General features: G+C 44.6%; 1 protein-coding gene across 1 annotated transcript; it reads left to right on the plus strand.

Annotated features, from left to right (window-relative positions):
• The first annotated feature begins 16,803 nt into the window (after nt 1-16,803).
• On the plus strand, nt 16,804-36,599 carry Cd34 (CD34 molecule). The gene is made up of 8 exons (XM_051148172.1): nt 16,804-17,108; nt 26,491-26,658; nt 27,293-27,552; nt 29,093-29,173; nt 33,440-33,593; nt 33,829-33,881; nt 34,087-34,251; nt 35,112-36,599. The coding sequence occupies exons 1-8, from the start codon at nt 17,030-17,032 to the stop codon at nt 35,295-35,297; spliced, it is 1,146 nt and encodes a 381-aa protein (XP_051004129.1). The 5' UTR covers nt 16,804-17,029; the 3' UTR covers nt 35,298-36,599.
• The last annotated feature ends 35,165 nt before the right edge of the window (nt 36,600-71,764 follow it).

The following is a 71,764-nucleotide window of genomic DNA, read 5'->3' on the forward strand; positions in this document are numbered from 1 at the left end:
AAGAAGGAAAAAAATCCAAGTTACTTGGTTGACCAACTAGTTGAGTTCATATAACTACAGAATACCAAGTAAGGGATTTTAATGTTATAGGTCAACATTAAGATGTACTATGAAAAATGAACTACTTTTTGTATTTCCTGGAATTAATTTTGTAGGGCAAGTAGAGTGAACTGAAAAAACAACAACAATAACAACAACAACACAGCAGGGAGAGTAAAAGCCATAGCTCAACTGTCAGCCAAAGGAACTTACAAATAATAATTAAAAAGAAAAATCAGGAAATGTAGACATGTTATCTAGAAACACGAAGAGAAATACCCAAAGAATTGGATAAAGAAGAGTGCAGGCTCGTTTGCAGAAGGGAAATAAGGTCAAGTTTCTCTTTCTTTTCCTTTCTGATTTTATTTCTATTTCATCTTTGCAGACGTCTTATCAGCCTCTTTTGCTGAACCGACCTGCTTCCCTGGACGCTAACTCAGCGCTATGGCGAGCGCTCTTCCTGGTTTCCACCTCCCTCCACACAGCCACCATCCAGATTTACAGCTTACTGGACCTGCTGCACATGTGTAATTTGACTGGTCTGTTTCTACTTTTATCTTTATAGACAAAGATAAATTAGAAGATAAATGTTCTATTCTGTCTGAGCTTTGAGGAAATGGTGAGGAAGGGACTGCATTAGTTTCTAATCGGCTGATGTGATAAACATTATAACCTAAAGCAACCTGGGGCAAAGGGCAGACTTCAGGGTACAGCTTACGGGCCGTTGTGAGGGGGAACCTAACGAAATAACTCAAGGCAGGGAACCTGGAAGCAGAAACTGAAGCGCAGACTAGGGAGGAAGGTTGCTTACTAGTTTGCTCACTCACTATGGCTTGCTCAGCCTGCCTCTCATGTACCCCAGGACCACCTGCCCAGGACTGACACTGCCCACAGTGGCCTGTTCTCCTTGACATCAATCACTGATCGGGAAAATGCCCCCATGCATTTGCCCTTATGAAAATACTATGGAGGCATCATCTCTATTTTCTTTTCCCAAATGGCTGTGCTTTGTGTCAAGTTGGCAAAAACAAACCAGAGTCACTAATTGGCCTGGCAGGATACATATTCTAAAGAAACACTGCACCTTTTAATCCATCAAACTATTAAAACAATGGACTCCAAAGACATGGGAATTTTCCCAGAAATCTCACGATGGGAGGATAAGAAGCTGTTAGCAGAAGGGGAACTTGTATCCTGGAAATAAATTTCACACACTTCTAACAACTCAGCAGCCCACCTTACAGGGTGACATGGAAACCCAGGTAATGGTGGGCAGGACCATATTTTGACCAGGATTGCTTAGATGTGCACATCCTTGGCCCTTTAGTTACATAATTATAAATTTTACTATAATTATAAAATATTCAAAATAATTTTGGATATAAATTGATTGTAAAATTCATATAGAAATGTGGAAGTTCATATAGCCAAGAATTTTTAAAAGAATGAGGTTAAAAATCACTGCTTTCACCATGTATCACTTGTTATCTATTGATCCATATATCTATAGCTCAAGTTTTATTTTAAAGATTTATTTATTTATTATTATGTATAGAGGGTTTCACCCTCAAGTCAGAAGAGGACACCAGATCTCAGTATAAATAGTTGTGAGCCACCATGTAGTTGCTGGGAATTGAACTCAGGATCTCTGGAGGAATAGTCAGTGCCCTTAACCTCTGAGCCATCTCCCCAGCCCCAAGTTTTATTTTTAAATGATAGTAGTTAGACGAGTATCATTTCATGACAGGCATATAATTGGGAGGAGGTAGCCAGAAAAAAATTAATAAAATGCTAAAAATTTATCTGGGGTTGACCTTCCATTTAGGACTGGTAAGCAAAGCCAGGTACTGTGATGTACGCCTGTACAGGCAACCCTTGGGGTCAGGTAGTATAACCCTGGCTGTGCAGTGAGTCCAAAGACCAGCATGGGCTACGTGAGACACTGTTTCAAGTAAACAAAACAACAATTAAATAAATGGCCGACTAAGAGGTGATAGTGGAGGATTAGCTAACTTCATGCGGACACCAAGCCCCATCTTTATGATACCAACAACCATTCCAGTGTTATCAAAGGGTAAGTGTGAGAGAGCAACACCTAAGGTTTTGTTATGAAATTATAGCAAGATGACTTTACCACTCAAACATAGGGAAGAATTTCTTACATAAAGTACAAGGCATAGATCATAAAGTAAAAGATTGATAAATTCAACTTCTTTACAATTAAAACCTTCCATATTATAAAACAAATAAATTTAAAAAGAGACAAATGACAAGTTGGGGAAAAACCTTATAATATATTACTGATAGATAATTAAGTTACATAGGTTTAAAATAATAAGGCAAAGAAGGAACTAGTTAATTTAGTGCATGGTAAAAATAAAAATACAGCAATTTCTAAAACTCACCTCAGATATTTAAAGAAAAAAAGAGAGAGAGAAAGAAAAGTAAGTAAACATAGAGCCAAGAAAATTAAGAAGCTATATTGAGAAATTCCAATTGGGGCTCATTCAGAGAGTCTAAAGGAGATGATTGGGACACAGGAGACTTTTGACGAGAGAGCAACTGAGCCGCTTCCAGAACTGAGGAGTAAATGGAATGTTCAGAGAACGGTCGTTGCCTTCTTAAAGCGCTTGCAATTTAAGAATAGTGAAAATAACAGTGGAAAAGAAAGTAAATTTCAACACACGTGACAAAATACCATGCTCCACTAAAGGCTGATAATTAAGAGGCACATATGTAAACAAACATTATGCAATCGTTGACAGCTGAAATCAAGCCACGGAATATGAATGGCACTGTGCTGGGTGTTTAAAATATACATTGCTGTAAATGTGCATCGCTTAATGTACACACAAACGTACTGTAAGTGTAAAGAAAATTTCAGAGCATCCAGTTGTGCTTCCCACCTACAATGTAAGCACTCACAAGGGTGAGGCAGGAGAATTGACACAAGTTTGAGGTCATGTTGTGCTACATAGTGAATTTCAGGTCAGCCTGGCTAACAGAGAAAGACCCTGTCTCATAAAGAAAAAAGTTAGCAATAAACCACTTTTAGGGCAAATGACGGCCAAATTTAATCCCCATAACTCACATTTTTTAAAAAAATGCCAGGCATGAACTGTGCCTGTGAACCTAGAGCTGAGAAAGCAGAGACAGGAAGACCCCTGATGCTTAACAAACAGCCAGCCTTTGCCAGATTAGCACTCCCCAGAGTAGTGAGAGATCCCATCTCAAAACCTAAGGTAGAGATCTAACGAGGAGGACACCGGACATTGGCCTTGACACACACACACAAACATGTACACACAGCTGCACATGTGCGCGCATGCGCACGTGCACACACACATGAGTGGGTTGTGAGAAGGGCCTGAGACAATTAAACAGCAAACTCAGAGAGTGGCTGCTTTTGAAAGTAGAGAGACAAAGAGTCATGATCAGAAATGAGGGAAGAGGAATATCCATTGTATTGGTAATCACATTTTTTTTTAACTTCTGGGTTGTATTTTATTTTTGATTATTTCTTTTATTTTTGAGATAATATAATGACGTCGTTTTCTCCTTCCCTTTCCTCCCTCTGAATCATCTCATATACTCCTTCTCGTTCTTTTTATGTTGCATTTCTTAACCTTAGTGCAGGGTTAATGAATTTATTATATCACTCTTTGTAGCTCCTTCTATAAATGCCTGAAATACTTCAAAAGACATCGTTAAGCAATGAATGTTACCTTGGATATATAAATAAGAAAAAAATCCCAAAGAAAGGAAGGAAGGAAAGAAGGAAGGAAGGAAGGAAGGCAAGCGTTTTTAGCTGCAATGCTACTCTAGTGGTTTCTGGAGACTAGTGGCGTAGATTTCTGGCAGATGTCTTCTTTCTGCTTCCACCTTCTTCTTGGCTTAAAAATATGCTGAATGCTCTGCTATTCTTAACAGAGGAATAAGAAATTTCTGTCCCTCATGGACCCACTGTCTATTCCTTGCCAAGTTCTCGCCCAGGCTGAGTAGCCCCTCCCTAGCCCGTGACTGCAAACCACAGCCACAGGCTTCTGGTCACATGGCCAGGGGAGCTTGTCTAAAGCATGGGCAACCCATCAAAGCTAGTTCAAAGCACGTGACTATGGACACTTGTGACATTTTGTGCTATTGGTTTGAATCCCCTTCTTCTTGAAGTGGCTCTGCCCCTTGGCTTTGATAACCCTTCCGTTCCCTTCACTTCTTTCCACCCCTTTCCCATTCCTCATAGTCTCTGAGATGTCACTTTTGTATAATCAGATGAAATATACAGGAGTGTGTTTTTTTAAATTCTATTCCATCCCATTTTTTAGTTTAGATATTGATACTAACATTTTAAACCTTTGATGTTAAACACAAATTTTAGAAAATTGAGTTTAAAGGTTTTTTTTTTCTGTAAAATGTGCCCAAAAGATTTTGGGAAATCTTGGTTTCTGACGTATGAGACCATCTAAGCTATTTATTTGTTACTCATTTTAAGATTTAACTAGGAGCAGGTCTTTCAAGATCCTTCATGCGCACCCACTATAGATGGCTCTGGTTCTATTCTTTCATGGACTTATACTTCCGAATGCAATTTTTTTTCCTCAGAAAATCATTCTAATAATAATGATAGTGGCTACTATTTGTATCTGATAGTTATTTAATATATCCCACAACCCCTATACAGTATCTTATCAATTAATACAAGAAAAAACTAAGTTGTAGAAAAATAAACGCAGTTGCCTGAGAAAGCATAACTGATCAGTTTTAAGGTTGCAATGGTAAAAGTGTGATTGTAAGTCTTGACTGTCAACTTGAGGAGATTTGGGAACATGTGGGAGACAAGCTTCTGTGCTGGTTGGTAAGGGCATTTCCAGAGAGCTTCACTGAAGAGGGAAGTCACATGCTGCACATGAGTGGCCTTCGGCTGTAGGCTGAGGTCCAAGGTTGGACACGAAGAAAAAAAGAGACTGATTACCAGTGTTTCTTTTTGTTTCCCAACCATAAATGCAATGTTCTCGGCTCACAGCCTTGCTGCTGAGACTTCCCTGCCATGGTGGACAGCACTCTCAAACCGTGAGCACAGGTAAGCACCCTCAAACCGTGAGCACAGGCAAGCACCCTCAAACCAGGAGCACAGGCAAGCACCCTCAAACCGGGAGCACAGGCAAGCACCCTCAAACCGGGAGCACAGGCAAGCACCCTCAAACCAGGAGCACAGGCAAGCACCCTCAAACCGGGAGCATAGGCAAGCACCCTCAAACTGGGAGCACAGGCAAGCACCCTCAAACCGGGAGCACAGGCAAGCACCCTCAAACCGGGAGCACAGGCAAGCCCTCCCTCCCTCCCTTCCTTTGCTCTTATCGTGGATTTTGTCACAGCGGCAGAGAAGAACTAATGCAGCAGGTCTGACTCCACAGCCTGATACTTTTTGCCATTCACTCCTCCCCTTCGAACAGCATCATACTTAAGCACAGAATTTAAATTTAAAGGGAAGACGTTGGTAATAGATAAAATGCTTGCTTTTTAAAACCTAATGAATAAAAATTTCTAACGAATAACTGACTCTGTAGAAAGTAAATAAAGTTTCAATATAAACTTTAATTTTTAAATATCGTGTCTATATTTTCCACAGCCCACAAAGTTGCTTCTGTTTGGATTATTAACTGCTGAGTAACAAACCACTGCACAGCTTGCTGGCACAAAACAAGAAACACTGCATCCATCCACGAAGTTATGGGTCAGGACTGACCCAGCAGGAAATACGGCTTCTGCCGAGCAATGTCTGGGGTTACATGAGTAGCAATGTGTAGGTGGGGTCAGGGCTTCAGTGGCTGAGAGGTGGGCTATGTTGTGATGTATGCCTGTGGCTTCTAGAAGAAGCCTTTTCTATGTGACATATACGGGGCAGCTGGTCTCCAAGAGAGGAACCAAGTCAGAAGAGTAGAGCATTCTGAAAAACAAACAAACAAGCAACAGGAGCATTTCCAGTGTTCTATGACGTTGCTGTTCAGAGTGTCATCGCCAGGCCAGCAACATCAACATTGCCTGAGAAGGCTTTACAAATGCAGCGCTTAGAGCTACATACCGTGCCTACGGAATCAAAATCTGCGTTTCTGAGTAGTGTGTGTGTGATTTGCTCATATATTACATTTTCCAGGACTTGCTTTATGAAGTAGATACCATTAAGATAATCTTTTGTAGAGTAGAAGATCTTGAAGGATGACAAAATTTGTTGGACCATAAGCAATTAGTGAGTAAGAAGAACTATAATCCAAATGTGGGAAACGGATTCTCTGACCTATGGTGCTCGTGAACATTTGACAGAGCCACTCAGAAAACGTCACAGCCTTAGGGACGTGCTGTAACACAGCAGCTGCCTTGTTTTTAAAGGGAGATTCTAAAGCCTTCAGGGCTCTAGAAAAGACGTTCTGGAACAGTGTTCTCCACAAAGTATCTTTTCTCCCTTTCAGGGCTCTAGAAAAGACGTTCTGGAACAGTGTTCTCCACAAAGTATCTTTTCTCCCTCTTGTCACTTGGCTCTGTGGCTTCCTGCTAGACTGCATTCCAGGAGTGACAAGACTGTGGCCTTGCTTGTTTACATAGCCCCAGAAGCAGACTTAACACAGCAGCTGCTCCTTCTTTGTTTCTTGACCCACACGCACTGACCTGATGCTTCAAGTAAGTTCTGCAGCTGGTGGGTGGGTAACTCAGGGGTGCTGAGATTGTTTTCCATGTAAGGTGTATAAAGGATATGTCTGTGTTTTCTCAACAGCTCAAGATTTCAACTTCAGAAAAGTCAGGGCAGAGGCAGCAGCGAGGATCCTGTGGGCTCAGCTTATCTCTCCATCCAGACTCTGCTACCCTGCAAACGGGGACTTCCGGAGAAACTTCCTTTCCTTCCACCCCTGCTGCAGCTTAGCTCCCCTAGATCTATAATTAACTTTCTTGTGTTTGATTGGCGCACAGGCATGTAACCCATGGGAATGCAAGGAAGCTTGGCGATAATCTCCAGATTTCTGTGGTGCCTCGCTTTATGATGCTCTTTTTAATCTCTTCCCTCTTAGGCTACCTTTTTCAGACATCCACACTGATGAGAACATGGATGCCCAGCAATGGGGTAGTGGCTAGAATAACTGGAAGTCTTGGTTTCCCCTAGATAGTCCCCATTTGCATCTGCTGTTCTGGTCTATTTACTAGCAAAGTCTTCTTTCACTGCTGAAATGGTTTCAAAACTCATTCGGGTGACAAATTATAATAATTAGGGTATACAATGGTCCTGGGGCCACCTTAGGAGCCAGAAGAGGCCAATCCCTCATTTAAGGACTAGAGTCTGTTAGTCATTTAGTTGTTTCTCCAAGCATGGCAGTTAGCTGCTGATTTTGTCAGAAGTGTAGTTAGGGTTTCCAGGCCTTGTCTTGGCTCCACTCAGGAGAGATCCTTCCCTTGAAGGATTTGATTTCTGTCCTAGTACACATCCAAGACCTATAGCTTTGAAGATTTCAGAAGATGGCCTGGATTCCAGCATGCCTGCATACTGTAGCACTATTATTGGGTGGCAGCACCAGAAATTAGAACTGAACTCCCCAGCAGCCCTTTGATCCCCAGCGGGGGAGAGAATGGCCGGAAGGGACAGCCCAGCCTGGGGCTCCGCAGTTTGCATGCTTTCCTCTGCGCTCCAGAGGGTTGCAGACCAGCAGGAAGAGTGCAGCTATTCTTAGACAAGGTGTGGGAGCCTGGCAGGAGCTGCAGGCACTGCCTAAGGGTCAGAGACCGGAATCGGCCACCCACTCTGGCTGCTTCCCCTCTCCGTTGGCTGCCCCTCACACAAGGAAATGGTCACCCACTCCCCTAACCAGAAGCTGTTTGTGGCTGGAGATCGCACCACCCCCTTAGTCCCTTGTTCCCTCCCTAGACAGCAGAGCTCAGCCTGCATCTTAGGCATCAGGAGTGGGCACACAGAGGACTAGGAGGAGCCTGAAACCATCTGGGCTTCTCCAGGGAGCCCTGGGTCATGTGAATACCAGCTCTGCGTCCTGAGAAGGGGCCTCACTTGTCTAGGTGTCCAGGTACTGTGGATGTCCACAGCTGCACTCAGAACTCTACCAGGTAGACATTAGGCTGGTGTTTTAAAATGCTATTCAGAACAGGGACCACATATAATCACATTCCCACAGATCCTCTGTAAAATTAGGAAAGCTGGAGTGATATTCCATGCTTCTTTGGAATGGGCTGTGGCCAAAATTTACTTCCTCTTGAGATTTTTTTTTAAGACCTTTGCTTTTATGAAATGGATAGGACAATATACCACAGTCCTTGATGTTAAGGCCACAGAGTGGAGAACACTCAGAAGGATAAAGAAACAGCTCGTTTATTTTCTCAGTGTGGTTTCAGGGTTTTCACTTTTGGTCTACACTGTAACAAGGCATCAACTGTGCCTGATGTCATCTTCTGCATGTTGCTTACAGTCAGACAGAGAAGACAGGCAATAACTGTATAACAGTATAACTAACTGTATAACTGTAACACTGACAAGGATCATGAATTATCCTCCAGAGAGTATTGACAGAGTATATTTACCACTGGAAGTCAGAGGAGGCCAGACTATGACAAAGTGCCAGTGTGCTGAGAATGAACAGGGAAGAGCAATGGGGTTAAGGGAAATCCAGGATAGAGACTTGAGGCTGGAAAAGAGCCTAATAAGTTTTAGCAACTAGAATCAACCAACAACATAGAGACCGGAACAGGCAAGGGGGACGCTAGCCCCTTCAGGTCTATGGCCATAATGAAGGGTGTGGGCTTCAGTGAAGAGTTTTCAGCAAGAAAATGCAATGGCTAATCTTGATCTTAAACATACTGCTCTGCCCGAGTGTATCAGGAACAGAGGATAGTCCCAGAGAAGCCACTGATGTCTCATCAATGGAGAGATGGGGAAAGGGCGGCTCAAGGCAGCCCCTCCCTTAGCAGTACTTCATGTTTCACTTGAGTATAAGTTCATGTATTTGGGCAGTTTTAGAGAGGAAATGAGAACTTTTAGGATCTTCCTAGTCTTAGTCACTGGCTTTGTTATTGGGTTTTCTGGTGGTCAGTCCCCAAGTCCATACGTGTATCCTCAGAGAATCCTCCCTGGCTTGGCCCTGTTACTCTATCAGCCCTGCCAGCTCTCCCTGGCTCGCATACTCATCCCTGGAGAAAAGACATCTGGGAAGCAGCTGCTGGCAACTGTCACAGAATCACTCCTTTCTGATCCAGTAGAAGCTGGGGTGGAGAGGAGACACAGAGACTGTAGAAGAACATGGGTTCTTCCTGGTGTAAGAGAAGGGCAGAGTGCTGTGGCACCACGTCTTTCTTTTGAAGATAGGCCTCCGGGATAGCTGCTAAGTTTACAACTGGCCACTGTGTCTTCCCCTAATTCCTACAAGGCCAGATGTGTCCCCCAGCTGCACATCATCTGCCACCCTCTACCCTGGGGAAGCTGCAGTTGGAGCTTAGAGACAGCAGGGTGGAGAGTGAGCTCCTCTCTGGCTCTGGAAGGCTTGCTGTGGGAATCATCAGTCAAGACTCCCCACAAAGTGGGCATGGAGCCTGGCATTCCGTGCAGCCACGCCCTCTAAACTGCTTCCCTACCAAAGGTCCCCAATACTAGCGTCCAAACTCTCTCTCTCTCTCCCTGCCTTGCCTGTTGGTCTTTTTCTTTACTCCCTACTCCAAATGCGCCCTGACATCCCAACCTGGGTCACAGTGAGTCTAACTGCAACTAGTCCAACTGACATCCAATCCTCCCTGAGAGAGAGAGAGAGAGCACAGTCTTGTCCAGCAGATGATGTTATCGGCCCCACCCTGGGCTCCAGGCTCAGCCCAGACATATGGATCTTTTTAGAGACTTATGCAATTTGGCATCCCCGTTTCACACCCTGTAAGCTCTGCTGCTGTGACACTGCATGCTGGGAACGTACCCAGAGAGGAGGGAATGGATCTGTGTAGGCTCTTTTATTCTCTTTTCCTTGTCATTTCTCCTGGCAACTTCCTGCTCAATCTGGAAAACAAAAAGTTTTCTTCTCCTGGCTCAGACCTTGCCTAAAAACAGGAAAGGGAAAAAAATGAAATAAGAAGGAAAAAATGGGAAAAAGAAAGAACATAGAACTGCCTTGTGACTATTCTGGTTGGTTTTTCAAGACAAAAACTGGGAACCCCTCAGTCACCAACACATTCGGTCCCTCCACCTCTTCTTCACCTCCCTCCATGTGAGCAGACATAGATCCCAGTCTCCCTGAGTCTCCTGGATTGTACAGTAAATAACCAGAGCACCATCTGTTACAAAACAGCCTCCCCCATCACTTAATATACCCTGAGCTTTTAATGGATGAATTGAGCCTTGCTCTGTGTTCTCAGAAAGATCCTTCTCCTTCTGTAAAGAAAAAAAAATATGTCTCTGAACCCCGCCCCACCCCACTCTAGACACAGGAAGCAGCCCTGTCTTGGCATAGGGGGAGCTCTTTTGCTACCCCTGTAAAAAAGAATGCCTTCTCTGCTCAGGGTACAGCAGTTAAGGGATAGCCCTGGCACTCAGCTCTTACTCTTTCAGCATGAATCCCCTGGTGGCCCCCTGCTAAGAAGTCTGCTCCAACCCAAGGGTGGGGACATTTTGGATGCAGATGTTTAGCTGGGAGCGTCCAGAACTTTATAGGAATTTGGCTATCTCTGAGTCATTCCCACACTCAGCCTCAAAGGTGGCCTCTTGCAGGCTGCAGGCCCAACTTAGTGGGGAAGGAAGGAGAGCTTTGTTTTACCCTTCTCTCCCCAATCTGGGGATGGACTGAGCACTGTGTTTTAATGTGATAAAGAAGTCCTTTGTGTGAAGTCAGGAGACCAATTAGACAGATGTTTCCTTTGTAGCTAAGCTTTAACAGCCAAACTAGTGCTTGGGCATCCATAATACACTTTTAATGGAAGCTCCTCCTTTGAGTTTGCAGACATGGGCTGATTTGTACCTGCCCTCTGCAACCTGCTGAGGTGGGAGCCAGGTGCAGTATAAAGTGTAAGAGCCAGGCCCTGAGAGGAGTCCAGTTCTCCCCAGTAAGGTGAGTTGTTGTCCTATTGTCCCCTGTGGACATAAACAAAAGTAGTTTCTATATTTTTCAATAAATTCTTCATCTTGAAGTTTTCCTGAATTGATCATCCCCTGACCTTGGGTGCCAAGAATCTCTTTTGAGGCCCTGGCCTTAATGGACACACACATGCTGCCTTGTGGCACTCATGCTAAGTTAGACTGCAGCATCACAAAGATTTTCCAGAAGTTTAGAAGAGATTTAGAGAAAGAATCAGAGGCAATGCTAGCATTCCTAATTCACACAAAGGTCTCAGAAGACTGATTTCCAGAGCAGAGGAACATGACCCAAGTTTCCTTCATTACTAACATTTGCACAGGCTGTGTCCATCCTTCGTAAGACTGCTCCCCCAGTGACCCAGACCTAACACATCCAAAGAAAACTAGCACAGTAGTACAGCTACCACACTCTGACCCTTTGCAAAAGAAAAATACATTTATTACAATTATTTGCAAAATAGTACATGCCTTATTGTGAAAAACAAATGTATTACATGTAACATGCAGAAATAAGAAATAAAGTGAAAATTTACCATAAGTCCACCACCCAGAATGTGGTGGTTTGAGTGAGAGTAGACATTTGTTTGAATGTATATGTGATGGAAAGAAATCTTTGATGGACAGAATCAGGAGGTGTGGCCTGTTGGAGGGGGTGTGGCCTGTTGGAGGGATGTGGCCTGTTGGAGGGGTGTGGCCTGTTGGAGGAGGTGTGGCCCTGGGAGTAGGCTTTAGGTCTCAAAGGCTCATTCAGCCCCTAGTGTGCCCTGTCTCTCTTGCTTGTGGATCCAGATTTAAGCTCTCCAATGTGGTATCATGGACTGCAACCATCTGAAATTATAAGTCCAATTAAGGACTTTCTTTTATAAGTTACCTTGGTCATGATGTTTTTGTCACAGTAGTAGAAAACTAAGTCACGGAATAATCAAATGGATGGGTGTCGTGTGCGGCACATTATCACCATCTACAGTGACTTTTGCCTTCTTTTCAATAAAACAGCTTAAAATGCCATATACTTTCATGCACTCTCACAAGCCTCCTACCAGCTGTATCAAATAGAAACACTGCAGAGTATTTGCATGATTTCAGCTCAGAGGCCATTTCTTTTCTGACTCATGAGCTGGCTGCTTTAGAGGACAGCCTGGTACGGTGGCCTTGTGCCCACGGTTGGATAAAAGCAGAAACACGAGGCCTTGGTTTCATGGCCTTTCCTGAACATCAAACACTCCTGCCTTAAAAATATCTCTTCCAATTAACAGCCTCATCCACACAAGTGCAAGAGGTGGTGTTTTCACAGCGTAGGAGACTCTCCAGCTCACTTAAAGATATATGTGTACATATATTTACTTATATATAAGATATTTATATACATTAGACATATATATAAGATATAGTTATATAAAATATATGTTTATGAGAACATATTTATAAGAATCTGAAAACTTTTTTCTTAGACATCTGAAAAATTAAGATACAAATGATTCAAAAGCAAGTAATTCTATTATTAAAATATTATTATTATTTTAAAACAACACATTGTCATTTCACATATTAGCAACTAAAATATTAAACAGAAGATTGTGTCTGCAATAGTCTTGCAGCACTCATGAGCAGTACTGAGCTGGATCAGGAAGATCTCTGCAAAGTTTAAAGAGACCAGAGAGCAACCAGGGCAAATGCCTCGTACTCAATGTGCCGCACTGAGGAGGAAATCTGATGACACATAGGCTGGAACCACTTCAGGGAAAGTCATTAACGTTAGCAAAGACTCAGACAGTGGGTATGTAGATCTTCTTCAGCGAGGGACGCACAGGCTCAGCTCCCCCTGAGTTAATATGTGCAACAATTTAGGCCAGAATATGAAGGAGTGGAGCAGATAACGGGCCTTACACTTAAATCCTGGCGCTGGTGACGCAGAGGCAGTGGGACCTCAGAAGTGAGGTCCTGCTTCAAGAACAAACACACAAACAAACAAAAAGAACAAAGGGAAGGGAAAAGAGAGGGGAGGAGTAAATAAAAATCTAAAAAGATAATTTGGGAAAGGGTCAGATAATCTTTTATCAAATTGATATTGTACACTGAAGAATAATGGTCCAAGGGTAACTAGGGAAATTCTGAAGAGAGCAACGGAGGTGACTCTCCTGGGAAAGGTGGGACGTGTGAAAGCTGAGTTAAATAAAATGATAATACAGGTGGTATGAGACGCATGTGCTGTAAAGGGCAGATGAGCCAGCACATGAATATAGCAGGTGACTAAAAAGTCAGTCAGATCATGAGAGAGGAGACTGCACACAAACAAAGCTGGAAGCAGGACAGTCTGTACAGACAGTGTTCAGGCACAGATCTCTGTCAGTTCTCTCTGCTGCGTCTCTATGGCTAATCCTCAGCCTTCCATCCTCCTCCTGAGAGGACACTTGTTCCATCAACTTTTATAGGTCAAGTGTTTCTTCTAAAGTCATGTCCTAGTCTGCAAATTTAGATCTTAGAGCCCTTCTGGGGGCTTGTGCCCTTCTGGGTAAATGAATCGACTTAGGGATTAATGAGCTGTGCATAGAAGTGGGCTGAATCCAAAGTGAGTGAGCTTTTGGCTCTCTTGTTCTGTCTCCCCACGTGATGCTCTCTGCCAGGCCGTGATGCAACAACAAGGTATCAGTAGACACAGTGGATGCAGGTACAATGATACTAAACTACCAACACTCCAGAGCCATGAAGCAAAATAAATTTTTGTTCTTGTTTTTTGTCTGGTTTGGTTTGGTTTGGCAGGGTTTTTTTGCTTTTGTTTTTGTCTTTTTCTACGACAGGGTTTCTCTGTGTATCCTTGATTGTCCTGGATTCCCATTGTAGACCAGGTTGGCCTTGAACTCACAGAGATCCACCTGCCTCTGCCTCCCAAGTGCTGGGATTACAGGCTTGCGCCACTGTGACCAGCTTCTCTTCCTGTTTTTTAAGTTTTCTTTTTGTTTATGGGGGGAGAAAGCCCTTTGAAGTAGGGTCTTGTGTGCCTCAGCCTGGACTCCAACTTGCTAATATAGCGAAAAATGACTTTTATGTCCTCATCATCCTGCCTCTGTCATTCTCTATTCCTTATAAAGTATCAAGCCTCAGATACCTACTGCTTTTCACATTAAAGACATTATATTTAACAGACAGTCTATTTTAATTTGGTATGAAATGTGTTTTTCAGGGTATGAGGAAAGTACAGGACGTTCAATGATAAGTGTGACCATGATCTTTAAGAACTCACAGAGCATCCCACCCAGCTGCTCTCGATGCGTTCCTTTATACCTTCTGCTTTGAGTGGTGTCATCGTAATAGCTAGTGTCATCTTCTGGCATAAGCTTACGAGATGGAGTATGCAGGCAGGGATGCTGAAAGGCAGTCTGGGAAGACTAGAAGAGATGTGATTGCTCAATTCTACCTGGTCTGCGAGTTGTCAGAAGGTTGAGGCCATAAGTGGACTTGAACGTGTGCTGGGAGAAGGTGTGAGTGATGCGTCTCAGTGACTGCATGCGGAGGGCCAGCCCTCTCTCCTGCTTCCTGTTCTGATCTCATTAGAGCTGTGTGGACCAGAGGGTTACCACTTTGGCTTCTCCAAGGAATGGATTTCCAACCTCTCAGATGTCTACATTCCTTCCTTGATGCTGAACACCGCTTTGTCCTTACATTCTGCACCTAGCATGTCTTCTTTATCTTTCAGGTCCTCTTGGACTTCAGCACATATAAGAATGACGGACAGCATGTATTCCAAGAGCATATTCTTGGCACTCAGCCTTGATTCTGGTTCTATGTGGATTTTACTTTCAGACACGTTTGCATGTAATCAATCTCGCTCTCACTTTCCTCCCTGTCTCTGCTCCCAAAGCTAGTTAAGAAGTTTAAGTACAAAATATAAGTTTCTTTAGCTCCATTCCCATGGTCTAGAAGGCAAACGAAATCTAAAGTAAGCAGAGGAGATGCTGGAACAGTGGCACACACCTACAATCCCGAGTTCAGGAAGCTAAGGTTCTCTTGAGTCCAAGGCCAGCTTGAGCTACTGAGTGAGATCTTCTCCCAAAATGTTTTAAATAATTAACTAAATCAAGTAGCCACAGAAAACATCTGGAAATAAAGGTAGACTCGAATGAGCCAATTTATTTTCACATGTAACAGGGTTTACACCTATGGTTTGCTCATAATTTTGCGGTAGCCATTTTATGAAGCAAATCACTTTTGAAGGTGAAGAATTAGGTGTAGAGAACATATGGTTTTTCTTGTTAGTTCATATATCAAGGACAAAAGTTTAGTTTAAAAAAATTTTTTTTTTATGTACACTGATATAAGGGTGTAAGATTCCGTGGAATTGGAGTTACAGACAGTTGTGAGCTGCCATGTGGGTGCTGGTAATTGAACCCAAGTCCTTTGGAAGAGCAGTCAGTGCTCTTAACCACTGAGCCATCTCTCCAGCTCTCCAAAGTCTAGTTTTAAAAGTACATTTTGCAATCCTTTATGTCCCCAGCTGCAGATTCTCTATCCCAATGTGTCATATCTAGAACTGCACTTTGACTCAAGCCCATTTCATGCCATTGTACTCAATCAGCCTCAGCCTCTGCTGTGACGCAAAGCTCTGCTCCCTCTTCTAATGTTACGATAAGTAACAGGTAAGAGCACAGATCTGAGGATTGATACTCACCTTCTCCTCAACCCAAAGGTATATTAAACCTGAGATGAACAACAAAAGCTAATCTACTGTCCTTGTGGTTCTAGATCTTCAGAGAAAGATATTTTAAAGTACTCCAGGATGCTTGTCCGGTCTTCTTTCTCCCTTCAGGCCATGTGACCAGCCAGCATGGGAAACACAGGGCTAAGTCTTTGCAGCCATCACCACAGACCCCTCGGTGCCTTATCTGACCGGCTACCTGGTGCTATCACCTCCCTGTCCTCCTCCTCTCTCCTCCCGCCTTGATCTTCCTCGTCTGTGACTAGCCTGACTGTCCCTGTCCGGCTAGAGTCCTGCAGTCAACAGGCAGAACCATTGTTGAGGAACAGGAAGCTCAAGGGTACTAGAAGGTGTGTTAGGTAGGGGAGGGTGGGAATCCAAGGAGTCCTTTGTCTGAAAAGGGTGAGCTCATAAAGCTCCTTAGAACAGGAAATGTAAATCCCGGCTTGAAGAGGGGGCACTGGGTGCTGTGGAGCAGCTATACTGTCTATGGTATTGGCAGCTGCTATGATTCAACTACCAAGGAAAATATGGATGGTCACAGGAAAATTAATACAAATTCTGTAGATTTCTCTGGAACATGAGTGTAAAAGAGAGATGGGGGCGGGCAGAAGATGAGCTGGACTAGTGAAGTGGCTACTATTGTCCTATTCTTTCCCTGCTTACTTTTAACATGCGGTAGATTCTATAGTAGCTATCATTAAAGGTGTCTTCGGATTTGTGTTATTTCCTGCTTAGCTGAAAACCTTGCTTCTGTAAACTCAGGCACACAGCGGCCTCCTGCCACACTTAAAACTTGAAAATAAAGAAAACAGGAGAAATTTGACTCTGTCCAGACGCAGTCCAAGATGACACAGGGTTAAATGTGAAGTACAGGAGACCTACTATCCCCATCTGCCCAGTAAGTCAGCGGCTGGCTTGGCAACCTTCCAAGTCATCTGTCTGCAGCCCCAACTTCACTGCTCAGGTCTTGGGCCTCTGGCTTGACCCGGAACTCTCTTTGGCAGCAGCAGCCAAGGGAGAGGGGCCCGCCTCGGGGAGGCAACAGGGAGGGGATAAGCCAGCATCCCCCACCCCCTCCGGACCGGGAGCAGGGGAGGAGAGCCACTATCCCCCACCCCTTCGCAGGGCGGAGGAGCGCGCGTCCCGCGCCGGCAGCCACCTGCACCGAGAGCATCTCCAGATCCGTGCGCGCGAGAATGCAGATCCACAGGGGCTCGCACGCGGGCCTTCTGCTGCCATGGGGCTGGGTGGCTCTCTGCCTGATGAGTCTGCTGCGTGAGTATTAATAGCTGAAGCCAGGTTGCCAGGCTATCGGCGGGGAGGAGGGAAGCCCCCCCACCCCTTCCCCACCCCCTGCCACTGACCTCACCTGGAAATCCTGTGCTGGAGCTAGGTGTGGGCTCGTTCTGGTAGTGCTGGGAGATGCCAGTTCCTCTGCGTGGCTGAAGGTGCAAAGCTCAAAGTTGAATCTAGAACACGGATGGATGGAAAGAAAAGTTCTGTAGCTGCTCAGAGTGGCCCAGGGAAAGGTCCAGGCACCCTTTGTTCGCAGGACATGGGCATAAAGAATTTATGAGAGTAGCCAGTGCCAATGAGGGCTGGGAGACCCTCAGGGAGGACGTTAGTGGAGGAGTTTGGAATAAAGACAGGCGGTGAAAAGGAAGGGAAAATTTAAATTTAAGATTAGAAAGCTAGAGTCGCCCCTGCAGACACCACCCAGATGCTAGTGAGGAGGTGGTCTGGTGTACACGCCAAGCCCTTCTGCTCACCGGTCTTCACCCTGCACAAAGCCACAGGCATTGCTCTTTGGAATTTTCTAGCCCTGCTTCTCTTTAGATTCTAAGCTAGTGGACAGGCCACTTGCTGCTGTCCATGCATACTCTCACTTCTCTTAAGCCCTTCCTCTCTTTGGTTGGAGATATATTTATCGCTTAGTCTATAGCAAACTGTACTGTATTGCATTGGAGGGTGTTGGTCTTGATTCCAACTCGTGTCCTTAGAGATTTTCAATGTTAGAACTACTTATTTTGCTTCTATCCCTTTGGGGCTCCTAAATGCCTACTTTACATCTTAAAGGCCACCCGCCATGGCTCTGTAGAGTGACCTAGGTCTACCCACAAGGCCTCTTTGCTCCCAGCCTTAAAGACAGTTGGCTGAGGAGAAGTTGAGTTAGGTTCTGGGTTCACCTGATTGGCAACTCTGGACATGCCCTTTATAGGGTAAAACTTGCTTAGACCAAAACGCCCAGAGCAAAGTTGCACTGTGCTTCATAGCGCAGGTGGGTGCCCGTGGGCTGCGGTTCTCATCACGTCTCTTGGTTACTCAGCTTAGCCCTGACCAAGCCTGGCTGGAGTGTTGCCTTTTCTTATTTCTTCAGCTGACCAGTGTCAACCTTCTCTGGGCTAAAGAAGGGGGGGGGGCGGGGGAGCGGCATAGAAACCTCTGCAAACTTGGCTATCAGTGTCGTCTTAGCTCTGCAGTAAAGGGCAGGCAGGGCCCACCAGTCCCAACCCAGCCAGACTTCATGCGTCAGCCAAGGCTTTGTACTTTCTCCAAGAACTTCCTAGGTTTGTGTTGAGATCCTTTTGTTTGTTAATACTGTTATTTTCTGTCCTGTTGTGGCATAAATTAAAGCAATGACTGTGTGTAATTGAAAATGCCCACAGTAGACAATAGCAAAAATTAAGTGCTGTTATTCCTGGGAAATTTGGTGTAGAATGGAAACTCATTCTGAAGAGATAGGTCTCTTCTGTCCCTGAGAGAAGCTAGTACAAGCAGTTACCAGACAACCACAAGTGTAATTTTTAAAGGCAAGAGAGATCAGTGATTAGAGCCTGGGTTGTGGATGGGGACCACCAGGCAATACTTTCGGGTTCCAGATGAGCCAGAAGGCCCCTTTTTACCTGGTAACTTCACCTAACCTGTCTTTCCTTACCCCAGCACCACCCCAGCACCACCCCAGCTTCTTGTCTCCCTTGGGACTCTGAGCCTGCGACCCCACAGCTAGACCCTGCCTGGGGCTACATGTGGGAAGGGAAAGGCTTCCACCCTTTACTCCTTGCTACCTAGTAAGGAGCAGTGAGACTTTGGGGACTGCTGAGTAATGTAGTGATCTGAGTGCTCCGCCTTGAAGGACCAGCCCAGGCTTCACAGCCTTCCCTCCTGGCTGAGAAGCAGGCACGAACCCAGCCTCTTTCCCTTATCTTCTTGTCCCCACCTTGGGCCTGTTTTTTTTTTTTTCCCTCCAAAAGCTCAAGGCAAGGAGTGCCAAATTGTAGCAGATAAAGTTGGGCACAAAATCCTGGGGGCGGGGGCCAAGCAGAAAAGAGGAGCACACCCCAGTGCCAATGATCTTGCCTGATTTCCTTCAGACTTGGGGCCAGAGGACCTGAGCTTTACTTTCAGTTTCCAGCTCCAGGCTCCATACTTGGGTTTCCCTCTCTCATTGACTTTAGTTCATCTAAGTAAATGCCCTGTAATGTGGCAAACTGAAACTGTGAAGGCCGGGAAAAGAAGAAACGTTCACAGTGGCCAGGGCAGAACTTACATATTTTGGGTGGGGGTAGGCTTTGACTTTTCTAATGGTGTTTTCTTCATATGATGGCTGAAAACCAAAAGCACAGTGTCATTAAATTTTCTCTCAAAGGTCCTGGTTGGACTACAGGGAGGATAGTGCATGCAACTTCGGGTGGGGTAGAGTAGGGATCCAGACAAACTGGGAGGCCTGGCAAGGTACACTTTCCTGGACCCACACTTGGGATGGGCAGTGAATGAATCATTTCCCTCCTGGCTTAGCTGGGACGTCCGCTTCCTCTGCAGTGGGGGAAAACGCGACCCTCTTAGAGAAGTGGTTATCTCTAGATAGGTTGCTGCATTACTTGAGAAAATGTGTAAATGGCTCCTTGGGTAAGAAATCTCAGAACTCTAGACAAGCTCTGAATGTCCAAAGGCAGACAGGAGGTGGGGTGGCTACGTGGAAAGTAAGGTCAAGCCAAGAGACAGAAGGCAGGACTCCAGAGTCCAAGGTGAGCAAAGAAGGGTGACACTCCGGCACAGCTGGGGGACTTACAGAAAACTTCTTAGAAACTGGCTTCACCAGCACAGTATTGACTAACATTTCAAGGTGTGCCACTATCTCTTTTGGATGCCCTGAAATTTTTATTTGACCCCGTGTTTTTAAACCCATGGCAAACATTGCTCAAGTATAACAGACTTGCCTGTGAAGGACTCAGGGAGACTGAAGGAAACGGTGTTTGGCTGGCTTCCTTGCAGAAGTGATACTGAACAAATCTCTGAGCTGCCTTCCAGGAGTGAGTGGTACCAGACAATGAAAGGAAGGCAAGCTGGAGAAGCACAGGCCTCCCGGGGATCCACAGAAGTCGAGGGCTGAAGACAAGCTGTTTGACAGTACTGGGGAAATCTCAGCGTAGTGTGATGCTCCTGTCAGTTTATGCTGACACCTTCTGCCTTGCCTCTGAAGCTGAGGAAAGTTTCTGTCAAGCTCTTTGTTCTAGTTGAACAATGGCTTAAACTCATGGTAGAAGGCAGGTGTGAAAGGACTCTAATGCGATTTTTTCTGAATACTTGCTTACCTACTAATGAACTCAACCCACTTAAAAAAAATAACTGCACTAATTATTTTCCTTTATCACTGTGAAATTAGCCTTTCTCTGACTTCTAATCACTATCCTATTTCTATTATTTGGATTATCCCAGAGTGAATCTGGTCTTCATGAAAATTCCTAAAGACCTGTCTAGTCAGCCCCCTCCTAGGGGGATTTGTGTAAATCACAGCGATGTTAAGGCTTAAAGGAGGAAAGGAATCAAAAGATCCCTTATTTTGTGTTTTCTTCAGAACTTAGTAAGATCCTTTGCATGTCCTTGGTATGTAAGGGGGGAAATGCATATGCTATGAAAGTGAACTTAGTCTTCAAGAGGGTTCTTTACAAACTTTTCCTATGAAGGACAAGACAGAAAGCACCTCAGGCTCAGGATCTGGATGTGGCTTCTGATGCATAGGACACTTTGTCTTGGTTTATGATACTTGAAAATATCAATGACATGCTTGACTGACTGACTGACCACACAACATCAACCCCAATGCAGAAATTGTCTTAGGAGACATAGTTTGCCAACTCCTGGTCTTGATTAAATAAAATCAGATCTTTAGCAATGTAACTTGGATTCTAGAATTTTTCTCATTATATGGAGATAATTGGATATCTGTACACAGTCACCCCTAATTTAATAAATATCCTCTTTAAATAGAGCATTGGGGCCAGCAAGGTGGCTCAGTGCATGAAAGTGCTTTCCATGGAAGTTTGAGGACCAGAGTTTGATTCCCAGAACCCAGATGGTAGGAGAAAAATGACTACAAGTTATCCTCTGATCCCTGTGTGTGCTCTGGTACATACTTATCTGCACTCACCTCTCTCTCTCTCTCTCTCTCTCTCTCCTCTCCTCTCTCTCTCTCTCTCTCTCTCTCTCTCTCTCTCTCTCTCTCTCTCTCTCTCTCTCTCTCTCTCCCTCTCTCTCTCTCTCACTAATATGAATAATACTCAATGCCAATAAATAATAATAATAAACTACAGAGCTTCAAAATCAGACTAGAGAGGTGTCGGTGGCAAGCGTGAAGAGCACCGCTCAGTTCTGTTGCCTACACTGATGCCCCGGGGTCTGTTGCCTACAACTGATGCCCCGGGATCTGTTGCCTACACTGATGCCCCGGGATCTGTTGCCTACACTGATGCCCCGGGGTCTGTTGCCTACACTGATGCCCCGGGGTCTGTTGCCTACACTGATGTCCCGGGGTCTGTTGCCTACACTGATGCCCCGGGGTCTGTTGCCTACACTGATGCCCCGGGATCTGTTGCCTACACTGATGCCCCAGGATCTGCCAAGCATCCCTGAGTAAAACACAGACATGGGGGAAAAAGGTCTTGACATTCAATAAATTTGTAACTTAAGTGAGGTGACAGCTAAGCTCTCCTGAGGAAGCAGCTTGTAGGAGTTTGTGCCAGATGACTGATAGAGATAAGTACTGGTCTGGAAAAGCAGAAGGAAAGGCCCTTTCATGAAGCTAGTCATAGACCAGACAGTCTGGCTACTTAATATTTCCTCACCTTCTTTGTTCCTCAGAACAACCAGAAGGCAGGGCTGACTTTTATCTCATTTTACTGAAGAAGATTGAAAGTTGCAGTTGCCTTGGAGCCACACAGCTAGAACACAGAAGAGAGGCACCTAGACTATTTGGCTATTGACAAGGCTTGGCCTCTGTGTTTCTGGTCAGTTCTGCATTCAAATGGATGGTCTAGTGGCTTACCACTCAGGGATGTGACTTTATGTCAGATATATTCAGAGAGGTTGGACTGTCTAGGGGCTGACTGAGGAGGTGATCAGAAAATAGCATTAGAAAAAAAAAAAACACTAGCCTGGTGTGGTGTAGTAATCTCAGCACTCAGGAGTCATAGGCAGAGCAAAAGTGAGTTATATAAAGTGTCATTAAAAAAAAAGTGTCATTTAGCCTGGGGCTACATAACACCCTCTTTAAAACAAACAAAAAACAAATGCACCCCCCAAACTCCAAAACTAAGGATACCTGAAAAAAATTAGACCAAGAATGTATAGAAGATTGGTTATTTAGGAAGTAACTTACTGAATACTTTAAAATATGTAATTTTTAAATAAAAACTGAATCTCCAGTTTACTAATGTTAAGTAGAAGTTATTTCAAAATGTGTTCCATATGCCTTTGGATCTTCAGAGGGCATTGTACCCTAAGGACTTTAAAGTTCATGGCTCAAATGGATCATGAACATAAGATGGTTTTGTTGCCATCAGTGGCATGATTAATATATATCAAGCTGTTTATTTCTATTTAATGTGGCCACAAATGACTCCAGACCAGTATGGGTTTGGTACTTGGGTCTGTTTTCCATTTTGAAATTTCAGTTTCTTAGTTTTTAGTTGCTGTTTCTCCTTATTTGTTTCTAATTTTCAACTTTGATTGGAATATCAAGATAACCATGTTTATTAATATTGTGTGTGAAAAGGAATAATTGCCTCAAAGGAAGTGCCTGTAAGGTCAGTGTGTGAACTTCACTACACAAACTTGTTACATCTGTTGGTGACTTAAGAGCCTCAGTTGATAACTTCCCAGTAGTTTTTCTCCAGTATTGCTCCAAGTTTGTTGAGTAAAGGTTGACAGGAAGAAGCTAGAAAGATAACTTAGTGATTAAGAGAATTTGCTGTTATTGCACAGGATGCCGGCTTGGTTCCCAGAACCCACTTGGCAGTCTACAGCCATCTGTAACTCTAGTTCCAGGAGATCTAACTCTTTCTTTTGGTCTCCTTGGGCACACATGTGGTAGACATACATACACAGCCACTAGAATAACTAGGTCAAATAGAGAATTTGAGATGGCACAGGACAGACTAGGAACTAAGTTCAGGAGCAGTGATTTACTTAGTTCTGAGTTATATGACCTTTCCTGAGGAGCGAGACAGGGGCTCTTCTTTCTGTCCATGTGGAATGGGAGAAAAGGTTCCTTCTTAGTTTTTTCAGGCTCTGAAAGGCTTTCAGTGAGTGTAGGCTGCTCTTACTCACTTCTAGCATGGAACCAGAAATTCAGAGAAAGAAGCCCAGTGTTTGATGGTTTAAGATAGTGTATATATGTAGGAAGAGAGAACAAAGAGACACATTATTAGCCTCCCTTTATTGCCCTCTAGTTCTGCAAAAGAAGAGGATGAGGCCCAGGGATACACTCACAGAAGGACCTGTGCTATAGTGTCTAAGTCAGGAGTGAGTTTCTACCTATGGCCATGGTAACCCCTCACCTATGCTAGCTCTTGCATAGCTCTTCATTTCGCCTTGTCTTTCTGTCTCTCTTCTTTGACATGTTCCTGTAGCCTCACAAGCTTTGCTGTTTACCCTAGGTTTGGAGCTATACATCTGAGCTTGGGTCCTCTTTTTGTTTGCAATCTGGCCAAAGAGTGGGAGGGATGAAGCTGCTACAGCTGAGAGTCCATCCCCAGTGGGTCCATAGCTGGCTTCGATCTGGGGTGGATTCACTGTTCACGAACAGGCACCTCTGTCTTCAGAGCTATAAGCAGGTCTCTCTTCACATCTGGAAAAGTTCAAAATTGTTTGTCTGGGTGAAGGAGGCCTCTTGGGGCAGGGGTTTAAAAGCATGACATCATCTCAGCCAGGCCTGGCTTCCTTTGGGGCTGGGCCAACCTAGACCAGATGGGATTCCCAGGAATTGACGTTCTTGAGTAGAGCAAGGAGGGTGTGGGCAGAAAGAAGGGTTTCAAAGGGAAATTCAGGAGATATCTTTTTTTTAGTATGTTATACAGAGTTTATTAGATGAGCATGGGGGGAGAATGAAAAGGGTACCCCAGAGAGAGGGGGGCCGGTAGGTAAGAGAGGTAGAAAAATAAAGAAGTAGAGAGGTCTCAGGAGATATCTTAAAATGGTAAGTTGAGACTATGATTCCTTTAATTCAGTGTCTAAGTTAAGTGAATTCATGTCTTAGAATCGGGTTTATGGGGTCCTATCTTAAGAAGGAAGTAGCTTAGGTTGGCTGCTGTAAACTACATAGGAATACACACATATTCTGTTGTCCACAAAGGCTATGAGGATGTATCTAGATGCTTAACCATGACATAGTCAACAAGATCTGTGTTCTTCGCTGTTTGCCCACATGATCTACGTTCTCCAGACCAACAACTTGATGGCATAGGCTTTTCATTTCTGGAATGAAGATATCACTTATTTTCCCTATTTACCTGACACATAATAAGACATGATTTCTACGGTCAATATTAATGTAGCCTGCTTGTTACAGGTTAGGAAGAAGGTGGAGTTGGGAGATGAGACACCAGCTAGCACTTTTGGAGAACATTCTTGGCCTTGGATTAGCTAAAAGCTAAAAGTCTGACTTCCCTCTTGATGCTGATGGCAATATCAGTCAGTCTGTATTGTTGTTGACCATGGGAAATGGAAAGGTACAAGCTAGATTTCAATCAGGGAAACTTAGAGGTGCACGTTGGGTGTCCTGGAGCCTTGGAACCTTTCCTTGCAGATGGCATTACAGTTGTGAACTATGGAGCCCGAGTCTGTATCTGGACCATCCACAAAGAGGCCCACAGCCTGTTTGAACTTCACGTTGGTAGCTGAGGTCAACTTATAATCTAAATGGCTTCATTCCTTTGACTTAAACATAGGCCCTCTCCATCACTGAGAAAGCTAACTGTAAATGTGAAACTTTAACGCTTTCAGAATTCAGTCTTTATGTGGCTGATCAGGACAAGATAGTTTCCTTCCCTTCGTCCTGACCACAGCTCTAGACCCAATCCATTTCTTTCCTTTTCTTCCTACTACTGAGTCTGGCCCCGCCTACTTCCCTTACTTTCTTCCTTCACATGACTCAGGCCCACAGTGTAAAGGATCTTGCATGTACACATGGGACACTAGTCCACCCATATTGCTAACACTTCTCCCTTCAAACATTAACTTGTGGACCTTGGAGGTACACACTATGGTGCTGAAGTTCACCCCTAGAAGGATGCACCATCGTAGGTTAATGCAGGTCTGGATGTGAGCAAAAAGCTATTGGAACAAAGTGTATAAGGAATTATAGTCTACAGAGTGTAATCTAGAAGGGAGGACCAGCCAGGATGACCCATGTAGAAGGTAGAACAAGCCTTGGGACTCATAAGGTACAAGGTCAAGGTTCTCCTTCCAGAGTCTAAGGATATACAGAAGAATAGGCAAGGGCACTCACAGGGGTACTCAGAGAATGTATAGATCAAGAGTCATCCTATCTTAGTAGTTTGATTTCCTGACAATTCATGTAAAAATAGACAAATGACCTATATTTAAGGATTAGACTGAGGTACACATGCATGAAAATATATTGTTCTGGCAAAGTCAGACAAAGCTCCATGTCTTCCTTTGTTGTAGATATTTTTATATTTTCTACAACATCCTTCTATGAGACAGGGTGAGAAAGCAGGCATTGGTTCTCTAGTCCGATCAAGGAAAGTTCCAGCTTAGAACCTACTGAAAGAACTCTCCAAGTTGTTCACTACAGTTGAGTTCTTCATTTAAAGGAAAGAACAATAGGGCAGGAAGGTCTTGACATTTGGAAATAAGCAAGACTGAGAATGAAAAATTACTTAGGGGGATTTTCATAGAGAAAGTGTGAATCTAGATTATTTCTAATAATTAGTACATTAGATGAAGGTTGACCAAAAGAAAAGAGAAGTGTGTAATTAAAGAGAACTAGGAACATTGCCTCTCTCGTATTTTTGATCCTTGTAATATTTACATAGGTGATATTTTGTGTCTTGGTATTTTGCTAAACATTTTATAAACATTGACTTATATTTCTATGTTGCTATAGTTTTTAAAAATTATTTGTGACATTTCTGTGTTTATAAATGTTCATTATATCTTGTTAGGGAAAGCCAAGTAATAGGAAACTAGTCTGATGTCTAGAAATATATTATCAATGTTTCTCCATTATCAGGGGCAGCAGAAATGTTCCAGTCAGACTCACCTAAAAGTCAAGAAGTTAAAGCAGGTATTGTCCTGAGGCATTGAGAAGGTCAGGTTCTGACGTGTCCTTATTTCCCTGTAACTTCTGGGTTCACAGATCTAAACAACTTGACCTCTGTTGCCACAGAGACTTCTACCCTAGGAATCCCTCCATCAGTTACTACAAATGAGTCCAGTGAGGAAAATACTACACGTAACATGCCTGAAAGTACCAGCGCCTGCTTTGTCCCTCAGGACAGAAATGAGACCACACCAGCCAACACAGGTAACCAGAGACACTCAACTAGTTCAACCTGTTTCCCCACCACAGATGGGTCACACAAACCAGTGCTTTATGCAAGGCACTCTTAAATAAGTTCCAAATGGATTTCTCTATGCTGGCAGCATTTGTAGGCCATACACGACAAGTGAGTCCCCAGAAAGACTGACTCTGATACTTCTGCAAAATCCAGCTGGTAAAAGTAAGGATCAAAAATGGATTCCATTGATGCACCTCTCTGTTCTCACCTAAGTGGTGGAAGATGGGCCTGGGCTCAAACTGGAGGCCTTTCTCTTTTGGAGGATAAAATAATTTTCACTTTCAGAATTGGAGGGAACCTTGGCTGCATTCTAGACCATGCATGTTCATTTCAGGTTAGCCTTGAATGAGGTCCAACATGTTTGTCAATGACAGCATCATGCTACAATGTTAAAAGGGTGGACACCCTTGTTTTATATTATAGCTGTGGTTTCAAAGGTTGGCTTGAAATGAATTGGCTCGGGATTAGGATATAAAGTAACTGACCTCACAAATTCTTGTTTCTGTGCAAAAATCCATGCTAGCACCACAAAGTGAGATTGTGTGCTTCTGAGTGTACTGTGCACATGCATAAACGCACTTGTGTTTTGGTGTGTTCTAGAGAGTACGGTCAACATTACAGCTACCTCCGGGATCCCATCAGACTCTGGAACTACACACCCTGTAGTGCAATCACAGACGTCCCCAACTGTCACAGTGCCCACCACTTCAGACAATGTTTCCACTTCAGCGATGACTTGGAAGCCCAGTGTGCCATCTACAAATGTTTCTGATTACCCACCTAGTAATACCAGCTCTGAGATGACATCATCCACTGAACCATATGCATACACGTCATCTTCTGTCCCAGTTGCCATCAAGGTGAGTTGGGCCCCAAAAGGCAGAGCAAGACTCGCTCATACCAGCCAAGGAGATGTAGGTAATCTTGGAATCAATGCAGAATACGTACTTTATATTCTACTGAGAACCCTGATCTGTTCTTTGGGGTTTGCATTTGGGGGAGATTCTCAGAGAGGCTGCCAGTTCTCTGGTTCTTCAGAGGCTCCATTTCCCTTTGGGGATATTTCAATCTGTCCCCTGTCTTCTGGGGTTGCCTTTCTTAAATGTTTAGGGCAAAGTGTTTCTCACATATGGGATGGCTTATCAGCTGTCCCAATCACAGAACGGCAGTGAGGACGTCATTTGCAGAAGTGGGAGCTGGGTACATAGGGATGCTGAGTTCAGTTTCACCTTCTTGGCCCTGAGCTTGTGGCAGTGAACATCTTTCAGCCTGAAGGGAAAAAAAATCGGCCATGAGGCCTAAGGACAGGCATGAAGGTCCTAGGTTTTGTTTTGTTTTGTTTTTGTTTGTTTGTTTGTTTTTAAAGCAGTAGCAGATAAATGCAGAGACTCTTAGGGGCCAGGAGAAAAACAGCTGTCACCAATAACTGCCTCACTAACCCACTGTTTCTGTGCTACTGACTAAAGGAGAAAAACAATTCTCTTCTCCCTTTTAAGCATCACCCAAACCAGGGGTTCCCAAGGTTACAAACAACCTCTGGCTTATCATCCATATTTGTAAAATAAGGCTTGGTTCTCTCATGGGAGAAGTCAATAAGATGAGAACAAACAATGTAACTATATACTAACTACTCTTGGGGTCAAGTTTTTTATTTTGGGATATTTAATTTGATTTTAGAATATATAATGAGGTATCTTGGAGATAAGACCCAAATGAAAGCCAGAACTCATCTGTCCTTCATATATACCATATGCACATAATTTAAAGGTCATTATGTATCACACTTTTCAATTGTTTTATTACTCAGAGTTTGCAGCGTTGTTTTTCACTTGCAACGTCACATTGGAGATCAGACAGTTTTTATACTCTGAATTGTTTGGAATAAGGGTGCTCAATTTTCTTTTTTGGGGGAAGGGGTGGGGATTCAAGACAGGGTTTCCTTGTGTTGCTTTGGCTGTTTCTGGACTCACTTTATAGACCAGGCTGGCCTCGAACTCACAGAGACCCACCTGCCTCTGCTTCTGAGAGGCTGGGATTACAGGCACGTGTCACCACGCCTGGCAGGGTGCTCAACTTTTATTGCAAATATCATTGGGCATGTCTGAAATCACAGTAATCAAAAGGCTGGAGCCAGGTAATTGTGAGTTGAGGTCAGCACAATTTACATAGCTGCATAGTGAATTCTGGTCCATCCTGAGCTGTAGAGTTAAGACTTTGTCTTAAAAAAAAAAAAAAAAAAAAAAGTTAAATAAATAATGGAAATCTCTAGCCCTCTGACAACTTTTAATTTCCTTTTTCATAAACTTTTCAAGAGAGTACCTTGTCAGAAAAGAGTCTGGGGAGAAATGAGGGCAAGAATACTTGCATATTTACTTTGTTTTTGTTTTTGTTTTAATATAGGGAGATATCAAGTGTTCAGGAATCCGAGAAGTGAGGTTGGCTCACGGCATCTGCCTGGAGCTAAGTGAAGCATCTAGCTGTGTAAGTCTGCCTTGATCTTCTTCCTCCCACACCCACCCCAACCCCTGTGAACACCTGAAGCTATCTTGGATTGGCCTTGATTGAGTAAGGAATCTGAGTGCTTAGCAGGGCCAGGCTACTTCTGATATTTAGCCTTGGATTTGAGCAGTAAGATGCCCCACCTAGTGAGCAAAAGGGGCAAACACAATTTAAAATAAATTCTGTTATTTGTTGTCAGATTTTACCTTGCTTTTATGTTCACAGTTCTTGTCGTTGCCCGGATATGTGTCAGCAACTAAAATGTAGTTTAGATGATTTATTGTTTACATGTAACTTTCTAATGCACACCAAATTGATTCTGGTTTTATATTAAGTCTTTATATGACCTGGTCATATACTTCAGAGATATTTTATTCAGGTTGCTTATGCTTTTGTCCATTTAAAATGTGTTGTGCTTTTATATTACAGTGCTTTTAATACACAACAAGACAGATCTTTCCTAATTATACCATAAAAGTGTGCTTTGCAAATCTTTTTTTTTTTTTTTTAAGAAAAATTTTGGAGACATCTGTGAAGATGAAAAAAATACAAATCAAAACAAACAAACAAACAAAAAAAGTCACACAAATTTGGATGGGAACTTGCCTGAAATCCTTCAGTTTTCCTTAGTCTTATTTTGTATCAGAAATTATCTTTTTTAATCTAAAGTGTTTCCTTATTTGTTTCCACTCCTCCCACCACACAAGACATATTTTTTTTTTTCTTTTGGGTACAGACAGAACCCAAGGCCTTACACATACTAGGCAAGCGTTTTACTGCTGAGGCATATCCCCAACATTTTTTCACTATAAGTTTGATGGATTTTAAATGAGGATAGCCTAATAAATATTATAAATTACTATTGCTTAGATATTAGAAAAATTATTGGAGTCTGAATATTTATCTAGATCTTTATATTTGATGAGCAAGGTCTCTACCACTTAACTCCACTCCAGTCCATCTCCCTGCGGTTTTTTTTCACATTACATCCCAATTGTATCCCCTCATTTTATCTTCCAGTTCCCACTCCCTCCCTCCCTCCCTCTTCCGCCCTTTTTCCTCCCCTAGACCTCTGATGGGGGGCCTCCTCCCCCACCATTTTATCACAGTCTATCAGGTCTCAATGGGGTAGCTTGCATCTCCTTCCTCAGTATGCCCCCAAGGCCACCCTGCCATGTGATCAAGTCACAGGCACCAGAGTTCATGTCAGAGGCAGTCCCCTTTCTGTCTCCTCCCCATACATATGGAGCATGAGCTGTCCATCAGCTACATCTGACCAGGGATTCGAGGTTCTCTGCATGCATTGCCCTTGTTGGTGCATCAGTTTGTGCAGGGCCCCTGCGTCTAGATCTGCTGGCCTTGGTGGTCTCCCTGTGGCGCTCCTGACCCCTCCGGGTCCTTCCACGCATACCTTCCCACTCTTCCATAGAACTCTCAGTTCTCCTCCCAAGGTCCAGCTGCAAGTCCCTGTATCTGTCCAGAACCCCCACTGGGTGGAGTTTCTCAGAGGACTTCTCTGTTGGGGTAATATCCACTGATAAGTGATTATATACCATATGAGTCTCTCGGGGTCAGGGTTATCTCGCTCAGGATGATCTTTTCTAGTTCCATTCATTTGCCTGCAAATTTCACGATTTCCTTGTTTTTGATAGCTGAATAGTATTCCATTGTGTAGATGTACCACAGTTTCTTTAGCCATTCTTCGGTTAATCATCTCACTGTTTTTTACAGTACCAGTCGACATTTCTGCCAACAGTATACAAATGCTCTAGTCCCTTCACATCCTCGTCAGCACCTACTCTCCTCAACTCTCTGGTTTTTAAATATGTAGCCACCATAATGGGTATGAATAATTATCTCATTATCTCTCTGTGGTTTGGCTTACATTTCCCTGGTGCTTAGTGATACTGAAAATGTTTTCATGTGCTCCTTGGCCATTTGCTCTGGAGAAATATCAGCTCAAGTTCTTTGCTACAAACACAACTTTTTGGAGCTACTGTATCTATTCTGTGCCATGTCTGTTATGTTTACTATTTGTGTCTACACAACTCTCAAAGATGAAACTGTTAGGGTGGCTTTGTTACTTTTTCAAAGTTTATGTCTACTCAGCTCACTTGCACACTATACCAAAGTCCTCTGCGGCAGGCTGTGTCCATCCTGATTGCACATAGCCTCCGCCTTCCTTGTACTCTACCCAAACACTAAAGGTCAGTTTCGTAGAGAACGTATCGGGTGCAGATGGACCGCTGGAGGAAGACTGTTGGAAAGAAATATTTGGAGACAATCTAACTTCCTGCGCTTAGTTCATTTCTCACTTGTTGTCCAATTTATAATGACACTCTCTTAATTACTCCAGTCTCCTCAGTGAAGGTATGAGTTTTGCCTGCACTGTTAAATTTAATATATCAAAGAATATAAAATTACTTTAAAATAGATGGCTGCAAGGTGTCTTAGGTTGGGTTTCTTATTGCCATGATAGACACCATGACCAAAAGCAACTCGAGGAGAAAAGTCGGGGTAGGAACTAAAGGCAAGAAGTGATGCAGGGGCCATGGGGGATTGCTGCCTACTGGTTTGCTTACTCCTGACTTACTTGACCTGCTTTAATTCACAACCCAGGACCACCACCTGCTCAGGAGTGGTGTTACCCACAATGAGTCTGGCCTTCCATATCAACACTAGTTACAAAAATGCACTACAGATTTGCCTACAGAAAAATCTTATGGAGTCATCTTTTCAACTGAGGGTCCCTCTTCTCAAACTTTTAACTTGTGTCAAGTACACAAAAATAAAAAACAAACAAACAAAAATTTAGAACACAATGGGGGCCAATTGATCCTAGAAATTTAGCATTGTTAAATAACTCGAAGATCCTTTAGAAATGTGCTTGCGCCCTTCTCCCCACCCCAGTACTTGGTGTGCTTCTGTAGTATGGCAAGAGGCATTGAAGAATTGGAAGACACCTCCCTAGAAAGTAACACACGTGCAGATAGATAGTTAGAAATTCTTAGATATGATTCTCATGAACAGAATGGTGAGGCGTGCTGGCTTCCTCCTGCTTCCTCTCTTGTGACGTTTGCCTGCAGTGTCTCTTGGGGGAGGATGTTTATCCTGAGCATCCGGAGAAGCATTGTGTTTTGTTCGTTCAGGATCCACCTGCTCCTTTCCAGCCCAAACACAGTTCACTGAGGATGGTGTGTTCCAGAGTGGGAGGCCAGCCACTGCCATTGCCTTGAATTTAATCCAAGAAACTAACCTCACGGTGGAGGGACTGCAGGAAGAGGACGAGCAGTCGGGGCATTAGGCTGAACAAGTCCTTGAGTTCTTTTGTTTATTTGGCACAGTAATAAGTACAGTCTGGGTTCAAAAATACATGACACACACCCTCGCCCACAGCACACAGGCACTCTGGAGTCTTACAGTGTAGTCAGAGGAAAATGACAGCAGTCAGGCAGAAGATCACAATTTGTGTCTCCAGAAGGGTACAAGCTACAGCAGTTTCTCCCTAGCAGGAATGTTATCATATCCATGGTCCATTTCCTCCTTGACATCTGACATCAAAACTAGAGGAGGTCTTGGCTTGAGTTACTCAAGGGAGGCCGCTGTGCTAGGAGGCTCTACAGTAAGTCCTGGCCAGTGAGAGAGCCTATTCTGAAGGACATAGCCAGGGCCTCCAGTTAAACCTGTTCTTGAGACTTAGTTGCTAAGGATAATGGGAGTTATTGAAGTAAAGGATTCAGATATTAATTAGTATTAAATATTCACTATTGTATTAATATGGTATTGGTAGTACTTCTGATTCAGTTTGAGCAGCAAGCATATATAGGCAATTATTGAATAAGAAAATATTTCCTGTTTGTGTGTTCACATCTTATTTTTTCTTACTATGTTGTTGCATATAATTTATCACTGATGTTCTAAGTTGGAATTCTAGAAAGAAGGATTTCTTGTAGAGGGCATAATAGTATGACTTGACTCTGATTCTCTTTTTTTTGAGTTTGGTTTTTGGAGACAGGGTTTCTCTCTATAGCCTTGACTGTCCTGGACTTGCTTTGTAGGCCAGACCGGCCTTGAACTCAGAGATCTACCTGCCTCTGTGTCCCTGAGTGCAGGATTACAAGCATGTACCACCACGCCCTGGTAAATCAGAATTTTTACCCGAGACTTTGGATGAGGTTTTAGGATTACTAGTAATTTCACTTTTTTCTTTCTTTCTTTCTTTTTTTTTTTTTTTTTCTGTCTTCCCAGGAGGAGTTTAAGAAGGACAGGGGAGATGGTCTAATCCAAATCCTCTGTGGAAAGGAGGATAAGGCTGATGCTGATGCTGGTGTCTGCTCCTTGCTTCTGGCCCAGTCTGAGGTTAGGCCTGAGTGTTTGCTGATGGTCTTGGCCAATAGCACAGGTAAGGGTCGCTTTGGGGGCTTGGGATTGAGTAGTGATGCAATTAAATGGGGCTCGTGTTAGAAGATTCTGGTTGGAGCTCCTATACCTCAGCTTCAGAATCCCTAGGTGCTTGAAGAAAGGTCTGGCTGAAAAGGACCACTTTGGATAGAAGAGCTTCTAGGACAACATGGGAGGATAGATCAAGATGAGCTGGACTAGCTTCTAGATTTAGCAACCCCTGTTTCTAATTCTAGAACTTTCCAGCAAACTCCAGCTTATGGAAAAGCACCAATCTGACTTGAGAAAGGTATGTTCACAAGATAATGTGTCTCAGGGGGAGCACTGGGTCAGGAGAGTAAATAGTGACCTCTGCAGGCAACCCCTTTCTTCTGCCCGTCCTCTGACAGTCTTCATCAGGGAGTTGCACCAAGGGATGTGGAGTGGTCTGGGCTTCTTACAAGAACTTCTTTTCCACAAATGACATGCTGCCATTTGTTTGTCTTTTCCTTAAGCTGGGGATCCAAAGCATCAATAAACAAGATATTGGGAGCCACCAGAGCTATTCCCGAAAGACTTTGATTGCGTTGGTCACCTCAGGAGTCCTGTTGGCCATCCTGGGCACCACTGGCTATTTCCTGATGAACCGTCGCAGTTGGAGCCCCACAGGAGAAAGGCTGGTCAGTGCTGGGGGTGTAGGAAAAAGCAAATGAGAAGGATAATGAACTTCTGGGGGAGGCCCATGGATATCATGAAGAGAAGAGGGAGAAATACCATTAAAGATATTTTTGAGCCATGCGTGGTGGTGCACGCTTATAATCCCAGCACTCAGGGAGGCAGAGACAGGGGGACTTCTGTGAGTTTGAGGCCAGCCTGCTCTACAGAGTGAGTCCAGGACAGCGAAGGCTGCACAGAGAAACTCTCTCAAACAACAACAACAACAAAAATAGATATTTTTGATATAGGGATATGTGTGCATAAAGACATTGTATCTGCAAAAGAGTAGGGACAAGATGCAGCAAATGGGTAAACTGAGGAAAGCCCATCTGGTAGTCATTGTCACAGCCGATGATTTACGACATCTACTCATTCTGTCCTGGGTAGTTCAGTCAGATAAAAGAAAACAGGCTGAAACATTGGACATGCTTATTTGTAAACATACTGAATGCCCTGTGGGTGCCATATTGCTCACACGTGTGGGTTATATGGATGGAAAACGTTTTTTGAAGTGTTCTGGATAGGGGGAGGGGCAACGCTGCAGCTTGGCTCTTGTCAGTGGCTGGTGTCTACTGGGAATGCTCTTCTGCCCCTAAGACTGTCTCTGACGGGCTTGGCTACTCAGTCACGTTGACATGGTGTGGTGCCTCTCGTCTGTCCTTTCTCCTCTAGGAGCTGGAACCTTGATGCCTGTTGGGAAGAAGAGAAACTGCACATGTGGCTGTGCCTGCCCCCACCCCACTCCTATCTCCTCTGTGCTCTCCTCACAGTAACCCCCAGCCCTACTTACCAGATAATACTCCTTTATTTCTACACTGTCCAGGGTGAAGACCCTTATTACACGGAGAATGGTGGAGGCCAGGGCTATAGCTCAGGACCTGGGGCCTCCCCTGAGACTCAGGGAAAGACCAATGTGACCCGAGGGGCTCAGGAGAACGGGACCGGCCAGGCCACTTCCAGAAATGGCCATTCAGCAAGACAACATGTGGTGGCTGACACAGAACTGTGACTTGGCTGGGTGGGCTAAACTGGGTAGTATCCAGGAAAGCGGCGTCTCTGCCTCTGACCTCATGCTGCCTTCTGCCCGTGTCCTATCTTCTGCCACTGCACACACTTTAGAGACTATTCCTGGGACTCTTCACCTCTGGGGAGGCGGATAAACTGCCCTTTGCACATTCAGCTTCCTGAACCCAAACTCTAACCTTTGGGTAAGGTAGTGGTGGGGAGAAGCTGAGGGCCAGATGAGCTGCCATGGAGGTTGGTGGCTATGTAGCACTTGCCTTGGACCTTTGTCTCCCCCTCCCTTGCCTCTTCACAGGGACTCTTGGGAAGGTTAGCTTTTCTAAGCTACAACTTTCTCCCTGGAAACTTTTCTTTTTACTATTTCTTCTTTCTGTGTTTGTTCCCTGCTTTAGGGAAACCAAGGTAATCACTGACACCTGCTCCCTCATAAGGATACAGCCAGAAAACTGCTATTTAAAAATGCGTCCCTTATAACTCTTTCAGTCACCAGCTTCTCCCTCGCTCACCTGTCCCTGAACATCTGTCTACTGAGGCCAGAAACAACTTCCTGTCGGGAGCCTGGTGCTGGGTTCCATGCTCTAGAGCAACAGCTCAACCCGGTCCCTCAGGCTGGAACTAGACTTTGAACTGAGCCTCTGTTTTATTTTATTTTATTTTGTGGCTGGGGATTGAACTCAGAGCTTCACGCATGTTGGGCAAGTGCTCTACCACTGACCCCCAGCTCTCCTCCCTCTTTTTATTTAGAGACAAGGTCTCATGTAGGTGATCAGGCTTGCTTTGAACTATGTAGTCCAGGCAGGTCTTAAACTTAAACTCTTGCTTTAGGTTTCCAAGTAGATTGGATTACAGGCCTGAGCTACTAGGCCTAGCTGAGCTAAGCCTCCTAACCTGAAGACTCCTCATGCTCTGAGGCCCATGGCCTTCTCTAGACACTATGACTTACCCCCTTCCTCCGACTCCTGGGGGAGCTGTGGCCTCATTCCCCTGGCAGACTCCTGTCTTCTGTGCCTTTTCCAGCCCCAACCCCTTCACTATTTTATACCCCTTTGCGGTCAGAGCTTCAGAATGCCTACAAAGGCTACAAGCTTCCCCTCCTGGGGTTGGCCCAGGACCCTTTCTTTTATTTTTCCAAATGGGAGAACAGGGATTCTGATTTCAATGATGGCTAGAAACAGAACTTTCCACTGATGAGAGGACTGGGTGGATTTTCTTTTTCTGAATAAACAGTGATGAGTGAGAACAACGTAATTAAAGTGATGATGAAATCTGTGCTGTGGCCCTATCATGCTGCGTGTGCTAAGTGACAGGGCGGTTTCCATATCGCACCTGGGGAGGCTGTGGCAGTGTGGGAGAGGTCAACCACGGAGGAAACTGGCACAGGGGGAGGGACACAGGTACCAGCCAGGATGCCCAGAACATGTGGCTTTGTGAGAAGTTCCCCTCCATGTTGGGAAGCAGAGAGGCTGGAAGCTTTCCATAGTGGAGAGAAAGGTAGGCTGGAATGCAACAGGACTTTCAGGAGGGTGAGGCATGCTGGGTATTCAGAAATAGCTTTCTGGGAACAGGGGCATGTGAGTGGCCACAAATACACAAAGCAAACAAGCAAACAAAAACAAAAACAAACCAAAGAACAAACCTCATGCTGCCCGATCATCCCCTAACCCAGCTCATAGCCTGACTGGGAAGGGCTATGTGAGGTCTATTCTGGATCTGGCTGCCAAATCACAGATTGCATCAGCCATATGTAAGCATGTGCTCACGTCAGATTCCAGGTGATCTGCCCTGTACCATAAGGGGGAGGTGCTGCTGGATTTTCAGAGGCCTCTAGAAACACCCCTAAGTGTGTCGACAGTGCATATGGAAGTAGAGGTTAAACAAAGGTCGATTCTTCCATCTTATCCAGTCTTATCCTCAACCTATTTATTTCTAGCTTTTGTCTAACTTTGCTGATGGAGACTTCTCCCTAGGATTAAGAAATCCAGGGGACAAGGCTAGACCTTGCCAAAAATGTGGTGGCTTTTTGGGTATCAGAGAAAGGCAAGATGGGGATTGAACATGAAAGTCTAGTTGGTTTCCATTTAATAGCATGTCTTGCGATAAATAACCAGTTAAGGGTCTGGCCCTGCTTAGCCATGTCTGGAAGGTTAATAGGTACCTGAGAATGCAGTCCTTTCGAAGATCAGAGAGAGAGAGAGAAGCAGCAACTGGGACTCAGAACCATTTTACCCTGCATTTCTGAGGATGTAGGCTTTAGAGGAAAGGTGTGTATGCACTGGGGACAGATGGAGTCCTGGCTATGATGACTGGACAGCTAGCTGGCTTTCTCTAAAGGAAAACATCACGGTCCAGCCGGCCTGAAAATCATGATGCAGCAATGGCACCACCTAGTGGCCATGCTGAGTTACTACTGTTCAGCCTCTGTTGGTACCTCATGTCTGTTGGGTTTCCCTCCGGTGTTGCCCTACCCTTAACAGTCTAGTCCAATTTATTTCCTTCACAGCACACGTACAAGCATAGAAAGGTAATGATGGAGAAGACCTTAAAGATGAATTCAGTTCAACTCGCTGTGTACAGAGAATCCACACCAAGGCTTCAAGAAGGATGTCCTGATTTGAGGCTTCCTTTCATCTTAGCTTCCTGCTCTTCTGCAGAGGCCTTTAGCTTCCTTTAGCTGAGTGCCTTGATAGCAGTCTCATGTTTCAGAGTGAGTTTAAGACTACATTTTTGCTTCATTTTACCACTGTGTAGTGTGCCAGGACTCAAAAGCCTAGTAGGTCATGAGCCTAGGACAAAAATCCTAGGAGGCTATGAGGCTCTGATTCATTCTGGTTGCACACATGTAAACAGATATATATACACATACAGTGTCCTTCAAGTACGGACAAGCATACCATCTTCTTCCTATCTCTTCTAGATAAATCAATCCTCCTATGTCTCCTTGTCATGGCAAAAGTCCAGAGATAGGCTAACAGTTTTGTGCAATAGGATGATGCTACTCATTTCCTTTTAAGCCTACTCACTCCACAGCCCAAGGATTTTCTATCACAATTTAGCCACTCAACAAGTCTTACTGAGAACATTCTATGTCACCGCTGCTCTAGAGACAGGACGAAGCAGACATTTGTGGAGCTAATAGCTCTAGAAGAGGAGAGAGACAGCAAAATATTTTATCTCAGTAAAAATACACATATATTTTCAGGTAATATTCAAAACTATAAAAATACATATGTATTTCCCCTTGGTGGAAACTAAAATCATAGCTAGTGCTGAGGCATGCAGACAACCCACGTGATACTTTAAGAGTTGACCTGATCACCATGACAGCTACTAAGGGACAGATTCTCATTTGGGGGATTGTCTCTATGAAATTGGTCTGTAAGCATACTGTCTAGCATTTCCTTAATTGTTGATAAATGTGGGCAGGATGTATGAGAGAGAGAGAGAGAGAGAGAGAGAGAGAGAGAGAGAGAGAGAGAGAGAGAGAGAGCTGAGTACTAGCCTGAGAACAAGCCAGTAAAGAAACATACTTCCACCACACAACAGGGACATATGCTCAACCATGTTCATAGCAGCCTTATTCACAATAGCCAGAACATGGAAACAGCCTACGTGTCCCTCAGTAGAAGAATGGATAAAGAAACTGTGGTGCATTTACACTATGGAATACTACTCAGATATTAAGAAAACAAGGAATTTCCAAAATGTGTGGACAAATGGATTGAACTAGAAATGATCATAATGAGTGAGCTAACCCAGAAGCAGAGAGACTCAAATGGTGTATACTCACTTATAACTGGACACTAGCCCAAGGGGCAGGTCTCATGAAAGTCTTCACTTACCAGGAAAGTGGGACAGAGGGGAGGACATCCTATTGAGACTCTAGGTGAGAAAAATACAGGAGATAGGGAAGTAGGTGGATCCAGAGGGTCCTAGAAACCTACAAGAAGAACACTATGATGGGCGGATCTGGGCCCAGGGGTTCTGCTCAATCTAAGGCACCAACCAAGGAAAATATGTGCAGTCATCATCAAACCCCTACCCAGATCTAGCCAAGGGACAGAACATTCTCCACAGTTATGTGGAGACTGGGGTCTGACTTCCACACGGACTCTGGTGCCCCATATTTGGCCATGTCCCCTTGATGGGGAGGCCTGATGGCACTTGGAGGAAGGATAGCAGACTGCCAAGAAGAGACTTGATACCCTAGCATCATATTTAGGGTGAGGAGGTCCCCCTCAGTCACAGTCATAGGGAAGAGGAATGGGGTGAAAGCGGGAGGGAGGGAGGGAGGAATGGGAGGATGCACGGGATGGGATAGCAAATGAGATGTAATAGGAATGATTTTATTTCTCAATAAAAATAAATAAATAAATTATTTTTAAAAAAGAAAAAAAGAAACATCCTTCCACAATCTCTGCTTCAGCTTTTGTCTCCACGGTCCTGTCTTGAGCCGTTGCCCTGGCTTCCCTTGGTGTAAGGCAGATAAACTCTTCCATCTGCAAGTTGGTTTTGGTCAATGTTTTATCACACCAACAGAGACAAAACTATGATAGACACGAACTATTCTTTTCATAGCACTTCATGTCTGCATTGGTAAGTATACTGCGCTGTGCCTATATTCAGTTTTTTTAAAAAATGTGCAAAATGGCCCTGTGCTCTAGGCCTTAAAAGAAGAAAAGAAAATGCCAGCATCTTCCAGAAGCAGTTTGAAGAGCTTGAATTCTGCTGGCCCAGGAATTCATAAAGAGACATGAATGTGTCCGTCCCCAGCAGTCCTTGAGATCTTGGGAGAACACACAGTTCTCACATAATTTTGTAAGGGGGTGGGATTCAGGCTATTAAAACAAACAAACCATGATTTAAGAAAACCATGATTTAAGAAGGCTGATAAAAATCAGGTTACATAAGAATTAGATGAAAGAATGTACAAGAAGCAATTAGTTCAGAGCATAGACCTTGATTGATAAGCACTCAACTAAAGGCCTTTATTATTTTCATTTATTATTCATTTCTTCTTATTTTCACCCCTTTGAACTTCAAAGCTTCATAATGTACTCATAAATTATGTTATTCATTTATTCTACTATCATCCATCAAATTAGCTTCTTACGTACTATGTACTAGGTATACTTAAGTACCGTGCTAAGTGCTGAACACAACTTATTTCATTGGGTCCTCAGTCAACCTTAGGGAATAACAAACAAATTCCCACTTGTTACATTACTCATCTTGAGGATACTTGAGTAAACCTCTCCCCTCCCCAGACAGGGCTCCAATGACAAACAAAAAGAACCAATTCCATCCAGCTTGGTGGTTCAAGGAGTTTATTGGGCTTGCTTATCAGAGCATGAGTGAAGAGCTACTCATGGATGACTCACAAAGTTCTCTATCACCAAAAATCCATCCCATCACAGACGCAACTTATGAATGCTACCTCACTGGAGTCCTATACTCACTAGTACTCCCCAAAGCCATATGGAGCTGGAGTTGGACAAGATTAATGGTGCACTGACCCTCCTCACATGCATTCTTAGAAAGAACAACAGGCCTGATCTTGTGAGGATCACTTGTGAATGGTTATACTTGCTCTGATTTCAAGATGGCCATGGCTGTGCTGTGTCCAAAGATAAGAGTTCCACAGCAACATTTTACAAGTAGGAAAACTGAGGCTCAACAAAGTGAGGAAGCCAGGATTGGGATCCAGGCCAATGTGTGCTTTTAAGCTCTGAAAGACAAAGCTAGTAGGCTGTTACCATTGGTGGGAGGTGGATTGAGGAAAGGGCCTTTGAAAAGCAAGCATACAAAGGTGTAACTGGTCTTAGCTACATTGTGGATTCTTTTTTCTCCCACCTCTTTTCTCCATCCTTTCAACCCGCTAACACTAGATATGAGAGAGAGAGAGAGAGAGAGAGAGAGAGAGAGAGAGAGAGAGAGAGAGAGAGAGACAGAGAGAGAGAGAGAGAGAGAGAGAGAGAGAGAGAGAGAGAGAGAGAGAGAGAGAAGGATAGAGAGGAAAGAAAAGAGATCCTTGTATAAAGTCAGGGACCGGAAAGGGGGCAGCATTATTGTTAGACTGCTTCCTGCTGGTTAGGGGCATTGAGCTCCCTGAGGCAAGTCTGATCCTCACCATCAGGCTATCTAATTTCTTCCTGGTGTTTGTTTGTTTTGTGCACAACTACTTAACAAAACAGGACCAACAGCAACCAACAATCCACGCCCCCCTCTCTGGGCCCTAGCGTTTATATACCGTCTGAAAAGTTCCCAGAATTCCAAACATTACTCAGTCACAGACACCATCTGCAGCTGGCAAAATCATGCACCCATTTGAGCATGGGGCAAATTGATCAGCTGCTGCAGAGCAGCCCCTATCTCCACACCTAGGAATAAAACAAAAATGTAGTCTTGGAATAGTTCTGTGAATTTTAAAGAAACCAAAATTCTCACTACATAAAGGTAGCTGGATTTTCACAGTTCCTACAGTTTCTAACGGTAGGAAAAATGGTTGCACTAGGGTCCTAGCACATCTGCCAGAACTGCCAGTCAGCTGATTTGATTCTTTCACACTCCATGAGCATACTATAGCAAGGAGAAAAGAAAGGAATGAAGAGAAGGGATTGGTTGACGTTTCCAGTAGTTAGAAGCTGATACTTTACCGTAATGCAGCACAACAGTAATAAATAAATTAATCACTTGAGAGTGGGGAATGACTTTCCTATAATCAGTTATTAAAGGCTTGTATCACTAATTAGCCTATTAGTTAGAACTTTTCTCTCCCTTCCACATGTTATCAGCCTGACAAAGGAGAGAAAACCCAGCCTTCAGGGCAGAAAATAGGAGAAAAAAGACACAGCGGATCCAAACAGCTGGGCTTCTGTATGTTTTAAAAGCACAGCCCTTAGTGCCTGGGGCAAAGCTACCTGCTACAAGAAAAGGAATATTTATCAAAACCCAAAGGGCTGTTGTCTCTGTTGAACAGAAAGGGGAAAATAACTGATTTAATCTTTAAACAAAGAAGAACCTACTGTAATCACAAGAAGACCTGTGAAGGGCAGTTCCCTGGAGATATATACATATATTTAAAACAGTGCAAAGGTGAGTGCCTGCTGCTCAAGGGCACTCACCTTACCCAACTTTGGTCAATAAAGAAAACTACTTTGCTCTTCTTCTCCGGTTTTAGCACTCACTAGGCTAAGCTTTTTGCCCACCAAGGTCTTGGGAAAGCTTCTCATCGTATCACTTATGTGAGGGTGAAATAAGACAAGCCTCTAAACCTGATACTTGGGAGGCCGAGGCAGGAAGACTACAAGTTTGAGGCCAAACTGGGGTTACATAGAGAGGCACTGTCTTTAAAAAAAAAACAAAAACATCCTTTTGCATAACAAATATGTTTGTGGTTTCAGGCAACAGTCATCAGCGCTGCTAACATTACTGAATATGACTCATGTCATGATTGAACAGTTCCCAAAAAATTCTGAGCCTCAAATCTGTTTCCACACCTTTGTGAAAGGAACAGCCAGAGAGAACAGCAGCCTTGGTACTCCTGTGCTTTTCAAGCTCCTAACTTCCCTTCTAGTCTTTGCCTAGTTGCTAAACAGACATCCTATAATGATGAAAACCATCAGACACAGGGTGGACTCTCAGAGCAGGTGTTTCCACAAGCAACAGCCACCAACAACTGTCCCATCGTCTTGCTTAATTTTCATAACAGCCATATGGTGGGATATTAACAATCCCATTTTGCATAATAGAGAAATGGAGGCTCAGAAGTTAAGTTGGCCAGACATCTGCAAACCAAAACAAAACATTTAGTAAGAGTTTGATAGCTGCTTGGTAAAGGGCAGAATTGTAAATATGGAGTAAATATACCCTAGTTTCTAGTAATCTTGAAACCTGAAAGTGTCCAGTGACATATAAAGATTATCCCATTAGGGTACAAAAATGGACAAATTTTTGAGTACAGGGTTAGCCTCAAGGTCAACCACTCTTTAGCCCATTTCTTCCTATTCCAATTAACTTTTCCCAACCAAATTACCTTGTACATTAAAAACTCTTCAGGAGTTTTCTGTTTCCTTTGGTTGGCTACGTGACTGTAACAAACGAGCCTCAGCATTGTTTCTTCCTCTGCAGCTGGAAGGGAGGAGCAGATGTGGGCGTGCGGTGGGGGGGGGGGGTTTACAATATGTGGACTTGGAACCCAACCTTAAATTTCTGTTGCCTTGTTTCTAGCTAGATAACCTATGACAAATGATGTAACCCTGATCCGCTTCAGTTTCCTAATATGCAAAATGAGAAATTCCAGCTGCAAAGTGAAAATGTAACTGTGAGGATCAAGTGGAGCAATATAATAACTATAGATGGAGAGGATTTCCGGATTGTAAAGCCCACCTCGTACATCCACACTTGGTGTCGTCATCCCCACCTTTCAGTTAAGGAAATTGAGGACTTGGAAGGATTTAAAATCATTTGAAAGCAGAGGGCAGTTCTAGTTTTAAAATCTAGCCTTCTGTCTTCCAGCCAGGCAGGTGTGGTGTCAAACACTTGTATTCCTAGCATTCAGAAGACTGAGGCAGGAGGATTATAAACTTGAGATCTGCTTGGGATATATCATAAGACATTATCTAAAAAAAAAAAAAAAAAGAAAAGAAAAGAAAAGAAAAGAAAAAAGAAAAAAAAAGGAATATGGAATATGTGTTATATTCTACCTTTCATTTATTTAATGGGCATGTGATGCCTCTCCCTAACATCAGGCATTGTGCTAGGCCTGGAGAACGCTGGTGCAGAGGTCTTACCATGGCAAGGGAAGAAGATGTCACAGAAACAAATAGCAGTAGTGAGGGGCTAATGTCATAAGAAGAATAAACTCAGAACAGAGAAGCAAGGGAAGGCAAGGGCTATAGCTGAAGTTGAGTAGGATGTGGCAGGAAGAGTGTTCACTGCTGAGTGGGAGGGAGGCTGCTGTTTTGTAAGAGTGACACATGCAATTACAGGAAAGTACCAAGAAGGGAAGATGGAGATGCAGTTAAGGACAGATCTTTGTGACCTAGTGAGCCAGGAGTCACATTTGGATCTTAATTAGGGTTTCTGTTGCTGTGAAGAGACACCATGACCAGGGAAACGATTATAAAGGAGAACATTTAGCTGGGGCTGGCTCACAGTTCAGAGGGTTGATCCACTGTCATCACGGTGGGACGCATGGCAGTGTGCAGGCAGGCACAGTGCTGCAGAGGGAGTTGTCAGTTCTGTATTGTGATCTGTAGGCAGCAGGGAAAAGACTGTGAGCCACTAGGCCTGCTTTTGAGCTCTGAGACCTCAAAGCTCATCCCCTAGTGACACACTTCCTCCAAGGAAATCACACCTACTTCAACAGGCCACACCTCCTATCAGTGCCACTCCCTATAAGGTTATGGGGGACATTTTCTCTCAAACCACTACAGCATCTCACATGCTTTTTGTTGGTTGGTTTGGTTTGGTTTGGCTTGGTTGTTTGTTTTGTTTTTCGAGACAGGGTCTCTCTGTGTGTAGCCATGGCTGTCCTGGAACCACTCTGTACTCATCTCAAGCTCACAGAACTCCCCCTGCCTCTGCCTCCCAAGTGCTGGCGTGTGCCACCATGCTGGCTCTCACATGGTTTTAATAGAGAAATGGAGATTCTTCAGGCTAGAATGTTGTCTTTCATCTGAACAATTATAACAGAAAACCATTGGCTAGATTACACAGGTGTCTATTTCTCATACTTCAAGGGGCTGATGAGTCCGAGATCAAAGTGTCGGAAAGTGTGTTTCTGGTTAAGGCCTCTGATTTTACAGTGGTTTATCTTGTATTCTCAGGGTTTCTTTTCAGGTGCCAGATAGCAGGAAGAAGGAGCAGGTTTCTAGGTACGCCCTTTTATGTTTTTACAGTCATGTAAACTAGGCTGGCCAGGAACTCTTGATGCTCTTGATGTAGGCTCTAAAGTGCTGAGAGTGCACTTGTGTGCAGCTTGCACCCTGCAAATGCCCCTTCTTTGAAGGCATTAATTCCATTCACAAGAGTTTCACTTTTATGACCTAACTACACCCCAAAGGTTCTACCTCCAAACCCTATTACATTGCTCTCTAGATTTGAAGCTAATTTTTTTAGAGGGCATGCATACAGGCTACAGCAGATGCAGGCAGGGAGGGATCTGAGCCTGGTGAGTCTGGAAGCAGGAAGTATATAGGTGGATTGGAGATAAACCGGAGATTCAGAAAAATAAATAATGGTCCTGAGCTGGGAATAGAGAGGAAGAGAAGCAGGGCGTGGTGGTGCATGCCTTTTGTCCTAGCACTCGGGAGGTAGAGGCAGGTGGATATCTGTGAGTTCAAGGTCAGCCTGGTCTACAAAGTGAGTCTAGGGCAGCCAGAGCTGTTACACAGAGAAACCCTGTCTCAAAAGAGAGAAAGAGAGAGAGAGAGAGAGAGAGAGAGAGAGAGAGAGAGAGAGAGAGAGAGAGAGAGGAGCAGAGGAGGTGGGGGGGGTGCCTCTGAGATTTGATTCAGGAAGTAGAGTATGGTGTGTTAGAGTTGTTTCCTTGGTGAAACATACTCTCCCGGAGACAGTCTTCTTAAGACTCATCAAGCAATTACATTCACAAGGTTCAAAACTGAGGAGTCTCAAGAAGGTCCTGAGATTTACAAGTCACGAGGTCTCCCCTTAAGATTATATAAACAGTAACAACAGCTGGGGAGAGAAGACATCTCTAAGTAGGGCAGGAAGTTTTGAAGTTGCACATTTCATGAGTTTGTCACTCATGGTAGGAGTGAGCTTTTCAGTGATACAGCCACCTTCAGTCACCCGTGTTCCTACAGGCCACCTTAGTAAATTCATGCGTTCATTAAGCTAAACTTGAGTGTCAAGTGGAAGTTTCTGGTTTCCTTAAAAACTCAGTCGTGTCATGTGATGCTTTTCTGGAAACTGTCTTGTGAGAGGGCGTGTGATGTTTTGCTGAAAACAGATGTGTGATAGGGCGTGCGATGTTTAGAAAGAGTATAAATGGATCCCCAAAGACAGTGCGACGATGTTTTTGCATTGCTGCACCATGCAATGCTTTACTGTTCTTCACTGGACTTCACTTTATAGAGAGAAAGGAGCCAGAGACCTCCTGTGGCCTCAGGCTCATTCTGGCCACTTCTGTTGACTTGTGCGGCCTCAGCAGAGCCTGGCTGTTTCTGCTGGATGCTGCTACAGATTCCTGTTGCTGTTTGGTGTTTGCTATTGGACTGGATTGCTGGTATCCTAACAATGCAGGGTGGAACAGGCCCAAGGAACTACTCCTAAACAGGTCTGCAACCCTCTTTCCCTATTAACTTCCCTATCTCAGGTTGGTGTGATAGAAAAGGAGGTAGAAGCATTTAAGAACCCTAAATAAAGTAGGTTTTGAAAAATCAAAGGCTACATGAGCTGACTAGTTTCGTTGGCTCTCACAGGTTGGTTTGTACCTATCTCCCAGGAAAAGTCACAGAACATGGTGACTGACTGGAGGAAGTGAAAAGCCACTGGTGACATTCTGGTTTCTTCTATCAGGTGCAATATGTAGTGCTCCTTACTGGACTCATGGACATTAGTGGCAGAATAACTACTGCCTGCAGGTGCATTCTGCATAAACTTGTATCCAGCTTCATCTACCAACCACTGGATTGAGGCTGCTTTGTCCAGGAGATTCCCACCACCTTGAGGACTTTGTTTTCCGACCATGGAGGCATTCCCGGAAGAATGTACATTGGTGTTGAGGCAACCATGGAGAAGAAGGGCGCAGTTTCCTCTGGTATCTCCCTGGGCTTCTTAGTGCCCTGCAACCTTTCACTTTGAATATTTATGAACTTTGTAAAATAAATTAACCATGTAAATTCCCTTAATTGCAGAAGGAAAATACTGATCTTAAAAGAGGTTACCATCAACCGCAGAAACAGCAGCAGGTGCATGTATATTTAACAGTGGTTAAAAAGCAGAAAGAAGGCAATGCTGAACAATCGTAGAGAGGGAGGTCTTGTGTTGGAGCGTGTGTGTGCGTGCGTGTGTGCGTGCGTGTGTGTGTGTGTGTGTGTGTGTGCGCGCATGTGCGTGTGTGCGTGTGTGTGGGGGGGGGGTCAGGAGGGGAGATCTGGTGTCTTCCTCTAGTCCTTTCCACCTTATTTTTCAAGATAGAATCTTTCACTAAATCTTGAGTTCTAGTTTCTGCTAGGCTGGCCAGCAACCAGCCCTCTTCCCAATTAGCTTGTCTCAGCTTCCACTCCCCATTCCTGGGATTACAAAAAGGTATTTTTACGTGAAGAAACTTGGGCTCAGAGGCTGGTGAAGCTGTCCCAGAAAAATAGCAAAGTGGCAGATTCAGGAACTGCCAACTGGCTTACCTGCCACAGGCACCTGCAGATGCCTGTTGATGGGTTACAGCACTCTGAGAAGTTTCAAGATATCCTGAAATACCATGCAAATTTCTGCTTCTGTGTGGGTGTGCATTTTTCTAGGGTTCACAGCTCCTCTCCAGTTCTCTAAAGGGTCTAAATCAGAAAACTGTCAAGATGTCATCTCCTGAGCAAGAATTTACAGGTAGACGGGAAGCAGAGTCTGTAAATCTAACCACACAGCCCCATAGTTGCGTGAGCCCGACCCACATCTTCTACCCTTTACCTTACAAGAGGCGCTGTGAGAGAGAAACGTTGGAAGGAAAGGTCAGAGAAAAGCGGACCAGTGAAGAACTGGACAGCTCTCAAGTATCCCTCAGGTTAGGGCGGGCCGGTTGGCCAAGACTGTGGTTGGCTGGTGGGTCAGGTCCTCTGCAGCGGTTTGCACGGACGGGCGGGGGCGACCGCGTTCCCAGCAGGCGCAGCGCCGGCCTCGGCCTCGGGGTGGCGCGGCGCTGGCGCGGAGCGTGGGAAGAGCAGGCGGGGCTCCCTAAGCCGAGTCCGCAGCGTTGCGCCTCTGCCAGTCGCCGCCGTTCGCGCTCCGGGTCCGCGATGGCTGTACAGCGCCGGAAGCTGGCGGCCGCTCAGGTAGGGGCTGCGGCACCGGGAGAGCCGAGCCGGCCGCGCGCCACCCCTGCTTGCCCGGTCTGGCCGCGCCCTCCCCTCCGCTGATGCCTCGTAGGAAGGCGGGCGGGCGAGCGGGGACGGTGGCCTGGACGGCGCAGGCCCGAGGGGCCGCGGCCCGGGGTGCACGGACCTGAACGGCAGCCCCGCGACTCGGCTTCCCAGTGGGCGGCGAGCGCAGTGCTGCGCTGGGGCGCGGCGACTCGGAGAGGCTCCAGGGGAGGGAAGCGGAGACAGGTGGTTGAGCGGCGAGGGATGGCGCGGCACGTTCGAGACGTGGCAGCCTGCTCCTTCTAGCTCTTCAGAGGCTCCGGGTTGTGTGAGGGAAGGCCGGCGCGTAGCTTGGGACACTCAGGTGCAGCCAGAGAAGATGCTACCGGGCCGGTTCTCGGCGCTTCCCCCAGCCCCATTGATAACGCCGGCGTGGGAGTGGTGATGGGAGGCTTGCGTGGAGCTCTGAACTGCCCAGCGGCGGCCCCCTAGCCCTCGCGCTTGTTCGCCAGCTCCAGACGCCTGCGCCGCAGAGCGGGGGAGGAGCAAGCCCGCTTGGTAGAGCTTCACTGGGACCTAGGCTGGTGCAAAGATGGGGCAGCTGGAGAGCGGAATTGTGGACAGCTCTGAGTGCTGCCTTTCAAGTTCCTTAGGTGGTGGGTCAGCTTTCCTATGGGAGATATGGGCCTACGGGAAAAGGTAAATTTACTCAGGATCTCTTCCTGGCTCTGTAGTCAAGGACTGGGTTTGGCATTTGCCAAATATGCATTTTTTTCTTCTTTTAGCGTAATTTTTTTTAAAGACAGCAAATGACTGAGCAGAGGACAGCTGGCCCAGCCAAACCTGTTGCCTCTGCAGCACTTGTTACGTCAGGACAGAGGGGGTTTTGGACCTTGCCGAGGCTCCTGGATGCCCTCCCGTCAAGCTGTACAGAATCGGCCTTTAGCCAGAGTGGTGTTGGTGGTGTGGCCTCCACCTGCCACCCAGGAGGGGAGGAAGAAAGCAAGAGGCAGGCAAGCCTCTCTCCGTGCTCTCTTGGGTGGCAGGAGCAGGTATAGACAGGGCTGAGGCAGCAAGGGCCTGGCTTGTTTTGGCACTGGTGGCAAGAGGATTGTATGCCAGCCCCTTGGGCTGGCTTCCTCTCCTGGCCTGTCTCTGGCATTGGATAACTGCGTTGGTGCTATTGGTGCCACCATGTTATGTAACACTTTTATATAATCTCTTGTGGCGATAGCTGTCTCTGTTCTGAGGTCACACTGATAGGGTGTCCGTGTCCATGAAGGAGAAAGGATCTGTGAAGGTTTTTTGGATAGAGCTGTTCTCCCAGCTCATTCCCAGGCAGGCTGCTTTTGATGATCTTGGAACAGGAGGGGTTTGACAGAACAGGTACCCAGTGCACCCCAGCAGTACTGAGGAGGTGGTGACTGGGCCGTCTTCCCCATTTGGCTCTTTATTTCACCTTGCCTAATGGATTGTTTGGTAGAGTGAATGCTTTGAGTCCATCTACTGGTTTTTGGGGGCTCCCTGGCATAGCAGGTGGGTATGGTGGGGTGACCCCAAGATGAGGGACACAGGATACATTGTGATTGATAGTCAGGCTTAGCTCTGACCTTGAGGTTTGAAGCGACAGACTAGAAGGATGGTGCTGGCATCATAAGATGCTTGGTGCGAGCAGGCCTCAGTGGCAAGAGGTGGTCAAGGAAGGGCGTGCAGGGAAGTGGATCAGACAGCAAAGATAAACATGGTGTTCTTTTGCTGTACTCTCTACTGGGCTGTCCCTGGTTACCAGGGCAACAGAAGCAGTGGTGAAAATCATGCTTTTCGTTCAGTGGAAAAATCTGGCTCCTCCTTCTCCTCTTTCAATTGCCTGCCAACCTTTCCCATTGGGAGGATGATGCCCCTAGGGATCAAAGACTCCAGCATACCCTCCTAATGCCCTTCACTGTCCGTTTGTTGTCGTCGTCGTTTTAATAATCCCCCCCCCTTTCCTGCATCCTCTAGCTCCCCTAAAGTTGGCATTTGCGTGGGAGTTGGAGTACACGGAGTGGCAGGCCATGGACGTCATCGCAGGGCAGGGCTAGCCAAGCGTGGGCAGAGATGTGATGCAGCGATGACGGGAACAGGAGACAGAGGGTCAGGAACTGATCAGCTCTCTGAGCCACCAGGGAGGTTGTTTTTGGAATGATGGACAGGGGGAAGGGGGAGAGTGAGAGTGAGATGGCCTGTGGAGTGTGGCGCACTGGGCTCAGGGTTGTGGGAAGCAGTGGGGGCCTCACAACGAAAGCCAGGCTTCACTCACCCCTGAATTAGGTGAGGTTCTGGGATCTTGGAAGCCAGAGAAGTCGCAGTGAGCCTTGACCTTGAAAATATTGTGTGCATGGGAGGAGGATTCTGCATCTACACCATCCTAAGCCTGCCGTGGGCAGGGGAGATGGTGCAGACAGAAGACTGTGCACGGTCCTGTGGCCTGTGGAAATGGGAGGGAGAGGCAGGTCAGGCAGCCATTTTGGTTTGGGGACAGCACATGGGAAAGGAAGGTGCTAACATTTTGAGACATAATGCTTGGTAGATAGAGGAAAGCTAGTATTCAGACTTGTTTAAGGGAGATGCATTCGATTTGTTTTTAGGCATCTTTGGGGGTGAAGGTGGCATATCAGTATAGAAACATGTATGGTCAGATATACAGAGTTCGAGATGGAAGCCAGCTCTGGGAAAAGGTTCTAGGAAAAGCCTGAAGGTTCATGTGTACGCCTTGTTCTTATCTATTATCCCAAGACCCCTTTATACTTCTGGGCTAGTGTCTGTCAATAATCTGTATCTTCTCCCAGGTTTTTGTTTACACTTTCTTTTTAGTAGCTGAGTACTTGAAAAATCGACACATGCAAATGTACTTCCTCACTATGCATTCTTCTCGGGCACAGCTGCTTCACAGCACTGGGAAGGTTGAGAGCCATTGACTTAGTGGCTCAAGAAGTGCTGTGGTCCTTAGCTCCGCCAGCATGCCCTTGGCACGCTGCTTTTCTGTCATGTGCAGAGTAGCTGCACCATCCTGGATGCGCCACTTTCTTTTCCAGGTCTTAGCATCTAATGCTTTTCTATCTCTGATGCCCTCAGAAATTATGTCTACAGCCATTTCTACCTTTGCTCAAATTTCTGATTCAGGCTAGATTTTTTCTTTCTTTCTTTCTTTTTTTTAAGAATAAGCAGTCTGGTTTTTTTTTTTTTTTTTTTTTTTTTTTTAGTGCTTTGTAGAGCAAGTAGCAGAAATGTGCACAATGGCCTCTGTTCTTTCCTGAAACATAAAATACTAAGAGAGCAGATTCCAGCGAACAAAATCATGGCCTGTAGAACAGGTGTGTATTTTTGTACTTTATTGGATCTTAGAAATGCCTGTTGCATATGACCCGTAAGCTCGAAACATTTACTATCTCACCCTTTTAGACATTAAATATAAAGATTTGGTAGTGGGGCCATAGTGGCACATGCCTTGGATCCCAGCACTTCGGAGGCAGAGGCAGGTGAATCTTTGTGAGTTCAAGGCCAGCCTGGTCTACAGAGCAAGTTCCAGCACAGCCAATGCTACACAAAGAAGCCCTGTCTCAATAACAACAACAGCAACAAAGAAGAGGGAGAAGGAAATTTGCCAGCCTTGCCATAGCCTACCTCAAGAACCCATGGGCCTCTAAAAAGATCATGAAGATTGTGTATTAGATGAATACAGTGACCTTATGAGAAGTAGATGGTCAGAATAATCCTTTCTAAGCCCTTTCTCGAGCTCCACCCTGTTTTGGGGTCTATAGAATTCCTGAGCAGAGCTGGGTTGTGGCCAGCTTTGACAAGTTGTGCCTGCTTCTCAGTTTGTGCAGAGAAGCTAGAATGACCCAAACTAATCTTAGGTGAGAAGAAAGGAGACTCATGGGTTCTTAAGTATCCTACAGAATATTTTCCAGTAGTTTTGCCCTAAGTGTGCCAGTTTAGATATTATCTGCAAGCTGCCTGTGTGTCTGGTCTGATCATGGTGCCCATCCACACTTTTAGAAGGCCAAGGTTTGGGATTGTGGGTAGGGCTCTCCCGGACTGAAATCAACTCCTAGGCTGATTCTTGCAGTTCAACTTCCTGGAGCCATTTTGTTTCCTGATTTCCCCCTTGTTGACCTGGTCCTCAGTCTTGGTAAAACCCCTGGTTGGGAGCGGGGCTGATTCAAGACTTGCTGCTGTGAGTTAGCAGCAGCACCATAGCTGGAGAAGTTTGGTTTCAGGTTGATGTAAAAATTGAGAGATGCTGGTGGCAAGAGGAAACAGTATGCTTTGATCAGTGGGGATAGGAGGGGCTGGCAGGGTTGTTCTCATTGCATTTGGCAGGGAAACCAAAGGAGGCATCAGTAGGAGGAGGGAACAAAGGCTCCCAGAGCTGCTTTTAGCTGCTGTAGTGAGACTGGCTCCAGGAACTTCCTCTTCACCTCCAGATACTTCAAAAAGGGCGCATCAAACACCTTTCCTACCTTTCATTTGTAGAGTTAGCATAACCCCATACTATAGCGGTTTAAGTACTGTTGAGACAAACGCAGTGACTGGAGTCACTCATTTTATCGGCCGAATGTTCCTTAAAGATCTGTGTTGGGCAGTGTGTGAAGGTAAAGAGACAGGAAAGTAAAGCACTTACAGTCTGGTCTGGAAGGTTCGTGAACAGTTGAACCAACTTTGGTACGGTTTGTGGTAGATTATGTGTTTGAGAGGATGTTTGCATCCATCACGGTTGTTTCTGTCACCTTTGTACTGGATTCAGAGTTTGGCACACAGTAGGCGTCCAGATAATTAATTGACTGACCCATCCTTATTTGGTTTGCCTTGGAAATGTGTGGAAAGTAGTTGAGTAGGTAGATGGAGGAGAGGAAATCAGAGCAGCAACAGTGACATGTTTGGTGCTGTGATGGCATTTAAGGGAAAGGGTAGAGAAGCGTGAGGACGCATGGGCATGAGAGAGGCCAGTGTCTGTGGAGCTATGAGAATGGGGTTGTGAGGATTCCAAGCCAGAGGCTTAGAACCATCAGCTATGGCAGAGGACTGAAGTAAGAAGGCAGAGCTAGTGTGGCAGGAAACGCGACTGCGCAAGAGAGTAGAAGCCAGTGTGAGGTATCAGTGGACCAGGATGAAAGTAGAGGCAAAGCCCATGATGTCTAGGTGGACAGGCTGGCAGGGATGGAGAAAAGGAAGAGCTCTGTTCTACAGGACTTCATTGAAAAACTGCCAATGTACGTCCTATGGTGGGGCAAATGCTTAGGTTTTGTGGCTGCTCTCTACAAGTATTTACAGTATTTATCTCACCATATACAAAGGTAGCGCTAATGTCATAACTCTGTATGTTCCTGTGCCCAGTGTTTCCACAGGTAATCAAAATAAGGCCCTTCTTGTTTAACTCTTCAGTTGTGGTTTTTTTTTTTCCCCCCTTCCCTGGAGTTAGAGCAAATCTTAAGCATGGTAGCATTTTTGCACAAACTCTGTTATGTATCTCCACCTGATGGGTTATTTTAAGAATATAACCCCGTTAGTGTTATCACATCTTAAATAAGCAAAGATATTCCTAAATATGACCTGTTTTCAGTAGGTGTTTAAATTTCCCTGATGGTTTCATTTAAAAAAAACAAAAACGAAAAACAAATAAAATCCTATTGTCCTAAGTCATACTATAAAATAGGATTCATGTTTCATTTAGTTAATAACTTTTAAATCTCTTGTTAATAAAGAATCTGCTTTGTAGTTTTGCATTTTAGCTTTACTTAGTTTCCTACCTTTATCCCCAACTAACTGCAACCGCAGCTTTCCTGAGCTTTGTTCAAACACTGTTATTCTTAGTGTTTATGGTTTCTTGGTGATTTATTATTTCCTTCAGTAGCCCTTTCTCCCTCCCTCCCCCTCCCTCCCTCCTCCTCTCTTTTCTTTCTTTCTTTCTTCCTTTCTTTTTCTTTTTTCCTTTTAATTTTTCTTTTGAGAGAGGATCTTGCTTTTTAGCCCTGGCTGGTTTGGAACCCATTACACAAACTAGATTGGCTCCTGAGTGCTGGCTACTATTTCGTCATTTTAAAAAAGCCCCAGATTCTGCCTTTTAGGTTTCTTTACTCTCATGTTTTCATGCCCACCTTGGCTCCCACCACTTTTGATTAATGTACTCCTGACACGTTCCCCAGTGAGCACGTGGGCCCTCACCTCATTGGGTGGCTCTTCAGCAGTGTTTGACGTAGCTGGTCCTGCCATTTGCTTGGAGGCTATTTTCATCTCGGTCCCAGGCGTCTGTTTCTGGCCTCCAGTTGCCTTCGCTGGCCACTCAGTTTCAGTTTTCTATCACTGAGATGCTTCTTCTTGTCTTGCCCATCCGTACCGTGAGCCTTTGCCATATCAACTCTTTAAATGCCTTACTTATAAATAATATCTCCATTTCATCTCACAGTAGTCACAGATGAGAAATAGCAATGGCCATGCATTGATAATTTCTGAAGTTATTTGATGAGTTTTATTTTCTTACTCTCTCCATTATTTTATTTATGCTACAAATTTTCCCTAATAAGAAGTTAAAGTCTATGTGATGATGCTTCCCAAGTTTTGTCTCTAATCCAGGCTTTCTCCTGAGTTGTAGACCCATGTGTGGGGCTGCTAGCTTAACATCTCAGTATTGATGTCAGTAGATACTTACCGTTGAACACATCCCAAACTGAACCGAAGTTTCTGCCCAGTTTTCCCATCACAGCGATGGGGATGCTACCCTTTTAGGTATGTATTAGAATACTAGATGTTGTCTTTCACTTTTCTCATTCTTGTGGTCCTTTACCCCACCCATGTGCAGGTCCAGATTCCATCTGTAAAGCACCTCCCAAATCTGACCTGTCGGAACTGCTGTCCCTACCAGTACCCTGGCCAGGTTGCGGTCATCTCCTCACAGTAGTCAGAATCTGTGTGTGAAACAGAATTCTTGCTATGCCCTGTGGACTCACACCCCAATGGTAGCTATTCATCTCATTCAGTAAATGCTGTGGTCCTCTATGAGGTCCCCAGGATACTGTAGCTTATATTATTACTGTAAAATAGAAACAAGGTGAGAAACATTAGAGATTGACACAGGTAATTTTAAAATCTCTGGCAAAGGGAATAAAGCTGTTGAAAATTAATTGTGGTCCTGTATTTTATTTAAGCTAGTATGTCAGAAGGGTTTTTACTTGTGAAATGTGTTGCGGTGTTCTTGGTTAATTCTCTGTTTGTGCTGAGTCACAGCACATCTCCAGCAGTGGCTAATGCTGCCGTGTGGGACGTCAGGACTCTACGTCCATCCCCTGGGCTACTGCATCTCTGATGTCTCACACTGTGTGCCGTCATCCTTGGCCTCCTTCATGTCCCTCAAGCACTGTATCGGAGCCTTTTTGTCTGTGGTTCATTGCAGTCTTCCCACACAGCCTGAGGGTTTTACCTTCTCAGGGGCCCCCACCCCCACCCCTCACCACTCTCTAGCATTCTCTGTACTCCTTCACACAATGCTTTTCCCTCTGTCACCATTTAATACAGTAAATACTTCTTCTGTGGTCGTTTGAAGAAGAATGGCCCCCACTGGCTCATATACTTGAATGCTTTTAGTCATCAGGCAATGGCAGTATTTGAGAGGGATTAGAAAGTTTGGTCATGTTGGAGTGGGTGTGGCCTTGTTGGAGGAAGTCTGTCACTTGGAGTGGGCTTTGGGCTTTCCACAGCCCAAGTTAGGCTCAGTGTCTCCTTCTGCTGCCTGTGGATCCAGATGTAGACCTCTCAGCTACTTCTCTGGCACCATGTCTGCCTGCATGCTGCCGAGCTTCCTGCCATGATGACAGTGGACTAAACCTCTGGAGCTATAAGCAAGTGCCAAGTAGATGCTTTTGTTTATAAACGTTGCCATGGTCATGGTGTCTGTTCACAGAGTAGAACACTGACTAAGACAGTTTCCATCAGTATCTTATCTCTGTTCGCTGGAACAGGAGTTACATGAACAGTGTCCGTTTTGACCCCTGCTTTGTTTCAGAGCAGAGATAGTGCCTGCTGTGTAGGAGATTGACATTTGTTGAATAATTAAATGGAATGAATAATTAAGAATGCTTATTAGTAAGAATAGTGTAAATGAGTATATTTATTGTTTAGGAATATCTTGGTGTCATCTAGTGGTTTGAAGTTCTGGTTCAAATGAGGATGTGCATATCTTCATGCAAAAGAAAGTCCTATATTCCATGTAATAAATCTATCAGCTCTGAAACTGAGCTAATATATTAGTTTTAATATTTCTAGATATCAGTTGTCACAAACTCATTGCAAGAGTTTGTATATTTTTATGTTTAATAACTGGATTCAAAAACTATTTGGGAAAAATTGAAACTAGACATTTCTAGTTAAGTATATGCAGATATACTTTAGAGATGATGTCCTTAATTGAAATTGGCAATGTCATGACATAAGGTGGCAATTATTTCTAAGAGCTTGTTTTCAAAATGTTCATATAAGGAATAATGGCTTTCCTACCTATTTTTTAAAAAACTACTTTCATTTGAAAGGGACAGATTTAGTATTTGCTTCATTAAAGATATTCCTTAAGTAACGTTCTACTGACAGGCAGAGGTCTGTCACTACAGAAGAAGTCAGCAGGTTTTCAAACTCTTCTAGTTAAAACAAAATATAATTCTTCTATAAGTTGAGATATTTTCTTGTTATTTTGTGAGTCAGTCAGGAACTGTGTAGCAGCTTGGCTTCCAGGACTCAGCTCGCTCATTAGCTTGTTCAGTCATCCATCGTGTTGTGTATGTCTTTAAGCAAGTTTGCACATCCAGCACACCACTGCCCCTCTTTCTACCCTTTGGGACCCTGCTTAGACACAGGAGGCCTCTTGTACTTTGTGTGACAGTTACCACACAAATTTAAGCATTGTGTCCATATCCAAAAACATATTAAATAATAGCTTTGTTTGAGTTATCTTCAGCAAAATGTTTAAAAGACATTCTAGTATTTTGTCTTTATCCTAAGGTACCTCCTAGTACAGACGTTCTTGCCGACGTTACTTCTGCTAATCTTATCTCTGCATTCTGTCTTTTTTGTTGTTGTTGTCCTCACATTTAAAGGTCTGAGTTTCACCAATGCTTACGCTCGATGGGCTGCAGGACGGGTCCATCCTGTGACCCAGGACTTTAAACCCGTGTTTCTTAGACAACAATGTCTGCTCAGCCAGATTAGTTTGATAGCTGCTGGAGACCCTGCATGGAATGATTTTGGGATGTTAGGGGAAACAGCACCTTGGCATTGATCGACCGTATGTTCTTCTGGCCTCATAGTGGGACCGTTGTAGTCACGGCCATGCAGTGGTTTAGGAAGCTGACACTGCTCTGAAAGTCTGGTAGCAGAACATTCTGAAAGAAGTAGCCATGGTAGCTAGAGCAGCCAGCTCACTTCTGTAAAGCACACGTACACAAATGTATAGATGCATGCATACACACAAATAGACTTGATTGCATATATCTTCGGGGGGCTGCTAGTATTCCAGTACATGTGTGATGGTCAAATCAGGATCATTGACATAGCTTTTCTGTTGGAAACATTCAGAATCCTCCTTGCAAAACCAGCAGTCAGTTAATCAGTCAGCCCTATGCTAGCTTTTTCTGAATTATATAGTAAATTGTTGTTAGGTGTAGTTGTCCGATAGACAGTTGGAAGTTTTTTGTCTGTCTTACCACACCATCGTGAATTGTCCACTTTCCTTGCTTTTGACCCTTTTTTCTAACCTTTGATAACCTCTGTTCTACTTTCTGCCTCTGTGAGATCAACCTTGCAGTTCCTGCATGCCAGGGAGAATGTGTGCTCATCTTCCTGTGCCTGCCTTACATCACTTAATGTAATATCTTTCAAGTCATATGACTTCAAATAGCAGTGTTTTATGGTGAAATATTTTAATATGTATGTTAAATACACACATATATATATGTATATTACAGTACAGTATAGTGCACATTTTCCTTTCCCATTACCCCATTGATGGACACTGAGGCTGATTCTCTTTGTTGGCTGTTATGACTAGTACCACAGTAAATATGGCATGAAAATGTCTTTTGATATACTGGGATTGCTGGAGTATGTAGTTTTCTATTTCCGGGGTATTTTTGGTTCTGTTTTGTATCGTTTTTTGAGATGGAACATCCCTACATAGCCCAGACTAGCCTAGAACTCAGGATCCTCTGTTTAGCCTCCTCAGTGTTGGCGTTGCAGGCCTGCTCATTGCCATGCCTGGTTTATTTCCAATGTTTGTTTGTTTTATTTTTGAGGAACCTAAATACAATTTTCCACCATAGCTGTACTAATTTACAGTTCCACCAACAGTGTCATAGAATTACCTTTTCACTACATTCTTCCCGGTATTTATTTCTATTTCTATATTATTATTATTATTATTATTATTATTATTATTATTATTTGCTTTTGATAATATCCATTCTCATAAGGGTGAGATATATTCTATTGTGATTTTGATTTATATTTCCCTAATGATCAGTGACATTGAACATTTTCTCAAATGCTTCTTGGCTGTTTGTCTTTTTTAAAGAAATATTTGCTTAGATCATTTGCTCATTTTAAAATCAGATTATTTATTTTCTGCTGTTGAGCTCCTCGTATGCTCTAGGTGTTGCTCCTGGCAGGTAAGTAGTTTGCCAATGTTTTCTCAGGTTCTTCGGGCTGTCTTTTCATGCTTGTTTTCTTTTCTGTGCAGAAGTTTCTGTGATGCGTCACCCTCAGCCACCTCTCTTAAAGAGAGAAGCCGTACATCTTTTCTGTGTTCTCTTAGTTCTTTCATTCACCATGTGGTCCAAGTACATCTGCGCTCATCCTGGCAGGGCCCTTCTCTACTTTGTTCAGGAGGCTGTAGATACCTATGTTTGGAGCTGTTTGCCCAGTGTTTATGAGCAGAAGCACACCTTTAAAAGGTGAGAGGCTGGGGGAGACTTACTGGCTTTGTCCCAGTTACAGCCCCTCTGTGCTGCGATAGGCTCCCTGCCCAACTCATGTAGACCCTCCATTGTTGAACGTCCCTTGATTGCGGTCTGCCTGCCAGCTGCTGTCCACTAAAGGACATCTGTAAGACTGTTCTGTGTTCATTTCTCATGGTGGATGGAGGAAGAGAGAAGACACCCAACTTCAGTTCTAGGGTCAAAGCATAAAAGGACACACAAGGAGGTAAGACTGTGTCATGGTGACCAGAATAAGGTATGGAGAACACCTTTTGGAAAACAGAACAGTCTCTTCCATTGCATCCCTGGCCATATCCTCAAGCCTCGCAGTATTGTTTGCACTGGGTGATTGGTAAGTACATGTTGTTAAGTGGGTGCTCAAGACTGGGCAGGGCTTTACCTGTGGCACAGAGCTAGGGTACAGGGCCAGAGGGGACTGTTGGAACTGGGTGGTTGGCATGCTCAGAAGAAGTATCTGTGGTAAAGGAGGCCTTATATCGGAAGAGGTGGTAGGAAAGCCTGGATCTGCTTCTATTAAAGAAAACTGGGGGTCGATAGAGAGATGGCTCAGTGGTTAAGAGCACTGGCTGCTCTTCCAAAGGTCTTCAGTTCAACTTCCAGCAGCCACATGGTGGCTCACAACCGTCTGTAATGGAATCTGGTTCCCTTTTCTGGTGTGCATGAAGAAAGAGCACTCATATGCATAAAAGAAATACATCTTTAGGAGGGCAGTGGTGGCGCACGCCTTTAATCCCAGTACTCAGGAGACAGAGGCAGGTGATCTCTGAGTTCAAGGCCAACCTGGTCTACAGAAGGAGTTCCTTCCAGGACAGCCAAGACTACAATTAGACAAACACTGTCTCAACAAAACAAAACAAGAAGTGAATGGAAACTATAGCAGAAAAAAAAAAATCTTACAGCACATAGTTTGACATATGCCAACAGAGGATTTGCAGGACTTACATTATAAAACCCTGCCTCGGGCTGGTCCAGTTATGCAGGCCTTGCCAAGCTCATCAGTCAGCCCAAGAGCCTTTCTTCTTCTGGAGTCTTTGGGCATTGTACATGTACTGTGTAGACTTTGGAGGTGCTGATGAGCAGCAAGCTCAAAGATGACCCTGAAGAATGTGAGGAGCAGTGGAGAGTGCATTTTCCACTGAATGGAATTGGCCAATGTGGACACCTTTAGCAGGCCAGAAAAAAAAAAAAAAAAAAAAAAAACACCCAATAATTAAAAAAAAAAAAAAAGAGAGAGAGAGAATAATCCACATTTACTACATAAGAATAATGGTTTTCTTTTCTTTTTCTTTCTTTTGTTTTGTTTTGTTTTGTTTTGTTTCAAGACAGGGTTTCTCTGTATAGTTCTGCCTGTCCTGGAACTGTCTTTGTAGACCAGGCTAGCCTTGAACCCAGAGATCTACCAGCCTCTGCATCCCGAGTACTAGGACTAAAGGTGTATGCTACCATGCCCTGCTAGAATAATGCTAAGACATATTTTAAACTCTGATTCCAGCCATCAGTAACTACAGAATAAAGACCGGTGTGTTGTATTTCTGGGAAGAGGGAGGATAGAAAGAAGTGATTGGGGTTTCATATTACTGTAGTCTGGATTTTGGAGAATTTCTTCGCTATTGGGGTAGGGTTTCTAGGGGAGTGGGTGGCAACATTTTATAGGCTGCTTGGAAGAAAGACTAGGCTAAGGATAATTTTTAAATGAATTATTTTATCCTGTTAAAAAAACAAACTGTAAAGTTGTCTCTATTGAACTAATATTAGCAAACAGACTTCAGGCTCTAGGATTTTTTAGCATATCTGATTTACAACTAGGCTGTTGAAAGAGCTACATACAGGGACGGCACAGATGGCCTTTCTGTCTTGGTGCCACAGGTCTGTGCAGTTCTGGGGCCACAGTCTAGGGTGAGAGGAGCTGCAACTGATGAAGCATTATGGCTGAGAATCATCCCATTGTGCTTAGTAGCTGGTCCAGAGAAATCACTGGAGCAAGAAGAGAAGGTCATGAGCCCCTCAGAAGGCTTGAGGACTGGGTGGTCCTAGCTGCAAATATTGCAGAGAAAGAACTTGACAGTGGGGTGATGTGAAAATCAGTGTAATGAGAGAACAACATTTAAAAAATATGTATATGTATGGAAAAATCTTAATGACACTTGTTGTTTTTTATAATTAAAATATGTTAGTAAGGACTGAAGAGACGGCTCAGCGGTTGAGAGCTCTGCAGTTCTCCCAGAGGCTCTAAGTTCAATTCCTAGCAACCACGTTGTAGCTCACAACCATCTATAATGAAATTTTGATGCCCTCTTCTGGCATACAGGCATACATGCAAATAGAGCACTCATATACAGAAAAATACACAAAATTTAAAATATATTAATAAAAAAGTAAAAGTATGTATATAGGTAATAGAAAATATCAAACTGCATAAATTGTGATAAAAGTATTAGTTCATAAAGGGTTGCTTCATTTTTGTACATATATAGAGAGATGCACAGAACACGTACACAGGGGTGCCAGAGTTCCATGTAACCTGGGCCCTACTAGGGGTCAAGATCTAGACTACATGAGTACCATCTTGAAGGTGTTCCCGTGTTATTAGCATAGACATCAGGTTACAGTTGTTTCCCCAGAAGCCACCTCTATGGAAGCAACTGTAGTGAGGGCTCTAAGAGCAATAGGCTGAGCTTGGGGAGTTTTGTGGAGGAGTAATAGGACAGATAGAGGGTGCCAGAAGGGTCAAGGACACCACAAGAAGACCTACAGAGTAAATTAACCTGGGCCCATGGGTTAGACTGAACCACCAACCAAAGGGCATGCGTGAGCTGGACCTAGACTCCCTAACACATCTTTAGCAGATGTGCAGCTTGGTCATCACGTGAGTCCCCTAACAGTGGGCGTAGGGGCTGTCCCTGACTCTGTTGCCTGCCTCTGGATCCCGTTCCCCTAGCTGGGCTGCCTTGTCAGACCTCGGTGGGAGAAGATACTTAGTCCTACTACAACTTGCAGTGCCAGGGTGGGCTGGTACCCATTAGGGGCCTCCCCTTCTTTGAGAAGAAGGAGAGGGGGTATTGGGGGAGGGAGCATGAAGTTAGGACTGGGAGGAGAGGAGGGAGGGGGCTGGGATCAGGCTGCAAAGTGATTAAATAAATAATTTTTTTCTAAAGAAAGAAAGATTAGCTAGGTCTGAGGCTGTTTACCCAGGTGGGATGCTCCCTTCTGCAGAGGAGCTGGGGAGAGGGGCCAAACAGAGTCAGGGCTTAGAAACCCAGGTTCAGTCTTTCCCTGGTCACGTGTTTCCCTGGAATTCAGAGGGTTAGCCCCAGCCTTCATCTCTTGCTTCCTGCTTTAATAGCTATTTCCTTACTAAGATTTATTCTGGTTTTTTGTTTGTTTGTTTGTTTTTTGTTTTGCCCCCAGCAAAAATCTTCCCCACATATCAAGGTCTGGGCTGGGAAAAAAGCTATCCCAACTTTGCTCTGTTAGTGTTGTGCTTCAGGGGTTCACTGAGGAAGGTAGTGGAATTAACATATTTAGGTTTCTGGTGGATGGTAGTGAGCTGACTCCTGGTGATGTCACTGAGGTCTCAGATACTAGGGCTCAAAATTGCTCAGCCTTCACGTGTTCGCTGTGCGCCGCCCCCCCAAGGAGAAGCATTTCTCAGGTGGTGGCACTTCTCTATGCCAATTGGCCTACAGAGTACTGACCCACATGCAGTACTTCACACAGAGGTTTAAATTAGGACCTTTAATCTGTAAGAAGCTTACAGCTTGTGGGTAGCCAGCTGCTCTGGAGCTGATGAGGGCAGAACTGAGCTTTGCCTGGCTGTTCAGTAAATTCTGAGGGTTGATGGTTCGGTGGCAGGAGACACAGCCCTGGGAGTGGATGAGTAGGGCCTTGTATAATGGGACAGGGCAGTGATGTGTCCTGGTTGTGATGGGATGGACACACAGTGCTATGTGTCCCACCTGAGCATTAAAACATAAATACCTGTTGATGTCCAGTTAGCTCTTCAAAACGTGTGTTTTTCTCTCATAAATGTGAATCTGATGTGCCCAGCACAGTACTGTTCTGTGGAAGGCAGCTCAAAAGTGAGAGGATTGGGCCTTCCTCGTGTTAACGTATTATTTATTTGAGGTGCAAGACTAGTACCTGCTGAAACATTCATCCACAGGCCAAATATTTTATTTGGCTAGTAGCTGTTCATTCAGGGTAGCAAATCTCCAAAACCATAAGCTTGGGGTATTGTTAGAAACACCGAGAAAGGAGACAGCCCTGGGCTCTGAATGGCCAGGCTTAGGAGCTGGGGTGAAGGCGAGGCACAGAGGGTGGGAGGAAAGTGTGAGCTGGGACAGAGACGATGGACTGGCAGGTTCAGACGGGAGGAGCCTAATCTCTGGCTCATGTTCTCTCCCCGAAATGCCTGTCAGGCTCGAATACTTTCTCATTGCACGACTTCAACCCAGCTCTTAGCTTCCTCCTTTCCCTCTGCATATTGTAATGATTTCTAATTTTTATTGAGTAGTTCTACACCGTCCTGTTCCATGTTCATAGCGATTTTGTCATAGGTGCTTAGTATTCAGTAGGCACTTTATAGCCAGCAAAAGGAGGGGTGCGAAGATTACATAATCCGTGTCTGGAATCCGTGTTAGGGCATCTTGAACACTTAATTCCGAAAAAGTAGAAGTCCAGTTTCCACGCCTGTGCGCACATTAGAGTTACCTAAGGTCTCCAAAAATGTGCAAAGCCCAGACTAGGTACCCAGTGGCCTTGTTGAGATTGCAGGGGTGTCAGGAGTTTCAGGGCTTCCTGGTTGCTTCCACTGTGGAGTCTCGTTTAGGAACTGCAGCTTAATCTCTGTATTTTAGGGACTCTAGTGTTTGACTGAGTATATTCTATCTCCAAGTTATCCATACTCTATGTAACAGGGCCCTCCTCTGTTCCTATATGGAAGACGGTTCTTTATTCACTCCTTTGATGACAGGGTATCCACCGTCCCCTAACAGGCCCACCGTCTCTGGGACTCCTAAGGACTAACATGTGTGGGAAGGAGTGGACCTGGTAGGCTGCTTTTCTTGGAGCCAACAGCCCGGTTTTCTCTGAGTGAAACCTTGAGTGCAGAGCCTACGCACAAAGCTCAGGAAATCTCTGACTGGGTTTCTCACATCTTCTGCTTTCCTGGGTTCCTGCCTTCAGTGGGGAAGAGAGAGGGTCACATGAGGGCATATCTCAACAAGTTCTGTTCCTCTCTGTCCCCAGCTGAACCTGAAATGGACACGAAGTGCAGAGTCGCTGGGGTGGCTGGGAGCAGCCCTAAATTTAGCAAAACTGTAGCTGTTGGGGGGCCGGCCTGGAGGAGGCCAGACCCAGCTGAGTGGACTAGATTTATAGTCAGCAATGTGGTCAGCATTGTCTCTGCTTAGTGTCATAGGTGTGCTGGGCAAGCTTGAGCTTATATAGTGTATTTTGGTTTCCAAAGCAAGAATTTTGTTGGCTTGTTTGTTCTGCAGTGCTCCCTGTCTCTGCCCTTGGAGACTAGGCTTCACCCACACCAAGGAAACTGCCCTTTGAGTTTGTGTCTTCCATTTACTCCCTCGTTTGTCCCACTCGTTGTCATGGTTTGGAATCTTACTGCATAGCCTCACCTTGGGCTGTAGATTGGTTTTTCCCTCATGCCTGTTGGCAGGCTTTGCTAACCTTTACCCCAAGGCCCTGGAGGGAAGACCTGAGCTTTAGTAGATCCCTTTCAAGGCATCTGGCCTCTAGAGTGCCATGGTCATGGTGATCAGGGGAGGGGCTGGGAGAAGAAGGGCAGAGATGGTTGAACAGAGTTTTAAGGCCCAAGATGCTCTTTTTTGACTCCTAAATGTTAGCTGTCTCCCACGGGGTGGGTCTCAGGTTGGGTCAGGCGTTGGCTGGACATTTCCTCAATCTCTGCTTTATTTTTGTCCCTGCATGCCTTATAGGCAGGGGAGGTTTTGGGTTGACGTTTTTGTGGGTGGGAGTCCTCCCACTAGGAGTCATGTATAGTTAGAAGGTGGCCTCTTTAGTCTCCATGACCCCGATACCAGGAGTTTCAGCTAGAGTCACCCTCATATGTAGGTCTCCAGCTTGTAGGAGAAGCCCCACCCAAGGATTCTCTTCAAGGAGCAGACTATGACTTGCATGTAAAGTGAATAATTAATAAAAAAAAAAACTTTTTTAAAGAAAGTAAGCCAGCCAATGATGGTTGTCCACTTATCACCCAGAGTCAGTTGTGATTGTTTGGTGTCCAAGTCTTAGACAGTTAAGTACATCTCTGTGGCCAGCTGTGGCCTGTGTTCTGGTCTGTGGGTGGTTTTGGAAGAAGTGGCTTGTGAGATGAGAGAGTGGCAGTGTGTGGGTAGCAGAACATTTTCCTCTTGGGACTCTGTCCTCCTCAGGTCTGATGGTGACTGCTTGGCCAAAGGAGCCTCTGTCTCCTCAGTGTCCAGATGATGATCTGGTGGCATTTTCTCAAATCTTTCAAAGTGGACGATTACACTGTTGGTCAGGACTGGGATCCTGCCTCTGTGATATGATTGGCTGGTACAAATCACTGTGTCTCAGCCAGGAGCTGTTGGACCACTTTGTTTTCTTTACCCACTCCTATGTGTACAGGAATCTTGATAGAGAAATACTTCCGTGGCTTACCATGACTGTACCCAGGAAGTTGTTTCCCGGCACTTGTCACAGCTCCTGCCCCTTTAGCACACTTATACTCTGGGCTGATCACATGGACTACAAAAGGCCATGTTCCTGATGTCCCAAGCATCCTCGTGATGCAGGCATGTTTAAGTGCTGATACCTTTAAGGGTGGCAGGGAAGCCATTGCAAACAGGCATCATGTGGGAATGAGTCTAATCCAGCCTGGAGCTGTTTTCCTTTTTCCTGTAGTCGAAGTATTTGTTCTGCCTCTCGGAACTTCTGCTTGCTTAAGTTCTTTTAAGCACAGGAAACAAAGACTTATCCCCTTGAGTACATGATACTGCTTCCTAGATAAAAGACCCAGATGTCGCTAGATGTGTCTGTGGTCCCTGCAGCACTCAGCAGCCATGATGTGTTTTTGTTGTACATCTGCGGTTGGTAAGTTGCTTCATACTGGAAAGGGGGGGATGAGTCTCCCCAGGAGGACCTCTCCTGCTTCTGAGTGGTAAAGGGAGGGGCCTTGTACATATTCTAGACATGCTGGTGTTTTAAAGCACAGACAGGTGTCAGGCTTCTTTCTATGAACTCTTCGTGTTCTGTTCTTCCATCTGCAGTGTCAGGGTGGAGATCAGAAGGAAAGAGGGAAGGAGTGAGGTCTGCATGGCAGAGGCTAAGGGACCTGGAGGATGTGCGCACGATGCTGTTGGGTGCTTCGGGCACTCCTGCACACAGTTTGCTGCTTCACACTGCCCATGTCCCATACACTCACCATATGTCCCTGCCCCTGGGGTGGCACATGCTTTTTTTTGTGAAGATGCTCCAGAGAGTGGGTAGCATTCACAAGAGATGAAGAGATGTTTGGGTGCCTCTCTTTGTTTAATATTCTTTTCTTTGTCAGTGGAAATTACAGGGATTAGTGTATATGGCAAAAAAAAAAAACCAAACAAACAACAACAAAAAAAAAACCACCCTTGCTGTTCTTCAAGTTTAGGTTCATGCGTGCTGCCTATTGCAGGCAGCTGGGGTGGGGCATGTGGGCTCTGGAGTTAGGTTCTGCTGCCTCAGCTGTCAAGTAGGCTGGCAGAACCGAGAGTTTCAGGAGTCTCAATCGGTGAAAGCCAGTTTTTGAATGGATCAAGCAGATGAGAATGTATATTTAGAAACTTACCCCAGAAGAAGAGCCCAGGGTAAGCCTTTCTGCTCATCCTGCCACAGGTCAGAGCACACCCAGGCAGCATCCTCTTGTCGTAGGCCAGCTGAGGTCATTTCCTTATGTACCCAAGGCTGCCTACACCCAGCCGCTGTTTCCTGTTTTGGTTCAGGCAGTGCAGGTCACTCTTCTTGTGACCCAAGGGTGGCTTTTGCTCATCTACCAGAGCTTTGTTTCCCTCACAGCTCAGATCCAGAACATATCTTGGATTCCTTCCGTACCTTCTTCTCTGACCTAGATCTTTGGCAGCCACTGGGAATTACAGCTCTGGAATGCTTATTCCAAATTGTGCGTCTTCTGAATTCCTCGGCCATGTTTTAAATAACTCTTTGCCCCTAGCCCCCTCCACTTCTGTCTTATTAATAAAATTTATTTCTTACAAAAAGTGACTCCATTTCCCTATATTCATAAAATACAAATCCATCTTTAGATTCAGTCTCAAAGAGTATAAAAAATAGTTTTGAAAGCATTTTTTTTTCCCTATGGGAATAGTATAATGTCACATATCTGCCATATCTTAACATACAGTAGGAATGTGTTTATAAGTCTATATGTGGCTTTTGGATTTTTTTTTTTTTTTTTTTTTTTGTAGCAGAGACAGAAGGTACTGAAATTTGGTTTTGGTGGAAAATCAACCTATGTGTATAAAGTCCATTTTCTTTGAGTTAATAATTTAAAATCTTTGTCATTAGTTTATTTTTCATACTGTTTTTACTGACCTGTATATGTAAAAGCACAACCACATAATGTGCTCAGCACAAGGTGTACACAGCCTGCAAGCAGCTCCAAGATAAAAGAAAAAATGGGAATATTACAATCTCCCAAAGATGTTCCAAAGTATTTTCTTGTTACTCACTGCTCATCTAAGGATGAATGCTATTTTGACTGATAACAGATTATTTTTCCCTATTTAAACTTCATATAAATGGAATCATGAAGAATCTGTCCTTTGTAGGCTGGCTTCCTTTACCCCCTTGTGTCTGTAATATTCATCATGTTGTGTGCTATTTTCCTGGGAAGTGTAGTATTACGTACTATTAACAGACCACAGTGGTTACCCCTGATACTTGGTGGATGAATATGTTTGCTCATGGCTTTTGGTGAATGAATATCAGCACGTTCTTACGTGGTCTGAACAATTTGATTATGAGAACACAACTGAGTATAGTTCTGTCACTAGAGGATAGAAGCTTGGGGGACTACCACTGTATATTTGCTCTACTGTTGACCTAAATGTTGTATTGTAAAGTACAACTATACAGTCCTGTAAACATATCCATGCATGTATGTGTGCACATATGCACTTATATGTGTACATTTCTGTTGTATATACTTAGAAGTGGAATTTCTAGGTCGTGCTTCTGAGGTTGTGCCACTCATGTTTCCAGCAGCACAGTAGGAAAGTTCTCATTGGTCCAAGTCCTTGCCAGTATGTGACGTTATCTTCCTTCTCGCCGTTGATTATGATAGATGCTACCATCTAAACATACTTTAATGCTTAGCCTCTTGCCTATTTTTGTAATAGCTTTTCCCACCTTATTACTGTTTCATGGGAAATTCAGCATTGATATATGCATTGCAAGCACTTTGTCCTTCCCATAGCTTCTACTCTCTATATGTTCAGGTTAACCCCTTGAAAGTGCTAGCATTGTATACAGTGCAATGGAGGATACCTTATTGCTAGCCGTGTTGAAGTTGAGCCACACTGATCAAAATCATCTACAATGAACCCCTGAGGTATTTATTGGTTAAATAGGATGAGACAAGATTCCTTCAAGTTATCTGTATATGGATACTGATACCTTTGGAACATATCAAAATAAAAATGTTAAGTGCTTGCTGTGTGCCATTCTAGTAACTTCACATAAGCTGCCCCACTTACTCCTAAAGGAATCTGGCTTGTTAAAAGCTATTGTTATTGTTAGGAATTGCTCATATTCCAGAACATGATGTTCCCCCTAGCCTGCCTTCAGCGACTCAGTGCCAGCAGCCATGTCATCACCAGCTACCAAATTCATCATGTTTCCACCGTCCCTACAAGTCTTAATAAAGTTCCCACGATCATGCCCCCCAATCCTTGCTCAGAGGCGCCTTCCCCCAATAAATTTCTCATGTGAGATTTGTTGTATGGTGTGACTTTGTGGCATTCCTTGGCCCTGACCTGCCAAGAACTCTTCCATCTTGAAACCCTAACAGTTACTCCTTATTCAAACAACACGTCAATAAGTAAGTAACTCAGAGAAGTATCATGAATGCCCAGGGTCACAAAGCGGGGATTCTGGCTTACAGAGTTTGTGCTCTTCATGCCATTCTGTGCTATTCACTGTACAAAGTGCCACATTTCTCAGCCACTTTTCTACTATGGTGCCAGGATATAATAAGTGCTCAGTAAGTACTTCTAGAAGAAAAGGATTCAACAACGTGTGTTAGACTCTTTTCTGAGTAGGGAAGTTTGTCCTGGCAATGGGATGCTGGTATGAGAAGCAGTTGCATCCCATAACTGCTGTGTGTTTACTTACAATAATACCTGTCACTGAGGAAACAGGGAACATTTGTGACTGAAAGAATCAGTGTACAGGTAATGGCCCCCATGTAGCAGCTGTGGGAACTCAGTAGGCACTGTAGGGACCAAGGCTGAGGCAAGGAGATCAGTCGGGACTATATGGGTGGCCTAGAAACAGTCAGTCCGGCTAGAGTGTCCTGGTTGTACGGCAACAGGACAGCTAAGCTTATGGCCAAGGAACAAGGCGCTTCGTGAGCAGGAAAGGCCTTCCCAGTTGTTGACGGTCAGGACCAGCAAGAATCAATCAAGTAAGTAAAGGTGTTTATATGTTTGTATATGTTTCTTTCTTAATCTGGCTATCACACAAATAACTGAGACTCTTATTTTTGCTTAATAATATGCTTTATAGCATAAGAACTGAGCAGTCATTAAACTGTTCTTAACCCTAGAAGCTAATTTGGCTTTCTCCCAGGGTGCAGTGCATCCCAGTGATGCTTGCGCTTTGTGCCTTTCTTTGCTTGCACTTTGTAGCAGCTCCTGCCTGGTGTCTCTAGGACCTCTGCCTGTGGCTGAATCACATGACTCAAATACCCTACTTCTTCCTCTAACTCCTCCTACCCTGGCTGGCAGGAAGTCCAGCCCTATTCTCTCCCCTGCTCAGTGATTGGCTGTGAGCTACTTTATTGACATTTCGGGGACAGTTAGGGAGCAGAGTTTATACAACATTGAGACAGGAGATTCTCAGAACAAGGACTGCAACCAGATGTGGGTGGTGGTACAGAAATCAGCGTTTGAATTACACAATAACTTTATGCCTACATAAAGGTTATGAAGTTTCAGGGAGTAAAGTTCAGGGTGGTTGAAGAGAGCGAGGCTAATCGTTGCCAGCTGGTCTCCCTTCCTGAATGGGGCCTCTCTTCTTGACAATGTGTGATAAACTCAGGAGACTCGGCTCAGGTCGCACCAGATGACGCTCCTGTGCCTGTCTTGCTCAGCTCCTCATTTGACAGGCAAGAAAGTAAAACTCCAGTGAGAAGTAGCTAACAGAGCTAGCACTAGAGCCAGGGACTGCCGAGCGTCTCCTACTTCCTCATGTTTTGTTTAAAAAAGTAAGAGCTGACAGGAATTGTGGTACTGAGAAGGAGGAAATACTGAGAGAAGGCCTTTAAGAGGTAAGATAGGATTTAATATGAGCTCGGAGCAGGAGTGCAGAAACGCCTTGCAGGCTAGAGAAGGGCAGGTTAGGCTGGGATTTGGATAAGGAAGCTACTTAGGAAGCAACTGTTGTCTAGACTCTAGAATGAGCTCCACAAGGACAGTATCTTTTCAGTCTCATTCAAGTAGGACATAGAAGTGCAGCATGCTAGAAAACGGACAACGGGGTTGAGTAAGAACGGCTTGTACCTCGGCTGTGCCTAGACTTCCCTGCTGTGCCTTTAGACTTTCTCTTTCTGCAGAGCCCGAGAAGATGTGGGAATGGAGACCCACAGAAGGAACTCCTCAGATGTTCCTGTGTCAGTCTCCACAGCTCCCTATACCAGTACTGAGCTGGGGACCATCGTCCATGGATTCTCATGTGTAAACAGTGACATCGCAGCGCTCCTGGCCTCCATGTGGTATATTAGGGTTTCTCTGTATTTGCCCTGTAACTGTTGTATTTAACAGATGAGGAAAACGAGTCTCAGGTGTAATGTCTTCCTGTGGAAGTAAAGGTGCAGAGGCAGACTATGTTTGCCAGTTTGAGGACTGAAGGGCTTCAGGAGCTCAGCAGCTGACCGTTTGGTTCCTGGATTTCACCTGTTGAAGTAGCTGCCCTGCTGCCCTGTGTGCTATCTGTAGATAAACCCAGCCTTGTGTCAAACAAGTCAAGTAGGAAAAACAAACTAACGCTTAATGACTTCCATCAGAAAAAGCCACAAAGCTTCTCAAGGAGGGATAAAAACCATGCAGAATCCGTGGATATTTCCTGCTAAGGGGCACAAGGACCATGACCTTACCTGTGGGGACACTGCATCCGCAAGGACCTTAGCCTTC

This window comes from Acomys russatus, chromosome 6 (assembly GCF_903995435.1).
Source record: "Acomys russatus chromosome 6, mAcoRus1.1, whole genome shotgun sequence".
In the NCBI taxonomy this organism is placed as follows: domain Eukaryota; kingdom Metazoa; phylum Chordata; class Mammalia; order Rodentia; family Muridae; genus Acomys; species Acomys russatus.

What these genes read in the sequence shown, in the direction of transcription:
- Cd34 (XM_051148172.1), top strand. Translation starts at nt 17,030, where the DNA reads ATGCAGATCCACAGGGGCTCGCACGCGGGCCTTCTGCTGCCATGGGGC. An exon ending in TAAGTGAAGCATCTAGCTGT is followed by an intron (nt 29,174 to 33,439) that starts GTAAGTCTGCCT and finishes CTGTCTTCCCAG; the next exon opens with GAGGAGTTTAAGAAGGACAG. An exon ending in GCCCCACAGGAGAAAGGCTG is followed by an intron (nt 34,252 to 35,111) that starts GTCAGTGCTGGG and finishes TACACTGTCCAG; the next exon opens with GGTGAAGACCCTTATTACAC.